At 33.9% G+C, this 72,089-nt stretch overlaps 2 protein-coding genes, 2 long non-coding RNA genes and 1 pseudogene across 9 annotated transcripts in view; all 5 read left to right on the top strand.

Moving 5' to 3' along the window:
• Positions 1-22,533: 22,533 nt before the first annotated feature.
• Positions 22,534-23,442, top strand: LOC148932783 (uncharacterized). Its single transcript, XM_089065224.1, has one exon. It carries the CDS (start codon positions 22,534-22,536, stop codon positions 23,440-23,442), a length of 909 nt encoding a protein of 302 aa, XP_088921350.1.
• A 15,080-nt stretch (positions 23,443-38,522) lies between these two features.
• Positions 38,523-40,658, top strand: LOC125219440 (uncharacterized). The gene is made up of 4 exons (XR_007176132.2): positions 38,523-38,699; positions 38,769-38,839; positions 39,927-39,988; positions 40,453-40,658. It is a non-coding gene; the product is annotated as an uncharacterized LOC125219440 (long non-coding RNA).
• A 5,553-nt stretch (positions 40,659-46,211) lies between these two features.
• On the top strand, positions 46,212-48,959 carry LOC148932782 (uncharacterized). The gene is made up of 2 exons (XR_016135152.1): positions 46,212-46,517; positions 48,269-48,959. It is a non-coding gene; the product is annotated as an uncharacterized LOC148932782 (long non-coding RNA).
• An 8,114-nt stretch (positions 48,960-57,073) lies between these two features.
• On the top strand, positions 57,074-57,935 carry LOC148932781 (secreted RxLR effector protein 161 pseudogene; annotated as a pseudogene).
• A 12,334-nt stretch (positions 57,936-70,269) lies between these two features.
• LOC125201432 (uncharacterized) overlaps positions 70,270-72,089 on the top strand; it is a 3,261-nt gene continuing 1,441 nt past the window's right edge. The window contains exons 1-5 of one of the 6 annotated variants that reach the window (XR_016135110.1): positions 70,270-70,522; positions 71,208-71,311; positions 71,476-71,499; positions 71,575-71,729; positions 71,816-71,901. Coding sequence is in view for 1 of the 6 variants with exons in the window: in XM_089063863.1 (XP_088919989.1) it covers positions 71,273-71,311; positions 71,445-71,499; positions 71,575-71,729; positions 71,816-71,887 (321 nt within the window). In the remaining 5 variants the exon portion in view is untranslated. Of the gene's footprint in view, positions 70,523-71,207; positions 71,312-71,444; positions 71,730-71,815; positions 71,937-72,089 lie in introns of all 6 variants that reach the window. The other 5 variants (XM_089063863.1, XR_016135108.1, XR_016135109.1 and 2 more) reach the window with 5 other exon arrangements.

Here is a 72,089-nt window from a genome sequence, read left to right as displayed (position 1 = left end):
ACATAGCTTACCTTTTATTGTTCTTTAGTATGTTATTTCTTTTTATTGCTGTATTTAATAATTATTGCATCTATTACATATACATGGCATAAATAATAGATAGATTCCTCTTGCAACTTCTTCTCAAGTTTACACCGATTTACATAGCTTAACTCTTTATTGATTTTTAGTTTGTGTTTGTTTTGCAGATTATTAAGATACGTTAGCTCTAACTAACATTTTTCTTTTTTACATTGCTTCACTTTGTATTTTTTGGTTAGTTGTTTGTGTTTATTATTGTTTTTTTTTTATGATTCTAACTATTATATTTACACAACATAAATCAACAGAATTAGAATTCTTCCAACATCTTCTTCACACTGCACAACAAAGAAAATATGGGGACAATTCAAAATAAGAAGAAGATAACAGCAATATAAGTTCATGCTCTAACTGCAATTGTATATCTTCTGTCAAAGCTCACCATTTTTTCTCCAAATATTTTCTGGGATTTGCAGATACTAACAAGCAATGGAAAAAAAAGATGAACAAGTCCACTGACGGAACAAGCGTAGCCTGCCTCATTTCCCGCTATGGCAGCTCATAAATTTATGTCTGTGAGAGAGAATGTCTACGTGTGGATGAAGAGAGAAGAAGAGAAGATTTACAGATGCAAAGGAAATTGTAAAAAGTAATGTAGGTAGAGATAATAGCTAGGGTTATGGTAAAGTCATCAAATAATGTGTCAGAAAAGATGAAGAAAGTTGATGTGTGGCAGACGCACAAAGTTGATGTGTGCATACAAGCTTTTATAAGCAAAACGCAGCAGCCATCTTTCTCTCTCTTCTTTCTATATTTTCATTCTTTGTTTACTATATTTATAAGTTATTGATGAAAGATATAAAACCTGAGAGTATTAATTACAGTTATCATGAAATGAGCTTAAAATATGCCGTCATTAATTATTTTATATATGTCTGATTATTTGAATTTTGAAGAGTTAGTAACATTTAAAATCCTTATTTTATTTCTTTCATTGCTAATTTTATATTCAATGATTTGAATAGTTATCATTTTTAAATATCACTCCATATATCAAGAATGATAACTATAATCTGTTGAGATGAAGAAGGAAGAACCCTTTCAACTTTTTTTTTTCGAAGAGAGAGAAATGAAAATGGGTTTATATATCATCATTATTATTCTTCCCAATATTTACATAGTTACTACAACTTATGCATCAAAACCATTAGATAATAGCATCATATTTAGTTATAAAGCTGACTAAACATCACATCATTTATATACATACAACACATTTTTGTATGCATATGAAACACATGCCATAACAAGTTCTCCCACCCAAATAAAAAGTAGGTTTTTCTTCCCAAAAAAAGTGTGGGTTTTTCCTCCCAAAAATAATGTGGGTTTTTCCCCTCCAAAATGGAGGGATTTCTTGGAGCTATAAAGGGGACTGGGAGGAATCTGTTCATTTTATTGTTCATTTTACTTACTATTATCATTCTGAAATATGATTACCAATGAGATTATTCTGAAATAATTATTCAAAATTTGGTGAGTCTACAGAAGTCCACTCACAACCTCTCCCAATATCAATAGTGTACTTGATTTAACTTAGAGTGATCAAATTATTTAATTATAGGGTCACAAATAAAAAATCTAATTTTGAGCTCACGTTAAAAAAAATAGAGGCAGATTCAAATTAAAGTAAAAGATAGTTCCAATCACAAAAGTAAAACTAATCAACCTTTGATTGCGTAGTATATTTAAATTCACTTTTAATAATCAAACAGTATAGACTCATCAATCCTTAACTCAAACATCAAAAATTTGATCATCGGCTTTTAGTATCGAACACCTTTAACAGTCATACTATTCAAAGTGACGACAAATCAATAATTTTGGTTTTCTATCTACTCATATAACGACTCAAACCTTGGCCTATAATTGTATGAATGAATTTAGTTTTACTTATCGTGCTTACATTCTTGCTGATAAATAAGTGCAAGGAATGAAGAAAATGAACATTAAATTAAAAGATGATAGAGGAAGAAATTTTTTTAATTATTTGACTAATTAAAGATGAGAAGAAATTTCTTCTCATATCATTCAGAAATATGAGAAGAAAAGATGATATTTTTCTATGATAAAATAAATATAGCAAATGCGGTCTTTATTTATAGAGGATGAAAAATTGTAAATTTTAGTATAATTAATATAATTATAAATTACTTAATATAATAGATAAAAGATATATAAATTTTAAAAAAAATATTTATCAACTAATGAGATTGTGTCATTTAGTACATTGATAAATCAATTGATAATCACATCAGTAATACGCATTCATTGTTTTGTATGTGTATTATGAAATGTACTAATGGTTCTTTTCCATATGATGCATATTCCAAAAAGATTTCTCTATTCTCAATGTATTTTCATATTCCCAATTCACACTGTAGAGGAAATAATGGCTATTCCTATTCCAATATTATAAATTGCTAATCCATCTTTTCCTTTCATTTGTGCAAAGAAAGAATTGTTCCGTATACCAATACACATTGAGTACATAAATTCGATCAATTTGGAAGAAAATATAATTTTTTATGTCATTTATTTGTAGTTTATTTCTATCTCACATGTTAAAAAACCCCTACAGAGATTGACTGAATGACTACATTTGCATTATATTTAAATTTTGTGCAAAGCTTCTTAAAGAAGCTATATAATTTATGTAACTTTTGGACTTTTTTATTATCTTTGATTGATGGTTCAGTCAATCAATCAAGTTTTTGTTTTGTACAATGGACAATTTACTTTTTGCATCATATATGTATAAGAGAATCTAAAATAATAAATTATAGTATTTTAAGATATGCTCAATATTCAACCAACTCAACTATACCGTTTTTATGATTTATCAGTGACTATCCAACCACACCAGTATATATATATATATATTTTTTTTTTATTTTTTAATAATAATATTATTACATGAAATATTTATTATTGCATACTAAAAATTGATAAAAAGCACAATAATGATAGACTAAAGTTGTACTCCCTCCGTCCCAGAGAAGTTGGCACACTTTCGTTTGTCCCACAAAAGATGTCACATTTCCCTTTTTTGGAAAAAGTTCTCTCTCACATGAATATAAAAATTATATTTTCTCTCTCCATTTAAAACACAAAACAAAACCTCATAAAATCCCGTGCCATTTTCAAAGTATGCCAACTTCTCTGGGACGGAGGGAGTATAAAATAAACAAATAAACAACATAAATTACAATAATTGAAATATGAAACTAAAAATACACAATTGGTGCTCAAAAAGATGGAAATTAGTAATAGTAATTTGGAGTATATTAATATAATAGTATAGTTTTTGGAAGTATATATGGAGTATATTAATATTCTATAGTTTTTGGAAGTATATATTAAATTATAATTAAATTTATCACTAATTAACATTACTAACATTAAAAGATATGATGAGATAGTCTCTATATTTATTTCAACATTTTCAAGTACATAAGGAAATACTATAAATTAATGGCATCATTTCTGTAAATTTAATAAGAGGAAATAATATAGTATTCCATTTAATTATATAGATATTTAACTAAAATATTCCTAAAAGTGACTAATAGATGCGTAGTATATTTGTAAGTAACATTTTGCTACAACTTGTGTTCAATCCAAGGTGGCGTTTGGTTGTCATGACTAATAAACTACGGCGGTGTTTGGTTGCCAAGATTAAATCTCATGATTAAATATGTATCATATTTGGTTCATAAGATTGAACTATTCAACTTAATCCTAGATGGATAGTCTATAGATAATTAGTCATAGCCTCCCCCTACAACTAAAATAATCCCTCAACTTAATTCTAGATGGATAGTCTCATGATATTAGTCATGTCAACCGAACGCCACCTACGTGTGTGTGTGTATATATATATATATATATATATATAGGGTTGCATTAGGGTCCTATTACACTCTTAGAGTCTTTCCTCTTCTTAATATCAACCATTAGATTGATGGAATGGATGGACTAGATTAAAAGGGCCAATCTGATCCCGTATTGCATTATTTGTGCATTTTCGTGCATTAAAAGGGTAAAGCAGTAAAATAACACACTACACAATCAGTTTCGAAACGGCAGGTCCGAAATTTACGCGGCATTTTCATCGACCTCTCAACTCCCCTCTCTCTCACTCCATCCCATCAACTCTCTCTTCTCAAAAATTCTCCCCCAATTCCACAAAACCCTAGCCGCCGCCGCGAAATCAAGTTGAAATCAAGTTCTACCAACGCTGCCTGCCGCGAAATCTCCGTTGGTGGACCATTCCCGCCGTGGAATCTACGTCGGTGGACGATTCCCGCCGTCAAATCACTACGCGCTCTCTGTTGAAAAGCGAAGCGTCGCCTTCCAAAAAAAAGGTTTGGTTCTGTTTTTTTTGTTTGGTAGGCAAAAACACTCCTAAACATCGATTGAAGTCAGAAACACTCTTAAACAGCGATTTATAGTTTATAATCGTAATAATTCACAAAAGTGTTTGGCGCGATTTTGTTGGAAAAGATGAATTTGTGGTTATTAGAGTTAAGGTTTTGCTCATACTTGCTATAAAAATTCGTGAAAACCCAGTTGGATCTGGGTTTCATCGATTTAATTTACAGTTGGTGTAATGCACAAAAGTTGTTGTTTTTTTGGTGGAGAAGTCGATATTGTGAGCATTTCTATGTACTGAATGCTTGATTTCTGGCCAATATGTACACTGTTGGTCATTTTTTTTGGGCGATACCACACTGATATATGGTTGAAAACTAACCGATTTTGGCATTCTCGTCGCGCAGATATAGAATGAATAAAAGAGCTCGCGCCTACAAAAGCCAGCCAGAACCCAATCAAGGTTATGCATCATTCCAACATTTTTTGTAGGTGATTGTTCTGTTCTGTAGGTTATTGTTCATTTTATTGGTTGGAAAAGGTGTTCATTTTCTGTAGCTAGTAATTGAGTAGTATAACTAGGTTTGTACATTAAATCTTCAGATCTGTGCATTGTTGAATAGAGGTCGTGCATCACTTGTCTTTAGCTTAGGTTATGCATCATTCCAACATTTTTGGTAGGTGATTGTTCTGTTCTGTAGGTTATTGTTCATTTTTTTGGTTGGAAAAGGTGTCATTTTCTGTAGCAAATAATTGAGTAGTATAACTAGATTTGTACATTACATCTTCAGATCTATGCATTACTTACTGTAACGCATAGATTATTTGTTGTTAACCATTGTTTTTCCTGTTCTGGACAGGGTCTAAGCACCATCGGATTGAGTTCGAGCAAGCAGTTGACGATGTTATTCCCTTAGCATTAGCTCAGAAACTTCGACAAAGGTTAGCCGCGGAAGAAGCTGGAACAAGTTTACGCAATGAAGACGTGGATAAAAAGAAACCGAGGGTGAAGAAAGCCGACCACCTGTATTGTCGACAGAACCCCACCGAGTTCATTTCATGTAGACAGAAGCTGACTTCCCGGCAAAGTGAATGATGCATAAAATATAATATTTAATGCATTGATATAAACGTGGTAATGCACATTAACAAATTTATCCAGTAATGGAATATATAAATCGAAAGATGCATAGGATATAATATTTAATGCAATGATATAAACGCGGTAATGAACATTGACAAATTTCTGCAATAATGGAATGAATAAAGGAATTGATGCATATAATATAATATTTAATGCAATGATATAAACGCGGTAATGCACATTAACAAATGACTCCAGTAATGGAATAAATAAAGGGAATGATGCATAGAATATAATATTTGATGCAATAATATAAACATGGTAATGCACATTAACAAATGACTCCAGTAATGGAATAAATAAAGCGAATGATGCATAGAATTTAATATTTAATGCAATGACGTAAACGCGCAAATGCAATTTACGTACTAATGTTTCAACAGCGTTTTTTCTGGACGATGAAATATCTTCAACGGAGAAGAAGGGAGAAAAGATTGCACAGAAAATTTGGGTAGAATCGTTTATTTCTGTAGAAAAAACCGATACAATCATGAGAAGAGAAAATCAAGGACTTACCATAACTAACTATATTGTGTATTCCTAATCAGCCCTTTTCGTCAAATTCAATGATTAAAAATAAATAAATCGGCCTCTATTTTGGGCCATTAGATCTCTAAAATGGAAGGCCAAGATTAAAAAGGACAATAGAACATAATATTAGAAAAGGATATGAATACATCCCTATATATATATATATATATATATATATATATATATATATATATATATATATATATATAGATGTGATCATATCATAACCCTCAAATCACATGATAACTCTATAACCAAATCTGGACCACACATATTTTATAATCTTGTGGTTGAGATTCAAACTTAGATTTGCTTAATAAAAAAAGGCGCAGAGGGTAAATATGTCATTTCGCTCATTTAATTTTTGAATTTCGCTCCAGATTCACTCCAGATTTCACGCTCTTCTCATCGGTTTCTTCTCAGTGATTTTCGATTATCTCCTCTTCTCTACGATTTTGTTTCCATATGCTCCAGATTTTGTTTCCATATTTCTCGCTTATTTTGTTTCCATAGGCTCCAGATTTTCTTCCGATTTGATTCATTTTCCATAGTCTTCAGATTTTATTTCCATATTTCTTGCATAATTCATTATTTTCATTGATTACTTGTTCAATTACCGTCAAAATTTTTTGGTAAATGTCATGAGATGGGTCGTCATGATTCAAGAAATTGTGGTAGAGTCAATGAGAAGACAGATTGAAGCCATTTGATATAGTTTAGGTATTTTTGGTGTATAAAATGACATTTTGGCTGATAACATCATTCTTTTGTTTATAAACTGATAAAATGATACTTTAACCTGAAAAAATGATACTCGCAGCAAATAAAATGACAATAACCTTATAAAATGATGTATAAGCTGGAAAAAATGACATATAAGCTGATAAAATGATACTCTCAACGGATAAAATGATATTTTAATCCGACAAAATGATATATAAGCTGATAAAATGATACTTCTGACTTATAAAATTATAAAATGATACTCGCAGTTGATAAAATGATACTTTCAGCAGATAAAATGATAAAATGATACTTCTGACTGATAAAATGATACTTCTGATAAAATGATATTTTTGTTTAATAAAATGATACTTTGGGCTTATAAAATGATAAAATGATACTTCTGACTGATAAAATGACAAAATGATACTTGCAGTAGATAAAATGATACTTTGGGCTTATAAAATGACATTTTGGCTTATAACATCATTCTTTTGTTTATAAACTGATAAAATGATACTTTAACCTGAAAAAATGATACTTGGAGCAGATAAAATGATAAAATGATACTTCTGACTGATAAAATGACAAAATCATACTTGCAGCAGATAAAATGATAATTTTGGGTGATTATATTCGAAACCACTATTACAAAACGCTATTATCAAGTCATATAAGTTAGTATACAAGGGGTTTAAATTCTCTGATCATCTTTTCAACATCAATTTCTCCTTTTTTGCTGTCATTCTCAAACTTCTTCTTTATCATTGTAAGTGTCTCAAAAGCCTTCTTGTTAGTATCTCCAATAAGCAATGCTTCAGTATATCTGGCACGGAGTTTTATGAAAGACTCTGTTCCCTTCTTCGTTAAACCTGAATTCCAGTTACGAACAGGACCACCCATGTAAGTCTCCAAATGGCGCATCACATAAATTCCACAGTCAACTTTATTTGTATCGTTCTGCCATGACATATTCATGTATCTGGTTTTTGACAGTTTGACAGTTCTTCCCATTGATGGATTGACTCCATTTCCAAGATAAGTTCGGAAGAAATTTCTCTATTCAAATAACACAAAACATACATGAGGTTGATTAAAAATTATATTATGTTCCATACTGAATTATATTCAATGCATTTTAACTAATAAATATTGTCACTTAAGTATAACAAAACACTATTCACAAAGTATCATTTTATCATTTTCAGAAACTATCATTTTATGCACCCAAAGTATCAATTTATCAAGCAAAGGCACAATTTCTACATTTAAACAGATTAACCAAACATATAGCAACACAAACACACATACAAAAACACAGAGACACACACTACAACACAAATAAACACAGCAGCAGTAGCATCAGGACACACACACAAACAAACATAAAGTATCATTTTATCCCATGAAACTATCATTTTATAATGTAAACTATCATTTTATCCCATGAAACTATCATTTTATAATGTAAAACCATCATTTTATAATCTGAAACTATCATTTTATCAAGGGCAATTATCATTTTATCTTCTGAAACTATCATTTTCTAAATTTCAATGAGTTCAAAAAAGCAGAGAGGGCATAACTTGTCACTTAAGTAGAACAAAACACTATTCACAAAGTATCATTTTATCATTTTCAGAAACTATCATTTTATGCACCCAAAGTATCATTTTATCAAGCAAAGGCACAATTTCTACATTTAAACAGATTAACCAAACACATAGCAACACAAACACACATACAAAAACACAGAGACACACACAACAACACAAATAAACACAGCAGCAGTAGCATCAGGACACACACACAAACAAACATAAAGTATCATTTTATCCCATGAAACTATCATTTTATAATGTAAACTATCATTTTATCCCATGAAACTATCATTTTATAATGTAAAACCATCATTTTATAATCTGAAACTATCATTTTATCAAGGGCAATTATCATTTTATCTTCTTGAACTATCATTTTCTAAATTTCAATGAGTTCAAAAAAGCAGAGAGGGCATAACTTGTCAAGTATAACAAAACACTATTCACAAAGTATCATTTTATCATTTTCAGAAACTATCATTTTATGCACCCAAAGTATCATTTTATCAAGCAAAGGCACGATTTCTACATTTAAACAGATTAACCAAACACATAGCAACACAAACACACATACAAAAACACAGCAGCAGTAGCATCAGGACACACACACAAACAAACATAAAGTATCATTTTATCCCATGAAACTATCATTTTATAATGTAAACTATCATTTTATCCCATGAAACTATCATTTTATAATGCAAAACCATCATTTTATAATCTGAAACTATCATTTTATCAAGGGCAATTATCATTTTATCTTCTGAAACTATCATTTTCTAAATTTCAATGAGTTCAAAAAAGCAGAGAGGGCATAACTTGTCACTTAAGTAGAACAAAACACTATTCACAAAGTATCATTTTATCATTTTCAGAAACTATCATTTTATCAAGCAAAAACACAATTTCTACATTTAAACAGATCATCCAAACACATAGCAACACACACACAACAAAACACACATAAACAAAGCAAAACACACACACAAACACAGAAAAACACACACCAGCAGCATACACAGCAAAATGTAAATCTAAATATATAGATTGTTCTCAATATTGTCATGCATGAACGATATTGTATAAATATAAGAAATATCTACACTAAAAAACTACAGAATCTAAAAAAAATCGAGAAAATCTCCAGCAAAATGATAAATCGAGCAAAATCAAAAGTGAAATAAGTAATAAACTTCATCCAACCTTTCTTCGATGATGCTTGAGCGTTTTCCTTCGACATATTCCAGAATCGGATGATTTTTCCTTCGATTCAAATGCTTTGAAACGCGATTCAGAGGGTTTGATTGTGAGAGAAATTGAATGCAGGGTTTTGAGCATGAGAGAAATTGAATGGAGCGTTTTTGTCAAGTTTCCTTCTTTCCCACCAAATTTTAGAACAAAATGACAATTTTGCCCTTAATATATCCGAAAATGATAGTTTTATTTGATAAAATGATAGTTTTGTTAGATTAAATCTAGACCACACATTTTAAAAATGTGTGGTGGAGATTTAGTTATAGGGTTATCACACAAATTGGGGTTATCATTATAATGCACCCCTATATATATATATATATATATATATAATGCATGCTATATTACTTTTTAAATTAGTTTGAAGTTTGTTTAGATTTTATTTTAATATGTATACACTTGATACCATGCAATAATAATATATCTCCCCATAATTTTACATATTTGAATTTTGTTTTGATCTTCGATTTAATGATCAACGATATTTATTAGGGCCAATATATTTTTCCTATAATGCATATTCGACATTTTGGGTTTAAATCAAATTTTGGGTATTCCTATGCGACTTGAATTTATAATAACCCTTTTGCATTTTGTTTTTTTTAAAAAGTACTCCCTCCGTCCCAGATTTATAGTCACATTTACTTATGACACGAGTTTTAAGTAATTTGTGGAGTGTGTAATTAATAAAGTGAGATGGTGGAGTGTGTAATAAATGAAGTGAGATGGAGGAGTGAAATGGTGGAGTGTGTAATAAATGAAGTGGGATGATAGAGTGTGTAATAAATGAAGTGAGATGGAGGAGTGAGATGGTGAAGTGTGTAATAAATGCAGTGAGATGATAGAGTGTGTAATAAATGAAGTGAGTTGGTTGAAGGTGGGTCCCTTATTGACTTTTTGGTTTTTTATTTTTGTTTTGGTTTATTTTTGTGTTGATAATGACATTTGAGTGTAATTTTAGTGAATAATGGGTTAAAATTTTATGTCCAAATATGGAAAATTCTAAATGTGACTATAAATGTGGGATGGACTTTTATGGCAAAATGTGACTATAAAACTGGGATGGAGTGAGTAGTTATTTTGTAATTTGACATCTTTTGGACTTTTGCAGATATTAACAAGAGTACTGAATATATAAAAAAGAGTAAATTCATAATGATAAGAGAAGTAAAGATCATTAGAGAAAAATCATAAAAACAAGAATAGATGAAGAAGAGAGTACGAACTGTACAAAAATGCCTTTTCATTTAAATTAATTTTTTATCAATAAAGATAATTAATTATTTGAAGGAAAGTTTATCATGACACAGGTAGAAACTAAAGGAATGCTTTTAATCTTTGCCCATCGGTAAATAACATGAGACTGTTAACAAAAGATGACTGTAATGTCTAATCAATCACAATAGTCAGGTACTCAGGTCAACTTCCAAAATAGAGATAAAATCAATCGACACATCTATTTGAAAGGTGAAATGGAAATCTCTCAGCCAGTGGCAGTCATCGTAAGAGAGAAGGGAGGACTTAAGCACATGCCAACTAAAAAATTTCTTCCTTTTTGCTACTTCAAATTTTTTTGAAAATTTCTAAAGCAAGCTTCAGCCGTTGCCAAGATAATACCATTGAAGACTAAATCAACAAAAAATTAGTGGTAGAAAGGGCCGAATTGAACCTGGAAATCGAAAATTTACAGAAGAAAATAATGAGATAAAATGGCCGCCCAATGTGTGCAGGTTGAAGGAAGAAGATGACATATAGCGATATAGGATTATTATATTAAGACGTAAAAGTGATGTACAATTGCTTTATCGAACGTGGTGCCTTTCGTCTTTGACTTTACCATTTATTTCATTCCTAATAAAAAAAATACATAATCTATTTTATTAGAATAGTAATTAATTCACTAAAAATCCATAATTTGATACTACTATTAAATTTAAAATATACTCCCTCCGTCCCACATTTGTAGTAACATTTAGTTATGGCACAAGTTTTAAGGATTTGGTAGAGTGTGTAATTAATGAAGTGAGAGATGGAGTGTGTAATAAATGAAATGAGATGGTGGAGTGAGATGATGAAGTGTGTAATAAATGAAGTAAGATTATGAAGTGTGTAATAAATGAATTGAGTTGGTTGAAGGTGGGTCCCTCTTTGACTTTTTGGTTTTTTATTTTTGTTTTGATTTATTTTAATGTAGATAATGACATTTGAATGTAATTTTATTGAATAATGGGGTAAAATTTTATATGCAAATATGGTAAATTTTAAATGTTACTTCAAATGTGGGACGGACTTTTATGGCAAAATGTTACTACAAATCTAGGACGGAGGGAGTAATATTAATTGACTGAAAGAAGAAAACAATTTAGTATTATATATATTAAATCACAAATCACATATCTTGACTATAGCATTATTAATTAAAATATTATATATAGTACCACTTGAATTTGTTCTTAAGTGTGATTTTAGTATGCTAATCACAAAAAAAATTGAATTTGAATTTTGTGTGGAACTAGCATTAAAACATTTGACTCAAAAATAAAACCGGCCAAATTGTTGAAAACTCCAATTCTGATAAAAGGAATCACGTGGGTGGTGGAATGATAGAAATCCGAAGTTCATCGTAACTTGGGCTACAACTTGGGCTACTCATTTTCCCTATAGCTAAATTTATGTCATTTTCCCTATCGCAATTTATGTCTTTTTGGTTTACTTCTGATTGCAATGATATATGTTAATTTTGAAACCATATTGATGGGAGTACATCACATCACGTCGTCATCTTAGGATGATATTATTTTATTGTATAAGTATCCATAAATATTACAATAAATATTTCCATATTGGACATTTGTTTTAATGTTAATTTACTTAAAAATCTACTAATTGGTTATGGTTTAATTACATATATTAGTATTAACCGTCTAACCATAGTAATTAGTTTTGACTATACTAAATTAAATATATACTTATAATAAATTAATTGAAGATGTAGATTTCATTTCAGAATTGTGAAGATTGTGTTATATGGAATATATTATTTTATAGTTTTTGGAAGTACTCTTTTAGCGTACAAGACAATGACAAATCAAATAAGGAAAATCAAAATCAAATTAAATCAAATCAAATCAAATATTCTTATATTATAGGAAGTTTTGTTGATAGCCTATAGCAGCAAATTTTTTTATATTTTTCCTTTCCTACTATTCTATTTACATACGTCTATATTTATTTAACTTCATGAATTTTATAATTACTGATATGATATTTGATATGATTAGAGATAAACTCAAGTGAAAATTATAGATAATATTTATTTTCTTGTTAAGTATTAACTATATAGCTTTCAAATTGAGTTTAGAATGAGACTTTGGCTTTTACATAAGTAAAAAAAAGGAAAAATACAAACAAAAAAAAGGAGATTAGCCGCGTGTGAAGATACATTATTAGTTAGATGTATCAATTGGATATTTAATTACCAATTATATAGAAAAGTTGAAATTGGATCCTAATTGATCAATTGACTACTTAATTGAATTTATATCTTAAATTGACTAAATTTAAGGGGGAAATGCTTAGTAAATTTGGATGTCATACTGTACCGTTTAATTATTATATTTCCATCTACTTATGTATATTTAGCATGACCAAATTTTAAGGAGGAAATGCTTAGTAAATTTGGATGCCATACATATTAATAATAATAGCAATTAATATTATCATCGTTAACATGAATTACAATATGATAGTATAATATTAATAGTTACTCTAACCTTACACTTTCATGCTTTGACCTATAATTAAAATAATCCCACCATCTTCATGCATTAAAACCACAAATAATAGTACTATCATTTTTAATTGTAAAGCTGACTAAACATCACATCATTTATATATATATAATATATTTTGTATGCATATGAAACCCATGGCATACAAGGCTTTTCCCACCCAAATAAAAAGTAGATTTCCCTAAAAAAAAACGTGGGTTTTCCCCCCTAAAAAATGGAGGTGTTTCTTGGAGCTAAAAAAAGGGGGGAAATCTTTTCACTTTAGAGAATAAAAAAATGAAATTTGAAATTAAATCTAATGCAGTAAAGGGAATAAATGATAATAATTTAAAATTTAAAAGGCTGAATTGAATCAAGAAAATATAAATTTATGTTTTATTTTTATTAATTTTTTATAATAATAATATTACATAAAATATTTATTTTTGCATAATAAAAATGGATATTTTTAAGTAATTTTATTTTGTGTGTGAGATGAAGAGAGTAAAGTAGGGGGAGATCCTATCCTGTGTTTAAAAACACAGTAGTACCTGCAGTGGTTAAAATGACGGCCATTTAAATAAAATAAGCATCAATCTTAGTGAGAGATTTTAAAAGATGGAATAATATTCTACACGTACAATTCTCTTTCTTTTGTTCTTTTTTTATACCCGATTTATTTTACTCCATTTTGCAATCATAATCATGATATAATAAACACACTAACCGATGTTGTAATTTTTGTTATTGAAGTATCAAGATACAAACAATAAATTAATTTTATTTAATTAATATGACGATAACTTAATTCATATTTACAAGATATTATAAATGATACGTAGTATGTATATTTTCCAGAATAAAACTTTGAATATTTATGAACAGAAATATTCAAAACATAAAATATAAATATAAACAAAATGAATAATACAACTTATAAATTTATAGCAAAAATTTATTGTACCATGATTGAAATTCACAAGTATTTTACACTATAAAAAACTTATCTTTTAGGTACATACAAATTAAAACGCAATTACTAGCGTTTAGAAATTTTTAAAGATAACCATAATTTATGACCGAAAAAATAACAGCGTCCGTCAGTGTGCGATTAATTATCATAATCTTTGTTTTTTTAGGATGCTGTTATTTGTGTCTCATAATTTTGGTTGGGACATTAACGATAATAATACTTTAGAAAGCGTAATATGGTCCACTACCAAAAATGGTAAGAGTGGAATGTGACCAATTTTTTGGGACGAACGAAAATAGAAATAAATGACAAAAGTTCAGGGACGGAGGAAGTAATATTTTTGGGATATTGGCCCCTAATATCATGGAATTTTCAAAAATTTATATCTTCTCACAAACTTTCACCTTAGCAAATAATATCACAAACTTTATACCTGGTTGTTATTTCCCACCGCGACGGATTCCGACAGCATTAAACTAACATGGATGCTGAGTTCGTATATATCTATAATAACAAAATTGTGAATCCTAAATTGTGAACCCAACTCAACATTCATGTCATTTTAATGTAGCCAGAATTTGTTGTGGTAGGAAATATCTTTTTTTTTAATAAAAGAAATATTGCAATATTCTAAAATAGTTGTGTTTTTTAATAGTTTGTGAAAAGGAAATATATGAGTTGGATTTAATAAATAATTTATTATTCATGATTGTAATATAAATAAATAAATATTGCATGTTGTATAATATACAAGCGGTCATGGGCCACCTAGGGTAGAAATGAAAGAACAATAGAAAGAGAAGTGTATATGTAGTTTATATTTTAATATTATTCCATATTGCAATCTCTCTCACTAAGATTGATGCGTTTTATATCTATACGGCAGTCGTTTTAACCAACTTCGTTTTGTAGAATATTTTTATTTTAATTAGTTGGATTGCAATCTTTCTCAAAAGATTATAATGAGGGGGGAAAGTGGATAATAAAATTAGTTGGATTGTTATTTCATTATAATTTTATAGTACGTAAGTGGAGCATAATTTTTTAATCCGAAAATATTATCTATGACTAATGCAGATTTCATTCCTTAAAATAAATCTTCCTTATTTATTTCATTATCTTTTAGATGACTTATCAAGTTGTCTTAACTACTACCAATCAATTTCGTACAACATATGCACGTTAGAGAAGAGACAAAATTTGGCAAAAAAATTTTAGCCTAAACTTTAAAATTGAGACATTTTTTCATTTAATAATTTGTTAACATGCACGTGCTGATATGCAACAAACAACTGAAAGTATGTATACTTTTTCCAAATTTGTCTTTTTATTTAGGTTTTATGCGAAGCTTCTTAAAGAAGATATGTAATTGATGTCATTTTTGGACTTTTTTTTATTTTATGCAAATCTTTTTAAAGAAGCTATGTAATTGATATCATTTTTTAACTTTTTTTTTATTATATTTGATTAATTGATCAATCAACCAATCAAGATTTTGTTTTGTGCGATGGACAATTTACTTTTTGCATCATATACGTATAGAACCCAAAATAATACTAATACTCATATTTTAAGATATGCCCAATATTCATCCAACTCTAACTATACCTTCTTTTATGATTTATCAGTGACTATCCAATCACATTGTTATATATTTATTTTTATTAATTTTTTAAAATAGTATTATTAAATGAAATATTTACTATTGCATATGATAAAAAGCTTAATAGTGATAGACTAAAGTTGAATAAAATATACACATAAACAACATAAATTACAATAATTTGAAATATGGCATTGAAAATAAACAATTGGTACTCAAACTAAGATGAAAATTAGTAATAGTAATTAGTAATTTAAGATGAAAACATAAGATGAAAATTAGGAATAGTAAATAGTAATAGTGAATTAGTAGTGGTATAATTGGTACTCAAAACAAGATTTAATTATCGTAATTTATAGCAAATTAAACTAATTTGCTTTAGTTAAACAAATTTGTTTAATTTATTGCCAATATTTGTTTAATGTATAAAAAATTTCCTGAGTTATAAGATAATTAAACAAATTTGTTATAATTATTATCAAGATTATAGCAAGTTTGCTATAAACAAATTGCCAAGAATATGGCTAATTTCCGATAATTAAATCAAACAAACAATTTGATATATTTATTTGTGTGGCTGTCCACACTATGACCATTTAGCATAACTCCATTGGAAAATACATCTAAGAAAAATTATTTTATAATTTGATTAGTACAGTTTTCAATCAATTTGAATATCCATATGATGCATATTCTAAAAAGTTTTCTTTATTTTCAATGCATTTTTCTATTCCCAAATCACACTTAAGAGGCTAAAATAGCTATTCCTATTCCAATATTATAAATTGGTAATTCATTTTTTCCTTTTATTAGTGGAAAAGTTTAAATTGCAGTTGTATGTTTGAACCAATAGTTAATACAATTAAATAATGTAAATAGCCGTTGGACTGGTGAGGTAGATTTGAGGAGACGGAAGAATGGAATGAGTACAATTTATAAGTGATGTTAGGGTTTTGAGTCAAGGATTTGGGCTTGGTCTGAAGAAAATTTCAAATTGGAAAAATCAAATTAAATATTCCATTCAATTAGGAGTACTTATTTATGCACCAATTAGGAGTACTCACTTACGGAAGAGACAATGACGAAAACAAATTAGGAAAATCAAATCAAATCAATTATTCTTATATTATTGCAAGTTTTGTGGATAGCCTATGACAACTATTTTTTAGATTGAGACTATGTTACTCTAACATTAATAATACCATGAAATATGCACTATTTTGTTTCCATCATCAATATATCAAGATGTATACGTATTACTTTGTTTCCAAAAAATAAGATATTCCATAATTTTAGGAATTGTTCAATACTGTCAAAATAATTGGATGACGTACTTTTATTTTGTACAATGGACGATATGATATATATAAGAGAACCCAAAATAATAAATTATACTCCCTCCATCCCATAAAAGTTGATACACAACTTTTGGGCACGGAGATTAAGAAATTTATATTAAATAAGTATGAGAGATGAAAAAAGTAGGAAAGATAAGAGAGAGTAAAGTAAATGATGGAATAAAGTATGAGTGATTAGATGTTATGTCTTTTGTCAAAAAAAGAAATGACTCAACTTTCTTGGGATGGACTAAAAAGGAATACGACTCAACTTTTTTGGGACGGAGGGAGTAATATTTTAAGATATGCTCAATATTTAACCACTCAATTATACATTTTTTTAAAAATTTATAAGTGAATATCCAACCACACCATTATATATTTATTTTTATTAATTTTTTATAATAACATTATATGAAATTTCAAATTATATCAGACACATCATATGCATTCCATATTCTTTTATTTTTTGTAATCTGGAGTAAAATTCCACATCATACGCATTCCATATTTTTTTTATTCCACATTATACACATTCCATATTCTTAGCAAACAAAACAGATTCAAGAAATCTGGAGTAAAATTTGTGGCATGAAAGAGGTAGAAATAACTAAGAAAGAGAAGAGCCACTGGGAGGAATTGAAAAAAGCTATTGGGAAGAATTGAAAAATGTAGTTGGACCCTAAAAGTGAATTTGGGCTAAGCTAATATGTTTTGGACCAAAAATAATTAGGATTAAGTAAACCCTACTTCGAATTAATAAATGATAATTTAAAATTTAGTTTATGGCTGTGTAGGAATATTAGTTTTAGTAAATTGAAGGCATTAGTTTTAGTAAATTTTAATTATAGCCGTGTAGGAATATTGTTTTTAGTAAATTGAAGGTATTAGTTTTAGTAAAATTTTAATTATGGCCATGTAGGTGTATTAGTTTTAAAATTTTAATTATGGCCATGTAGGAGTATTAGTTTTACTAAATTTTATCACCCACTTAAGATGACACATTTTCCTTTTAGTTTGTCCCAAATAAAATGACAATTTTCTCTTTTTTTAAAAACTTTTCTTCTTCAATTAATACACTTAACCACGTTTCTCATTCCAAATAAAATATCGAACTCTTTTTCTCTATTCATTTAAATCATTAATTGTTTATTTTTGTGGAATAGAAATCAATCTTAATACTATATAGTGATATCAAAATTTAACGTTATTAACAATACTTAATGTAACAACCCGCTAAGACATTATTATTAAAAATACCAGTATTGGCTTAATTATTTATATAAATGACTTTGTGATTAAATCCGGATCACGATAGAATTTCATTATTGTTTATTTTGACGTTGAGTAGGTAGTAAATAATATATATATATATATATATATATATATATACACACACATAAATGGGTATAACAAATAAAGAAATAAGATCTCAAAACCAAAACTAATATCTGATACATCCGACAAAGGTCCAATTTCACAAATCTAATCTATTACAATAAATGACGCTCAAACTCCGAAAGCGCCATCTCAACAATCCAAATTGTTATAGGGAATGTCCGTCGTCGCACGATGGCAATATCTCTCCAAATAGAATTAATTCCTAAAAAAAAAAAAAAAAAGAGGAGAAAGAAACATGTCACACGTATAACTTTTAATCATATTAAGCAATTCAAATATATAAGCCTCCTGAGATAAATGAAACGTCTCATATCTGTAAGGATTCTATGCTCAGAGGCATTTAATGAAGGACAGACCAAACCAATGGTCTATATTCTCCCTTCTCTTTTTTTTATAATTTCCACATAGGATATTTTACTCAGTAATGATGAATATCTCTGCAAAGGGATATTTGGTGCCAGAAGGATCAGCTGCATTTAATACATTGTCTAGCAAGTGACTACTTTAAGCAGTCCATATAAATAGCTAGAAACCCTTACAACACCACTCTTTTAGGAGAAACTCAACTCACTAACCACTTATAACAGTATACAAAGGACAAGGATAGTAAAGTGTGGAGATTTCAGACAAGTAAAGAGCTTTACACAAAGGTAGGTAAGCTTTCAATAGCAACCTTTCGTTTTCTATCACCTACCCAACCAGAGATTCTGACAATATACATAAATATACATACGAAGGGAACTAAGGAAGAGGACAACCTTTGCAGGAGCAAAAGCCCCACCTAGTACCTTTCAAGGTAAAAACTACAAGACCCCTCTCTCTTAATATAAACCTATCGTAAAAACTGTCTAAATGAGCACCAACAACCTTACTTTTCTCTCCCACTTTCTCAACATGACACATAAGAACAACATAGCCACTGCCCCAAACACCAATTTAGCATCCATGAATATTTCACATATAGGCAAATACGCTTCTGCTCAAGACACAAATTTAGTATCCAACATGCTGCATATAGGTATAAAGCAACCTCTGTCCAAAATGCCAAATTAGTATCTAATGGAATTGCGTATATGTAAATTTAGCATCTCAAGAACTTAGTTGCTATAGCCTCTCAAGAACTTAGAAATGGCAGACTTTAAGGGGTACTAAGAACTTAGCTTGAATAACATAGGAATTTGTCGGAGAGACTTCCGACAGCAACCTCGGCACTCCGTCGCCGACAATCAACAGCCCACACTCCGAAAATCGTCACTGTTTTCATTCTTAAAATCTGAAATTTTGGAAATTTCAAGTTTCATCATCAAAAATAAATAAATAAATAAATAAATAAAATAAAAATTAAAATCTTGATAAAGTAAAAGGGAGAGAGAGGGAAAATAGATGAACAAAAGAAGGTTGATCCCTATCTGTTGGAGAACGGCGTCGGCGGCGGAGGTAGTGCATGCCGGCGGTGAAGGGAGGAGAACCGAGAGAGGAAGAGGGGGAGGCCGCCGCGGCGAGCCGCCGTGTTCTCAGCCACGGCAGATCCGGAAGGGGGTCGGCGTCGGCGGCTGGGGCAGAACCGTGGTGGCGGTGGCGCGACGGCGGGCCTGAGGTCGACGACGGGGGAGTGGGGGGACACGGAGGTCTGCAGAGATCTGTGGAAAGAGAAAGAGAGAAGGGAGGGAGAGATGAGGAAGAGGAGAGTGGCGCCGTCGGAGGCGGAGGAGGACGGCGGGGCTGGAGCTGGGCGGCGGCAGTAACAAGGCGGAGAGAGAGAGGGAGAGTTCTTTCTCCTAGATGAATGAGGGAGGAAGAAGAAGGCTAGGGACTTTGAATGTGGGTTTCCTTTAATTGGGCTCCTAAATTAATTAGATGGACCATACAAATTAATTTGAGCCCAACTGCTTGAAATAATATAATTGGGTTCCTTTAATTGATGTTGTAAAAGTAATGTAGAAAGTAATTAAAGAATTGCCAAATTTGAATTTAATTACTTATGGGCCCAAGCTAAAATGATTTAGTAAGATAAACGAATTACTATAGTTTTGCATGAATTTTAGTTATTCCGTCGGAACACGGGAATCGCAAAGGAAGCAATACTAAATAAAACAAGCTTTTTAGAAATATTGATAAAGATAATAATAATAATAATAATTATTATTATTAGTATTAGTATTTTTTTAGAGATTAAGCTCGAGACATGTTCTCTAATTTAATTAGAATACTTTTAAGACTAAAATAGTACTTTCCCATTTGTGATATTTTAAAAGGGTACGTTCGCAAGTAGAATCGGAACGAAAGAGTCAAGTAAGGAAAACTAGGCGATCAAGGTGAGCTTTCTTATACTAAAAATACAAATTATATTTTGTGAAAACTCGAACACATGTTCGTGATTTTATTGATATTGTCTCGCCATAAATGTTTTGTGTATGATGCCTATCTGTTGGCTAAGGCCAAGTGAATTATGAATGATGATATATATATATAAGTCGAATTCGGGTCCCAGTGAGGGTGGTGTCCCCGCTCGGACTAGTGTACACGGGATACCTCTGGCCGTGAACGGACGGCAGAGAAGGTGACCGTGGAAGGTGGCCACCTTCCCGGCACAAGGATACCTCTGTCCTGTTGGGCAGGGAAGGTGACCGTATGAGATCACCATCTCAGCGGCACAAGATGATCAGATATGGCTAAGTACAGGAAAAAGGGCCCAATGTGAATATTTTAGTAAGCTCAGGTCTTTTCAATAAAACCCCTGAGTGTTACTGTGGTAATGGCTTGGCAATATATTTTTTTTAAATGTATATATGTATTTTTCGGTAATGTGTTCATTGAGTACCTTCGTACTCAGCCCTGCATATATTTCTAAATATGCAGGTTGATCGTGGGAGGGTGGATCAAGTGCTGTGGAGGGCAGACTAGTAGCTATATAAGAATAAAACTCTCGGAGGTTCATGTCTCCACACATGAACCGCGTTCTTTTGCTTCCGCTGTGCCATTAATAAGGCCTCGCTTATTATTAAATTTCTAAACTCGTATAAGTCGAACTTGTAAGAACAGTCTCTCGAGTCCCCTTGATCGAGTATATTTTGCTAAGTAATATCCTTTATTATTATAATTTGTGTGTATTCTATGTCTTGACCTTAACCTCCCCTAATTTCTATTCCCGCTTCTTATAATCCCTCCTTAGTCGCGATAAACCGGGTTATGCTATCCTTAGCTAACTACGGTCGTGACAGAGTGGTATCAGAGCCAGGTTTTCATGCTCTGAACCCGAGAGTCTTTTTTCCAATAATCTCTAGTCTAGCATTGTTCCGCTAGACTTCTCGTCTAACAAGAGAGAGACTCCCAGCACCCACCCCAACACGCTCAACCAGGCAAAGGTAAGTTATTTATATATTGTTTACAGATTTGTATATTGAATATTATATTTGGCCTTGGTAGAACAAAAAAGTATGTTGCCAACGCTTTCCTAAGCTAGGCAAACGACACCAAGAACTTTATCACTAGAATTCTCGAACGATAGTGAGCATGTAAGATGTGATACATAACTGACCTTTTAGGACTCCTTCTAGTGCTTAATTATGACATAGTGAGGGCGCGACTCGTAGTGACTTAGCATATGCATTGCATCACGTTTACTTTCTTACGCTTTATACGCATATTTATGTATGAGGATAAGAAGATCTGATCGACACACATTATTTGTAGATGGTGTATCCCACGATGTCAGATATTTTGTTCGAGTACCTCACCTTTGTGATGTTTGAGGGTGACGATCTCGGGCTATTCCTGGCGCACTTTCGATGGCTCTGGGAGAGGGCCTACTCCATCGGGGTCTCACACTTCGATGGTATTCAGCGACTTATCAGGCTCCTGCCCTCTGATTGGGTAGGTTATGCCCTTGACCTCACACGTTACTACCTATTCCCTGTGCCCCCGTTCTTTGACATTGTGGGGAACTTTCCGGAGTTCATCGGAGAGCTTCACCTATGCTTCATTCTGCACGGGCAGGCACCGAGGGGGCCATATGTACGCCCGGGAGATCTGGCAGCTGTAGGATTCCCCGGAGTTTTCCTGCAGCCGGTACCACCGCCAGAGCCAGTTGCTTCACCGCCAGCTGCCCCACAGTCAGCTCCTCCACAGCCCGAGGACCTATTCCCTCTTTCGCCGACTTCCCTACTAGGACGTCGGACTCGCGGGGATTTCGAGGCAGGGCCATCTCGTCCCCCTGTGGATGAGGATGATCTCTACCACGTCAGCTCCTCGTCACCGAGCCTAGCCGGGACATCGGCGACCGACTCTGAGGCCAGGGGGCTACGAGCAGTTGCTGCTGAGAGGAGGAGGAGGGGCAAGGCCCTCATTTCTTCTTCGGAGATGGAGGAGGACGAGCCGAAGGTCGTTATGGGCACCGGTCGTCTACAGCCACTGCCACTCCCTACCGAGACTCGCCCAGAGACACTGCCGGGAGGGACAGCTCCTCCTACTCGCCAGGAGCCCACACCATGGGAGCGTAGGCCCCGTGCGTGGGCTAGACGCCATTGGGGAGTCATCACTCGAGGGCCACATGCGCCAGGTACCACTATGGAGTCCGCCTTCAACATCGACGAGAGCTCAGACGAGGAGGAGCCCGAGGAGGAGGAGCTAGAGACCGCAGAGAGTACCACCTAGACATTATGATTAGTGATGGGATGTTTATGTATATATATGTATATGTGTGTACACCAGAAACGGATCCGTTATGAGACTGTTCTGGTTTATGTTATGACTGGCTGTAGTATTTTGACATCACGGAAGTATTCGTGTGAGTGCTCCGTGGCTTGACCTATTTTGACTAGCATTTGTTTAGTAACGAATGTAATATTTTGCGACGCCAAGAATGGTTGTACGAAAGTCCTCTGTGAGGCAAATTTTCCCTGTACATACACTCTTGTATATATATATACATATGTTTGTTGCTACTTCCTGTCTTTAGTAGAAACTTGTGATAATTGTTGGTGTAAAATAAAGTTCTTTTACTTCTCAATCTTTAATCTTTCCGACAATAGTAACTTTAAAAGAAATGCTTTATTGATATAGAATGGCGCCAAGGATAGCTGGACGACCCCGAGGAAGAGGGAGAGGAAGGGGTTGCGATAGAGGGCCGCGACCCGAGGTCGAAGAACCGCAAGCAGACACCCCGCCCCCATCTCCACCTCTATCACCTTCGCCTCCACCTGCCCCAACGGTGGATAGGACGATTGTGAACACTTTTCTGAAGAAGAACCCGCCAACTTTTGACGGAAGAGGCGACCCCGCAGAAGCAGAAGCGTGGATACGTACGCTAGAGCGCCTATTTGACTTACTGCAGTGCACAGACCAGGAGCGTTTGATTTGTGCTTCACTCCAAATGACTGGGTCAGCAGATTACTGGTGGGAGGCCCGCAAGAAGACAATGACCTTGCATCAGCTAGAGAACCTAACTTGGGAGCAGTTCAAGACAGGAATTTACGACAAGTACATCCCCAAGAGCTATAAAAAGCAGAAGGAAACGGAGTTCTACAATTTGAAACAGGGACGTATGTCGGTGACGGAATATGATCGCGCCTTCTTTGACATGTCTAGATATGGAGCTGATCAGGTGGATACCGATGAAAAGATGTCCGAAAAATTTTGTGCTGGCTTGAGGCACGAAATAAGAGTAGCATTGGCCAGTCGTGGCATACTACCATATTCTGAAGCTCTGAAACTGGCACTGGATATCGAAGCTGCATTGCCTAAGGAAAAACCTACACCCAACCCCACAAATATGCCACTGCAGACCACGACCCAAGCCCCAAGGGACAAGAGAAAGTGGGAAGGGAACCAGAACCAGTGGGGACAAAAGAGGCCATGGCACGGACCACCCCGCCCTCAAAACTTTGCAAGGCAGCCTCTTTTCAACCCGACAGGATACACTCAGCCAAGACCCAATCTTTGTCCCAAATGTAACAAACCTCACAGCGGAATCTGCAGGGCCGGAGAGATGACTTGTTATACGTGTGGAAAGAATGGCCACATCGCCAGGAATTGTCGTAGTGGACCGCAAGGAAGGAGTGCACCAACTAACCCACCAGCACAACGTCAACACCTGCGAGCTCTACAGGCAAATACTCAAAACAACCCGCACCAGGCCCCGCATCCACAACGACAGAGCCTCCCAACACAGGCCAGGGCGTATGCATTGGGACGAAACCAGCGAAACAACAACCATGAGAATCTGGCAGGTATGGGCACCCTACTGAACGTACCCGTTGTTCTACTATTTGATACTGGTGCTTCGCACTCCTTCATATCAACCTCGTGTGTAGACACCTTAGAACTCACAACAGAACCAGCGGAACCTAGAATAACGGTGTCCTCACCAGTAGGGGGAATTATAGAAATAACACAAAGATGCTCGAACCTAGAAATTTTGCTTGGAGAATGTAAGGTTGTCGCTAATAATTTGGGAGTAATGAAAATGGAAGATGTCGATATTATACTAGGAATGGAATGGTTGGCCAAGAACCACGCCACCATCAAGTGCAATGAAAGGCAGATTTCTTTTCAAACTTCAGGAGAAGGGCAAGTTTATTTCCACGGAATCACGATGAACAAGCGAAAATCCATAATTTCAGTCTTACAAGCAGCCGCACTGGTTAGAAAAGGATGTCCCGCCTATCTCGTCTACTTGAGCGATGAGCAGAAGGAAGAAAAGAAGATTGAGGATGTGGAGATTGTGCGAGAATTTCCAGATGTGTTTCCGGACACACTGCCGGGGCTGCCCCCAGACAGACAGCTGGAGTTCACCATTGATTTAGAACCAGGGGCTGCGCCAATATCCAAAGCACCGTACCGAATGGCACCAAAGGAACTGGGAGAACTCAAACTACAATTGCAAGAACTCTTAGACCTGGGTTTCATCAGACCCAGTGTGTCGCCATGGGGAGCTCCTGTGCTATTCGTTAAGAAGAAAGATGGAACCTTGAGGATGTGCATAGATTACCGAGAACTGAACAAGGTGACACTCAAGAATAAATACCCACTGCCAAGGATAGATGATTTATTTGACCAGCTTAAAGGAGCCAGTGTATTTTCTAAGATTGATTTAAGGTCCGGGTACCACCAACTAAAAATCCGTTCTGAAGACATACCTAAGACAGCTTTTCGCACCAGGTATGGTCACTATGAATTTGTAGTAATGCCTTTTGGATTGACCAATGCCCCTGCGGTGTTCATGGATTTGATGAATCGCATATTCCACCCATATCTCGACAAATTCATTCTGGTCTTTATAGACGACGTCCTTATCTACTCGAAGAACAGAACAGAACACGCGGAGCACCTGAGAACCACCCTCGAGACGTTGAGGATCGAAAAGCTCTATGCTAAATTCAGCAAGTGCGAATTCTGGCTCAATGAAGTTAACTTCCTTGGGCACATAGTAACAGCGGAAGGAATCCGGGCAGATCCAGCAAAGGTGGAAGCCGTGCAAAACTGGAAATCGCCAACCAGCCCAAACGAAATTCGGAGTTTCCTAGGTCTGGCCGGTTACTATAGAAGATTCATCGAAGGATTCTCAAAGATTGCAAGGCCGATGACACAACAACTCAAAAAGGGCATCAAGTTTGTATGGACCCCGGAATGCGAAACTAGTTTCCAACTGCTAAAGGAGAAACTAACCACCGCACCCGTGTTGGCAGTGCCAGAACCCGGAACATGTTACGTAGTCTACACTGATGCTTCAAAAAATGGACTCGGGTGTGTCCTAATGCAGGACGGGAAGGTAATAGCTTATGCTTCAAGACAACTCCGACCCCACGAACTGAATTACCCAACCCACGACCTGGAATTGGCAGCTGTAGTCCATGCACTGAAGATTTGGAGGCACCACCTATATGGAGTTAAGTGCGAGATTTTCACTGACCACAAGAGCCTAAAGTACTTTTTCGAACAAAAGGACCTGAACATGCGACAGAGGAGATGGCTCGAGCTGGTAAAAGATTATGATTGCAGCATAAATTACCACCCTGGCAAAGCCAATGTGGTAGCCGATGCGCTGAGTCGAAAATCTCAACAACTGGCGGGCTTGGCCATCCAAGAGGAAGCACTGATACGGGAATTCACCAGAATGAGGATAGAGATAGTGCACGCACCAGAAACGGTGGAAGCAAGGATCGCCACTTTGGTACTAGAACCCGATCTGAGAAAACGAATAGTTGACGCACAAAGAGATGATGAGGCTCTGGAGAAAATACGAATGAAAGTGCGAACCGGTGAGCAAAGCAATTACAAGGAAGAGGCAGACAACGCCCTTACTTTTGAAGGAAGGCTGTGCGTACCGGCCAACTCGGATCTAAGAAACGAAATATTGAGTGAGGCACACGATACCCCGTATACCGCACACCCCGGAAGCACAAAAATGTACCAGGATCTGAAGAGGAAATTTTGGTGGGATGGCATGAAGAGAAGCATCGCATCATTTGTCGAAAGATGTTTGACTTGCCAACAGGTCAAGGCATTGCACCAACGGCCTTACGGGAAATTACAACCCTTGGAGATTCCCGAATGGAAGTGGGAACACATCACTATGGATTTCGTAACAGGCCTGCCTAAAACCAAGCGCGGAAATACTGCCATTTGGGTAATCATTGATCGACTTACGAAGAGTGCCCATTTTATTCCTATCCCCATCACATATGGATCAGAGAAACTAGCCCAATTATATATTCGAGAAATCGTGCGTCTGCATGGAGTACCTGTGTCCATCACGTCAGATCGGGACTCGAAACTTACATCCAGGATCTGGCAGAGCATGCAAAGGGAATTGGGAACGAAATTAAATTTCAGCACTGCATTTCACCCCCAGACCGACGGACAATCTGAGAGGACAATTCAAACCCTGGAAGATATGTTGAGGGCTGTCGTACTCGATAGAGGAGAAAGCTGGGAGTCCATCTTGCCCCTGATAGAGTTTGCCTATAATAATAGTTATCAAGCCACCATCGACATGGCGCCGTACGAGGCACTATATGGAAGAAAATGCAGGTCTCCTCTCTATTGGGACGAAGTAGGGGAGAGAAAAGTATTGGGCCCAGAATCAGTGGCGGAGATGATTGAGATCGTGAGACAAATCCGAAGTCGGATCAAGGAGGCGCAAGACCGGCAAAAATCCTATGCCGACGAACGTCGAACCGATCTGAAATTTAACGTTGGAGAGAAGGTCTTCTTGAAAGTATCTCCAACCAAAGGGGTAACAAGATTTGGACTCAAGGGTAAGCTAAAACCACGATTCATTGGACCCTATGAAATTCTGGAGGAAGTGGGCCCAGTAGCATATCGTTTAGCACTACCGCCCAACTTCGGAAACGTACACAACGTATTCCACGTCTCCCAACTTCGAAAGTACGTGTTCGACCCAAAACATGTGATTCATCACGAAGAAATCGCTCTGGAACCCGACCTGAGTTATGAAGAAAAGCCGGTGGCAATACTGGATAGGAAGGTGCAACAACTCCGAAATAAATCGATTTCTACGGTGAAAGTTTTGTGGAAAAATCACGGACAGGAGGAGGCAACCTGGGAGCTGGAAGAGAAGATGAAGGAAAAATATCCCGAGCTTTTTCCTAAGTAATTCTTAAATTTCGGGACGAAATTTCTTTTAAGGGGGATAGTATGTAACAACCCGCTAAGACATTATTATTAAAAATACCAGTATTGGCTTAATTATTTATATAAATGACTTTGTGATTAAATCCGGATCACGATAGAATTTCATTATTGTTTATTTTGACGTTGAGTAGGTAGTAAATAATATATATATATATATATATATATATATACACACACATAAATGGGTATAACAAATAAAGAAATAAGATCTCAAAACCAAAACTAATATCTGATACATCCGACAAAGGTCCAATTTCACAAATCTAATCTATTACAATAAATGACGCTCAAACTCCGAAAGCGCCATCTCAACAATCCAAATTGTTATAGGGAATGTCCGTCGTCGCACGATGGCAATATCTCTCCAAATAGAATTAATTCCTAAAAAAAAAAAAAAAAAGAGGAGAAAGAAACATGTCACACGTATAACTTTTAATCATATTAAGCAATTCAAATATATAAGCCTCCTGAGATAAATGAAACGTCTCATATCTGTAAGGATTCTATGCTCAGAGGCATTTAATGAAGGACAGACCAAACCAATGGTCTATATTCTCCCTTCTCTTTTTTTTATAATTTCCACATAGGATATTTTACTCAGTAATGATGAATATCTCTGCAAAGGGATATTTGGTGCCAGAAGGATCAGCTGCATTTAATACATTGTCTAGCAAGTGACTACTTTAAGCAGTCCATATAAATAGCTAGAAACCCTTACAACACCACTCTTTTAGGAGAAACTCAACTCACTAACCACTTATAACAGTATACAAAGGACAAGGATAGTAAAGTGTGGAGATTTCAGACAAGTAAAGAGCTTTACACAAAGGTAGGTAAGCTTTCAATAGCAACCTTTCGTTTTCTATCACCTACCCAACCAGAGATTCTGACAATATACATAAATATACATACGAAGGGAACTAAGGAAGAGGACAACCTTTGCAGGAGCAAAAGCCCCACCTAGTACCTTTCAAGGTAAAAACTACAAGACCCCTCTCTCTTAATATAAACCTATCGTAAAAACTGTCTAAATGAGCACCAACAACCTTACTTTTCTCTCCCACTTTCTCAACATGACACATAAGAACAACATAGCCACTGCCCCAAACACCAATTTAGCATCCATGAATATTTCACATATAGGCAAATACGCTTCTGCTCAAGACACAAATTTAGTATCCAACATGCTGCATATAGGTATAAAGCAACCTCTGTCCAAAATGCCAAATTAGTATCTAATGGAATTGCGTATATGTAAATTTAGCATCTCAAGAACTTAGTTGCTATAGCCTCTCAAGAACTTAGAAATGGCAGACTTTAAGGGGTACTAAGAACTTAGCTTGAATAACATAGGAATTTGTCGGAGAGACTTCCGACAGCAACCTCGGCACTCCGTCGCCGACAATCAACAGCCCACACTCCGAAAATCGTCACTGTTTTCATTCTTAAAATCTGAAATTTTGGAAATTTCAAGTTTCATCATCAAAAATAAATAAATAAATAAATAAATAAAATAAAAATTAAAATCTTGATAAAGTAAAAGGGAGAGAGAGGGAAAATAGATGAACAAAAGAAGGTTGATCCCTATCTGTTGGAGAACGGCGTCGGCGGCGGAGGTAGTGCATGCCGGCGGTGAAGGGAGGAGAACCGAGAGAGGAAGAGGGGGAGGCCGCCGCGGCGAGCCGCCGTGTTCTCAGCCACGGCAGATCCGGAAGGGGGTCGGCGTCGGCGGCTGGGGCAGAACCGTGGTGGCGGTGGCGCGACGGCGGGCCTGAGGTCGACGACGGGGGAGTGGGGGGACACGGAGGTCTGCAGAGATCTGTGGAAAGAGAAAGAGAGAAGGGAGGGAGAGATGAGGAAGAGGAGAGTGGCGCCGTCGGAGGCGGAGGAGGACGGCGGGGCTGGAGCTGGGCGGCGGCAGTAACAAGGCGGAGAGAGAGAGGGAGAGTTCTTTCTCCTAGATGAATGAGGGAGGAAGAAGAAGGCTAGGGACTTTGAATGTGGGTTTCCTTTAATTGGGCTCCTAAATTAATTAGATGGACCATACAAATTAATTTGAGCCCAACTGCTTGAAATAATATAATTGGGTTCCTTTAATTGATGTTGTAAAAGTAATGTAGAAAGTAATTAAAGAATTGCCAAATTTGAATTTAATTACTTATGGGCCCAAGCTAAAATGATTTAGTAAGATAAACGAATTACTATAGTTTTGCATGAATTTTAGTTATTCCGTCGGAACACGGGAATCGCAAAGGAAGCAATACTAAATAAAACAAGCTTTTTAGAAATATTGATAAAGATAATAATAATAATAATTATTATTATTATTAGTATTAGTATTTTTTTAGAGATTAAGCTCGAGACATGTTCTCTAATTTAATTAGAATACTTTTAAGACTAAAATAGTACTTTCCCATTTGTGATATTTTAAAAGGGTACGTTCGCAAGTAGAATCGGAACGAAAGAGTCAAGTAAGGAAAACTAGGCGATCAAGGTGAGCTTTCTTATACTAAAAATACAAATTATATTTTGTGAAAACTCGAACACATGTTCGTGATTTTATTGATATTGTCTCGCCATAAATGTTTTGTGTATGATGCCTATCTGTTGGCTAAGGCCAAGTGAATTATGAATGATGATATATATATATAAGTCGAATTCGGGTCCCAGTGAGGGTGGTGTCCCCGCTCGGACTAGTGTACACGGGATACCTCTGGCCGTGAACGGACGGCAGAGAAGGTGACCGTGGAAGGTGGCCACCTTCCCGGCACAAGGATACCTCTGTCCTGTTGGGCAGGGAAGGTGACCGTATGAGATCACCATCTCAGCGGCACAAGATGATCAGATATGGCTAAGTACAGGAAAAAGGGCCCAATGTGAATATTTTAGTAAGCTCAGGTCTTTTCAATAAAACCCCTGAGTGTTACTGTGGTAATGGCTTGGCAATATATTTTTTTTAAATGTATATGTGTATTTTTCGGTAATGTGTTCATTGAGTACCTTCGTACTCAGCCCTGCATATATTTCTAAATATGCAGGTTGATCGTGGAAGGGTGGATCAAGTGCTGTGGAGGGCAGACTAGTAGCTATATAAGAATAAAACTCTCGGAGGTTCATGTCTCCACACATGAACCGCGTTCTTTTGCTTCCGCTGTGCCATTAATAAGGCCTCGCTTATTATTAAATTTCTAAACTCGTATAAGTCGAACTTGTAAGAACAGTCTCTCGAGTCCCCTTGATCGAGTATATTTTGCTAAGTAATATCCTTTATTATTATAATTTGTGTGTATTCTATGTCTTGACCTTAACCTCCCCTAATTTCTATTCCCGCTTCTTATAATCCCTCCTTAGTCGCGATAAACCGGGTTATGCTATCCTTAGCTAACTACGGTCGTGACACTTAATTATATACTTATTCAATTAATAAAATAGTGCATCGCGCTGGGATTGAATATATGGACAATATTTCATTAGACGGATGGAGCATATAACGATTCGATTCTTAAAGTTCACATGTATCAATAATACATGATTATGTACTTATTTGATTACTAAAAATATCGTCAGTTGCGCATCGCGCCGGGGTTGAAGTGTAAATCCAACACTCCAAGGGTTTAGTAGTACATGAGGTTAGGGTATAGTATCGACTCAATAAAATAGCGTTTGCTAAGTGAGCGAAGTTAAATCCATCTCCAAAGGGTTTAGTAATCCATAGGGTTAGGTTGTAGTACCGACTTAGTAACATAGTTTACAATTTAACAACATTGTGCAATATACTTTTTTCTACGTAATATTCTATATGAAATATAAAAATATTAACTATATAGATTTAAAATATTAAATAGATGAGTTAAGAACGTGTGTTTCTCGCATTTTCAAAAATTATATTTTCTTTTTACCATCTATCATAAGAAAATACTAATTTTTAGTAATTATTCAATATATCAGACTATTAGTTATAGATTATTTAAAATATCAGTAACTATACCTACAATTAATTACCTATATTTCATTGTATAGTTGTAATAAGCTTCAATAAGATCCTTAAATTATGGCTTTCATCTATTTATTTATTCTAACCTTTAATAAGCCCAAATTAAATTATTTGATATTAACTTCTAATTTCCCTAAAGTTTAATTAATAGCACTCTTTATTTTATTGTAACCTATAGTTATTATTAGTGTGACCATGATCATTAATAGCACTCTTTATTTTATTATAAACATAGTCATTATTTTTTATAATTATATATAGGTTTTGGTTCCATCAGGGTAATCATGAACTTAAAAATTTGAAATTAAATTTCTCTCATTCGATCTTTAAAATAAAAAATCTAAATGATAGATTAATCGATCATATTTCCGATATGATTTTTAGTATATCAAAATTATCCCAAGAATAGAGTATTGATTTTGTTCTTATAATATAATTGGCAATAGTATAAAATATGTTTAAATATGTACTCTTATAATCATTATTTTATATTTATCAATGAGTATTGACTTTGTTCGTTGAGCCATGAATTTTTAATTAGAAATTAAAATTAAATTGGTAATCTTGAATTTTTAAAATTAGGAAAACAATATAATGGAATGATTTAATCAACTATATTTTAAATATGATTTCAATATGATATGTTTGTCGATTATTTTTTTTATATTTATTATATAAGTAAAAACGGGTGGTAATCTGAAACACGATCGAGCATGTAATCTACAATAATTGTTTTTTTATATTCATCCCAGAATACTATTTTTTGTATATGTTGCAACAATGTAGCACTTCTTCATATAGTCACAGAGACAATAACAAAATTAGTGACAAGTGTCAGAGAAAAGAAAAAGAAGTGTATAATACTGATATTAGTAGTGAATAGAACTAAGAACTTTAATATTTACTCTATCTTTTACAGTTTATTTTTATGCCTCTATAATCTTAATGTTTATCTTTAATAGTTAGGGCCCGTTTGATAAGTTAGTAATGCCTAGATATAGATACTTATATGACTATTTCTAAGTGTTTGATATCATAGTTAACCTATTACGTCAGCCCGTGGTTTTCTCTATGGCCCATCCGAGCCCGCAAATTTTTCCTTAAAATACAAAGATATGTATCTCACAAATTTGGTCGGATAGCATTTCTACCTCATTTATTATGATTTATTAATACAAAATCTAGATGATTTCTTGTCTACCAAACAACAACGAAAAAACCTTCATCCGAGCTTATCTTGACACGAAGCCCGCATTTTTATCTCATTTAACAAATCTTGTTATATCTCATCTTTCTTATCAAACGAGCCCTTAATGTTTATCTTTAACTTAATATTTATCTTCAATAGTTAATGTTTATCTTTAACTGATCTTTTGTATTATTTAATAGTATTAATAATTAAGTAGTACTATAAAATTAATTAGCTAATTACGTGATTAAAAAATATATATAATTAAATAAATATAAAAGGAAAATATTCCTAAAATTTATCCCTACAAAACGTTGTCAACCTTACAATTTTCTATGTAATCTTTCATTTCAAAATTGAGAAAATAGTGTATATATGGACTATATTATTCTATAGTTTTATGGATTATATATTAAATTACTTAATTTGTTACTAATTAACATTACTAGCATTAAAAGATATGACAAGATAGTCTCTCTATTTAATTTAATTTTCCAATTATATAAAAACAAAATGGTTTCCTATATTTAGTTAAGTTTTTCACCTTTAGGGCTGGATGGAAATAATAAAAGAAAAATATAGCATTTTGTTTATAATTGATTCATTGCAAATTAAATAAGTCACGATTTACATTATACGCCTTCAATATTTTACATTAAATCAATCATAATTTACATTATACGAAATTTCATATCAACTACATCATGCATTCCATATTCTTTTCTTTTTTGTAATCGCCATAATATTCCATATCTCCATATTTCATATTATACACATTCCACTATAAAGTCTATTTACTTAATTTAATTATGTACTGCATTTAATTTTTTATTAATAAATTTGAAAAATTTGTTTTTAATATTGAACTACACATATAATCCACATAATAGCCACATCTGTACGCATAATTATACGCATATTCCATGATTAAGTCAATTTACTTAATTATGTATCCCATTTAATGTTTTACTAATAAATTTGTAAATTTTTTTATTTTGTAATAAATTGAATTTATGTACAAAACTTAAAATTTTTATATATACGAAGTTTATATGTATCAATGAAGTATGATATAATACTATGAAAAATAGATAAATGTGTGCGACATTTTAATGATTAATTTTTGGTTATACAATCTGTAACAATTTTATAGTGAGTTGAAAGTTGAAACTATGACTTAATTTAACCTTTTGATTAAAAAGAATGTAATAAGTGTACCAAATGTTGTTGGTGAAAAAAGTTTTATGTCTTTTGTAATTATACGCAATAAAGTTAAAGTATATTAGTAATTAAAGACTTTTTACTGTGACTGTGAATTTATGAAAGTTCCAGTGTGCAATCAAAAAGTTCACAGGTATAACAATTTGATAGGACTATATAACTATATAACAGTACTAAAGTTCACATGTATCAATAATACATGATTACATACTCATTTAATTACTATAAATATCATCATATGCGCATCGTGCTGGGCTGAAGTATAAATTTACTAATCATATGAATGTCATTTGATTGACAATATAATGTGATTTGGGCACAACACTCCAAGGGTTTAGTAGTCCATGGGGCTAGGGTGTAGCACCGACTCAATGGCATATTGTTCACTAAGTGATCGAAGTTATATTCATCCCCAAAGGGTTTAGTAATCCATAGAGCTAGGTTGTAGTACCGACTTAGCAACATAGTTTACAATTTAACAACACTGTGTAATGTACTTTTTGCTATGCAATATTCTATATAAAATATTAACTATTTAGATCTAAAATATTAAATAGATGAGTTAAGAACATGAAGCGATGTTCGATTGTAATGTATCAAAAATTAAAATTTCATGAAATTCAAATCACTTTATTATATATTGATTATGGTTTTATTGATTTTGATTGGAGAGCTTAAAAGATATAAATATAATGGAGAATTAAAATTATGAAATTATTAAAATCACAACAGCAAACTAAATTAATATTAATATGATATATTTAGTATAAACAATTGATTTTGTTGCAAAGTTTATTTTATAAAGAAACAGAGAAAATATCAATCATATAGCTTTAAAATGTGAAATAGATGATTTAAGAATACAAGAATTATTTTAACGAGATTCGACTGTAGCATTCCAAACATAAAAGAAATTAAAGAAATTGAAAATTTTAAAATTAAAGAAACAAAATAAAAATTACATATTTTAACGAGATTCGACTGTAGTCATACGTTTATATTACATATTTCATCGTGATATATTAAAGTAATATTAATCGTTAATTACTTATATTCAATTCGTTACCTGGATTGAAAACCTCGCTCTTGAAGTGAGTCCTCTTCTCTTAGTGGGAGGAAGGGTTATAGTTAAAGCTACCTGAACTAACTATTTTTCACTCGAATTCAACTTCACTACTCTTAGAGCGAAAAAAGGAGTCGACATCTTCACTTCTTTCCTAATCGAGATATGGCTTCTAGGACGCGTTAAAACGCTCGTTTTAGTGGGCTCATGATAGATTGGTCATTGAGGTCTTAAAAGATGGCTTTAAAGGCTCTTATTTAGCTCTTAATTAAACATCTATTTAAAGCCCGGACCATTGAACACAATCTTTGAAAAATTCGTTGTACTTTGTATATTAATAGTAATTTTCATATATTATAAAGTTTCAAAGTGACTAAATCATTTATTTTTAGGACAAAAAGTAATAGTAGTACTACTCATAATATTTTAAATCTTATTGTGAAGAGATATCATTAATATTTAAAGAATAGTACTACTCCAAATTTGGAAGAAATATTGTGTAAAGGTGTCATTAATAAAATTTAAAAAATGGAAGAATGGGAAGGGAGGGGTGCGTTATATTGCTAACTATTTAAGTTGCTAATTCTGCTAACTCATCAATGCAGTGTACTAAAAATGTCAACACATAATATCAACACATTATATTGAAGTTTCAACAGAATCATGTGTTGACATTTTAATGTCATTGTGTTGACATTTTTAGTACATTGCGTTGATGAGTTAGCAAATTATCAACTTAAGAAAGTTAGCAATTGATCACACCCCCGGGAATGGATTAATAAAATTGAATCATTGATGTATTGTCATACAAAACTTTTTGGCACGAAGTGCATTAAATAATTTCTTTAGTTCATATCTCGCACGGATTATAGGATTTGGTACGAATTTCGTGAGCTGCGCAACGTGCTGGGGATATACTAGTGATGATAACAATTTGAATAAGTCATCAACGAAGTCATCAACGATTAGGGCTTATTATTATTTCAAACAAGTCAACCGAAAAATATGGTCATCCATGTTAAAAAAATCAAAACAAATTGCAATTTTCAAACTACTACTATAAAATGTTATAAATCAAGTGTATTAATTAATCCACTGCAATTTCAATCAATATCGTGAATATTTATAAGAAACTATCCCTTATCTCTTCAAGCCCCAATTCACACATCCTCTTCTCTTCTGCCGCGATCTCTCTATCATCATCAAAGAATTCGTACCATCTCATGGAGGAGGGGACGCCCGATGAATTTCAAGTAGGCCAACCTATTTTCTCAAGTATACATTTTGATGGAACAAAGGATGGATTTTCTTATCAATTTGTAATCAATAATCACTTGTTGGGATGGCCGACATTGGAAATTATACGCGCTTATTAATTTAAATAAGCATTATTGGAAAGACCACTCTGGCTCTGGCTACGCAATGATCAAAAGGTAATATTGTTATTGAATCTTGAGATATAATATGAATTTATTTCTACGCCTTCATTGAATATGAGAAATAGAATATTTGAAGGTATTCTAAGTGCACACGACTTGCTATTTTGCACTGTGGGAATTTGTAGTTATATTATTATGTTGGGGTGATCAATTGCTAACTAATTAGCAATCTAAAGTTAAGGTCAATTTTTAACCAATATATTAGGAGATCTAGTGGTTGATATAATATCAAGTATATTATATTTTAAATTTAAATAATTATTAAATAAAATTAAAGGATATTAATGTCATTCCCCTCTTATTAAAAGTATCCTAAAACTTTAAATTTAGGTAACTCTCTCAATTTAAATTATTTTTTCGCATAAAATATATCAAATTAAAGGTAATTTTATAAGGATTCTAACGAGATCTCAATTGCATATGTCACGACAATGTTCGTATGATGAAATTTGATGATTTTTATTTTAATTTTCGTATATGTTGATGATTTGACAAAATCTCAATATAATGCATATAAAATCTCAATATAATAAATGTAAAATCTCAATATAATGCATGTGAAATCTCAATAAAACTGGGTTGATATTTTCGTGTACTTGTGTTTAAATACTCATGTCATTGTGTTGATATTTGTAATATATTATGTTAATATAAAAAAACACGAAAATTATGATAGGATGATGAAATTTGATGATTTTTATTTCAGTTTTCGTATTTGTTGATGATTTGATGAAATCTTAATATAATGCATATAACATCTCAATATAATGCATGTGAAATCTCAATAAAACTGGATTGATATTTTCGTGTACTTGTCACCCGTTTTTTTTAGTACCTTTTACGTTGAGTTTTGTGTTGAGAACGAGTGTGAGATCTTTGAAAAAAATACCGTCCTTGTTTTTTTTGGTTGCTTTTGGAAATATTAAATGATTTGAATCATTGTTGGTCAATCGTGTGGTGAAAGTAGTCGGCGAGTTTGACATGAGAATTATCGATGAGGAAATTGGGTGTTCGTCTAAGTACTTGGAATAACACCAAAGTACTTTAAAGAAAACACCACAATTTAATTAATACTCTAAATCAAATATTTGGGCATATCACTTTTATCTCTCTTATTCTAGCATTTTATTCTACTCCATAGTAGTAGAATATTAATTAATTATTCTACTCCGCAATCACATTTTTGGTCAAAATATTTCTCCCAATTCCATCACCCAACGGTTTCTTCCATATCTCCACCTCCCTTGAAAATCTCCGACCAAAACCCCTTCTTCTTCTCATATATTCTCCCACAACGCAACTTCATTATTATTCCAATCTGTAGTTACTTTTCATCTCTTCGACTTAAAGGTAATATCTCCTCATTCCATTGAATAATAAAATCTCCATACTTATTGATTCCATAATTCCACATTACAGTGTGAAGGAGAAGCCGAGAGAGAGAGAGCAGTGATTACCTTCTGTTTGTGCAATTTGCTACTTTCCAAAAGGTATACTCCTTAATTTTTGAAATCTCCTGCATTCCATGAGATATATTCAAACATTCACAGTAGTTCACGAATCGAACTTAGACTCTTGTTAAATTTCCAGAAATTGTGGAATGATTTGTTCTTGATAAAAATTGCAAACTTTAATATTATTAGAAGTTGTCCTCTTGTTTCCTCTTCAACCCCAATTCTTGAAAACCTTCTGCCTGCCCTATAATGTTTGAAACAAACAAGTGAGAAAACTTAATAGAGGATTAAAGGGGGAAAGGGAAAACGTATCTGGACTAGGGAGCGAGGGAGACAGTGTGACATCTGGCTGTGAACGGAGGGCAGCGGTGGCGACGGCAGGCTACGGCGGTGACGGTTTGACCGCAGCGGAGTTGGTCGGACCGGAGGGGGTTTGAGGCGGCGCCGATTTTGGAACGAGGGAGATGGGAGTCTTTCTGTTGTTTCTGTTTTGTGAGAGAAAGAGAGAAAGAGGGAGATGAGCTTGCTGTTACTGATCTGGGAATTGAGATGAAAATTGTGGAGAGGCAGAGAGAGACTGTTTTGGTTGAGAGCTAGAGAGAGAGAGAGTTGCTGGTAGGAATTTGGTATTGCAAATTGGTGAAGAAGACGAATTCGGAGCTAGGGCCTAGAAGACGAAAATTGTTAAGGCAGTATATAATTAAAATAAAGTAGTGATGATGGAGTATTACCTGAGTTTGGTTGGGAGTATATTATTTGTTGCCTTTTTTGCTGTGGGACTAGGAGTATTTTTATTTCCACTTCTTTGAGTTTTAAATAATTAGATTGGGCCATTAATTGTTTAGAAGTGGGCTAGTCTATTTGTTTGAGTGGGTCGACGGTTGGGAGTATTTTTGGTGATGGTCGGACTTTTGGTTGTTTAGGGAGTTAATTATTTTTCACCCCGATAATTTATATAAATTGCGAATTGATGTTGGATCGAGATTTATCTTGAAGAAGTAGGTTTTCTTTATAATAAAGATGAAGGATAAATTGAGCACACACACAAGTAGGATGCATGCATTGTTTTTAACTAATTTATTTTGCAAAGTCTAATTTTTGCATATCATGTTATTTCGAAAAGGGTGAGCTTGTGCACGTTGGTTGCGGTTGGAATAGGAAGTGATTGAGGAGTAAGCTTGTGAGGTGGGCTTTCGTTTTAAACAAGGACTATGTCCTAAATATTTTTACTATGTGAAAGGAGGTGAAAAATGTTTGTCTTGCCATGTTTTGTATTTGAATGAACCTATCTGAAGTGGCTATGCCATGTATTGTTAACGAATTCGGGTCCCAGTAGGGCCGCAAACCCTGCTCGGACTGGTGTACACCCAGTAGATCGTGCGCTATCTCATTGGAGTTGGCCGGTCTAGTGACTTGGTTCGTGGCCACGTTCCTTGTCATGTAGTTCAGATATGGTGGGGTGATGGTGGATGTGGATGGAAAATGGTTGCGCAACCGAATTTTATGGAAAATATATTTTTAGTGTACTTGGGTTCTTTTAATTAAAATCCCCAAGATCACTCGTTTATGGCTTGACAAACTGTAGTTTGGCATGTGTCCACTGAGTGCATCAAGTACTCAACCCTGCATATTGTTTTCTTAATGTGCAGATTGAGCGCCGATGGACGTGGAGGATGTTGAGCAGAGTCGTTGGAAAATTATGTCTTGTGTAGTGTTGGATTTGTCGGGTCTTCATACTCGACATTATTCATTGTCTTGACGTTTCCGCTAGTTTCTATATCTTTTCCTTCGGATTGTTTATCTGTGGATCTTATTATTCGAAGTTAGTTGTTGAGACAGTATTTATCGTTTTAAATCCTTAGTTAATATTTTTGCTTGGTCACACATATCTTGTTCTTCCCCGCTTCTTTGACCATCCCCTAGTCGCGATCAACCGTATTTTCTATCCTTAGAAAATGCGGGCGTGACAAATACTCATGTCATTGTGTTGATATTTGTAATACACTATGTTAATATAAAAAAAATATGAAAATTATGATATGATAACAAAATGACGATCTTACTCTTTTGTTGATATTTTGTGTACTATTTATTGAGATTCGTAAGATTTAATCTCATCCACTCATTTTAAAATCTAAGGGTAGATATTTGGTCTTGATTTTGGATTAGGATGTTATAAGCAATAGACCCATGTTGTGCATATGGGAATTCCAGTTTTATATATAATGTTGTTACTGTAAGGTTTGGTATACTGAAAAGCATGTTTCGAGCAAGTTTCGCTCGAATAGAATCTTGCTTGTATACGTAAAACTCTATAATCCACTTTTAACCCGATTCAGTATTATTCGAGCAGTTTCGCACGAATAGAATCACTATATTATTACATTGTGTTTGCTTGTGCATTAATAAGATGTTTTATAAACATTTAAATGTATAAGAAACAAACAAAGTCTAAGTCTTTTGTTTAGTAGACTGGTTGTGGGCGACGTCCACTTTAAGGTAATACAGTCGGTTTTATGCAATGCTTTGCAAAAGAAAAAGAAGAATTTCACAACCCAGATAGGCTTAGACTCCTATCATGAAAGGTTGCAATGTCAGTCCGATTATTTCTAAGCCTTACTGAAATAAGATGACGTTGGTGTGGTATAGCACTGAATGGATCTAATAGCAAGACGTGTCTTTATGCTATCTACTGAAAGACTAGGTCTTGATAAATAACTATTTCTTAATCTACATACGTTAGCATTGAGCATACGGTATTAATTATGCACTACTTTGACTTGTCAAATGGTGCGGGTTTTTCGCAACCCAATAATCCTGATATATTGGGTAGTGGTGATTAATATCTAGCGGTGCTAGGATTGCTATTATATTGAATCGTGCGCGAGGTGAGTCTCGTTTGATAATGTCCTCAAGAGGAGCTCGAACAAGGTTTTATTATTCAAAAAACTGGCCGGTTGGAGTTTTATTACTCTATGAATAATAAATAAGTGTTTCTTGTTAAGTCCACTCTTGGAATTAATAAGATATTAATTAATTAAGTCCATAGCATACATAAATTAATTAATGGACATTTATATCTTAAGCGTAGGAAATAAATAATAAATAACGAAAATCCGGATTACTTGTAATTTCGGATTTGGATGGGGAGTTCAATATTACTTCTGTAGTGGCTGCTCGTAATATTCCAATATAAGCTTGTATTAAACTGTGGGTTCAATTTAATTAGTAAAAAGCTAATTGGGGGAGCCCATATCTAAAACCTTCCATAGATCTCTGACTGGGCCCAATATGAACTTAGTATAAATAGGAGCTTAAATGAGACAGAAATCACTTTTCAATAGAAAATAGTGTCCACTCCTAAAAGATAGAGAGGAACGTTTTTTCTATGAATTTCTCCTCTGTGAGATTTTCAGCTCCTCCTCCGTGAGGAATTTTCTGTCTTCTTTATTCGAATCATAGTATTTTGATAAGATCAGCCCACCCTCATATCGAGATACAGTTCGGGAACCAGTCAGAAGATCCGTGGTCTAGTATTGAAGATCACCGTGGAGAAGGCGCTAGCAATCGTCGATTCTTTGGAGAATCAAATCGGTAACTCTAAACCGTAGTATTCATGTTTAGGATTTACTTTCTATGAGCATGAATTATTTGCGTTCTAGCATGCAATTATCTGTTTAACATGTGAATTGATTAATCGCATAATCGGTTAAATAAATCCTTGTCTGATTTAATTGTTTTGTACAAGTCTTTCGTTGTGCAAGGGGCATCAAACCCCAACAGTTACAAATTTGTTACTTTTATGCCTAAATTGTAATGTGATGTGTAGTATACATGTGTGATACCGATGATAATTTTAATTGTTGAAAGCAATATATATACTCCTTCTGTCATAGTATTGTTTTGTAAGATAAGTAGAGAGAATAAATTAAAAAAGAAAGAAAAAATAAAGAGAGTGATGTTTCAATTTTTATAATGTATCATTTAGAGTGGGACATCCTAAAAAAGAAAATGGTTTAATTAGAGTAGGATAGAGGGAGTATACTGCAGTGCAGCATATGCCATATCACAGTAATGTGTATCAAATTTTGTTTTCTAGAGTTGCAATATTTTGTAATTATGACTGAAATACTCTATCATTTTACAGTGTTGGTGAAAATAAATAAAGGGGTGAAGACCATGCTCTTACAAATGTTTTGGAATTCTTAAGCATGAAGTAGAAGAAGGCTTGTTATAGAAACGGGCTTCGGTGCCCTACTAAACTTCAAAATGGACTACAACCTCTGAAACTTGGTTACTGGCTTGCAGCATATTTCAATCCAGTTGCTTGTGGCCTATCTATAGAAGAGTCAAGGACTGTTGTAAGCACATTGACGACGTTGATGGTGCAGTTTTCCTAGAGAAAGAGTACCGATGCAACAGATAAAATGGCAGAATAATGTGTTGTGGATGGCACAGATTGCAAAATCTCTTGATAAGCCGCGAAAATATGTGAATACGGATGACATTGCGGTGCTTATGCTGGAGGAAGTAGATGGTGGTGGCCAGTTCAATAAGTTATTCCTAGTGTAGATGGAGTATTCTTTGATAGAAACTCCCATGGATGGCTTCCCGATACCGAAGATATTGCATTTGACTGAAGATGTGTCAAACTCCCACAACTACAATTGATGCGGATATGTTAATATATTTTTATCGGACGTGCATAACTGATGGCTCGAATCTAGTAGAAGATACTACACTCGACCAATAGTCTTCCTTGTGGTAAGCGTAACTGTCTTACACTATCTAAAAATGTCATGCATACACTAAGCTTTGTTTTGCTTCCGTTTGTTAGGGGTGTTATGTAGACTGAACCATCGAATGGGACCACATCACTATAAAATTGATAGTTTCTCTTGGATACTGCATCGCACTAGAAAAGCAATTTCAACTCATTTGCAGAACCAAGCTCATATTGGTAAGTGAAACCAGCACACACATTCTTTTTCCTCCGCATTTCATCTAACAACATTTTGTGCATTATAACCTTTCACATAATTTTTCAAACCATAGACATAAATACGAAGTTCTTCCACACTGAAGTGTCATAGCCTCCAAAAAACTCGTTCAAGAATTTAAATGTCATGGTTGGTCCAATATTCGCTTTTGTGCAGTCCCATATGAATATCCTATGTACTTCGCTCAACCTACAATTTATATGCATGTAGCGCGTAAAAGGAAGTTCAATTATACTATGGTTGCGTACCTCACAAATTTGTGAACAACAGGCGTACTTAAGTGACATTCACGCCTTACAGCACCTTTTAGATGTACGTCTACGCTTGGTAATGAAACCTCATGTGTATGCATCTGATCCATTTCAATCTCTACCTTCACTCCCTCCTTAGTACAAAGAACATATTGCCAAGTAACAACCTCTCTTTTCGCTTTGGTTCCACGTTTACGTACATCAAAACCAGTAGCGCGCCCATACCTTCGTAGGAAGCAGTCCCCTCATGCTGACTCACATGCGACTAATTCAATTGATGTTTTATCATGTGATCCAGTTGCATGTGTGCAGCATGCCCCGACGAACTTTGACCTAACGTTGCTAAGAAATTCTGTACATTAGATGGGGGGATTGCTTTCTGTGAACCTTATGGTCACACTACTGGGTTCTGATGATAAAAACGTGGAACCAAAGCGAAACGAGAGGTTATTACTTGACAATACCTAGCTTGCAATGGGGAGGGAGTGAATGTGGGGATTGAAATGGGTTAGAAGCACGCACGTGAGCATTTCATTACCAAGCTTAGAGGTACATCTAAAAGGTGCAACTGTAAGGCTAGAATGTCACTCCAGTACATCCCTGATGCTATATTTGTGGGTTATGTTGTTCACAAATTTGTGGAGGAACACAATCATAGCATGATTGAACTTACTTTTAGACGTTACATGCATTTAAATCGTAAGTTGGGCGACGTACATATGAGAACCATATGGGATTGCACGAAAGCGGATAATGGCCTAACTATGACGTTCAAAGTCTTGAACGAGTTTTTAATTGGTTACGACACTGTGGGGGATCACGGTGGAAGAACTTCAGAATTGTGTCCATGGTTTGAAAACATGTGGAAAAGGCTCTGATGCACATATGTTGTTAGACGAAATGCTGAGGAAAAAGAAGATGTGTGACGAGTTCACTTACCACTACAAGCTTAGGTGCAGATGGGTTAAAATAACTTTTTTGGTGTGATGCAGTATCCTAGCGGAACTATCAAATGTAAGATGATGTGGTCTCATTCTACTAGTGTTCTCAAAACAATTTTACCTTATTAGACTATCATTTTATATCTCTGTCTTCCATCATTCTTTGTTAAAGTGTTTTCAAAATTAGATGATGGTTTTATTTCTTGAGGGGATTTGGTAGACAAGAAGTGGATGTGACGTTAATTTTGTTTTATTGACACTTCAGCTTTAATTTTGAAATTTGACCAAACATTATGATATTAATGATCAATTGCCATAGATTTAATTGACAAACCAATTTTAATTTAGCAACGTGAGTTTCAATTTTGGGGACGCAGAGAAACCGACTAATTGTCCTTTTAAAAACACAAGCAATCAAATTGTTTTTTTCAAACCGTACAATTTCACTTTGAATCGATTTCATAAATACTTATTAGAAACATATATCCTACTCCACCAGTCCATAATAATTTATCATCATCTGAGGTTTTAAAAAATGTAATAGAAAGTGAGTTGAAAAAATTAGTGACATGTGATTCATACTTTTATATATTTAGTTTTATTTATAATAAAATGTTAGTGGAAATGAATTAGTGGAATGGAAGATCCACTATTAAAAATGATAAAAGTGAAATGAGACAAATTTTTAAAAATGAACGAAAATAAAAATAAGTGACAAATTTTTAAAGAGTGATGAAATATTTTTTTGTATCTTATGTCTATTCATTTCATCAAATTCATCATTTTATAGATCAAAGTTCAAATCATCACAGTGACTGAATAATAAAATATTCTTTCCGTCCTATAATAAGAGTCACATTTTATCATTTTGGTCAGTACCACAATAAGAATTACATTTTATTTTTATTGATAAGTAAGTCTCACATTTCACTAATTCACTTCAATCACATTTTATTATAAAACAAATATAAAAAAATGAATGTTATATTTTATTAACTTTTCCAGTTTATCGTGGCACCACGAAGGGAGTCTCGTTATTGAAAATTGAAGAAATGGTTAATCTAAAAATGGTCATCCGAAAATATGACTTTCATGTGAGGAATACAAATTGATGTACGGCAGGGATATCAGAAGATATATATGGTTATGTCATTAATTCATCATTTTAAAATATGCCAATATTAAAATACATTAGAAATATTATGAAAGTGAAAAAATATATAAACAGTGAGCCCTAATTCTTCTCTTGCGCCGCCAAGCATCAAACTATTCACATATTTATAGGATCTCATTCCCAGATTCATTCCCAGCTTGAGAGATAACCATCCCTCCATGAGATGGAGGAGAACACACCTGAGGAAGTAGGAATAGGCCAACCTACTCCTACTGTTGGAATGATGATTGGATTATCTGATCCATTTGAACAGCATCTTATCCAGCTATCACAGTTGTCGGAATGGGCGGTATTGGAAAATTTACCAGTCGGTAAAACTACTCTTGCTATGCAAATCGATAGCATAAGGTAATAGGGTGCGTATTGAATCTTGAGTTTAAGTATGAATTCATTATTACACTATCTTTGATCACTCCTATTTATATGAAGTCTTGGATTGAATTATACTGAAATTTCTAGATTACTCATGAGTCATGCGCTCGGATATTAGATTGATTAGTTAGGCTAATTGCATGAATTAGAAATAAGGATTGCATTATTCAATCTACGAGTTTTATTAAATGACCGCTTGGTTTTTCTGTTTGATGAATTAATTTTAATGTTGGTTATTGATTCATGTAGTTATGTGTAACTGATCCCTCCCATGCTCTAAATAAATTTGACATTTTGCATTTGATTCTATGTTCTAAAATTATAGTACTCCATTTCATTAGTTTGATTTTTTTGTTGTTTTTAAATGTTTTTACACTTTCTTAATGTTGAAAATTGTTTCCAGGCCAAAAGAACAAGGCGAGTTGTGTTCGCAGCGAACACAACAAATTGTAGCAAGTCTTTTCACATGTTTGGCTTGATTTCTGGAAATGGCTTGATTTCTGAAATTTTATTTGGTATTGTAGTCTGTGATTATCTAAATTTGTTGTCTTATGCTATGAGTATTGCTTGCAGTATTGCTTTTAAGAGTTTTTTATGGAAAGTTAGACTAATTGTGTTGTGTGAGAAACTTAGAGCTCTCATACTTAGAGCCCTCCTCATCCTTAGATTGCATTGCACGTCTCTCACTCTCTCTTATTTATCAACACACAGCTAGGTTTAGAATACATTTATGATGAGCAATTTAGATATCAGTTTCCTACTAACAAAAACTATATGCAAATGACATTCCATTAAAGAGATAAGTAAATAACAACTTTTGTCCAGTAGTAGACAGAGTATGGGCAAGCTGTGTCTTTCCAAATCTGAATCAAATGTTGGTTACGGATATCAGAATACAAGTTCAGTAGCATCACGAAACTAATAAATTAAAAGCTTGAGTTAACTTTAGGCAACATCTGTTCTTTGAAGCCACAAAAGTCACTCTTCACCTCCTTACAGATCGTTATTTTGTTATATGTATGAAAAAGTAGTCGTTTCTTATCTTTGTCTCTATTCTTTTTTCTTTATTGTTTGCTCATCTAATGGTTCTTGTGCTCTTAATAACTCAGCTTCATATATTATGAGAAATTTTCTGACATGTTGACATGTTGTTTTAGAATGCATTTTCTGCCAGAAGAATTCTAATAGTTATTTTCTGTTGTTCTAGCTTATTGTTTTAGATGTTTGATTGCTGATCTGTGGAGGTCTTGGTTCATTGGGCCTCTTTTCATAGACCTTAATTTAGAGAATTGATTTGAAACAGGCAATAATTTACTTTGGATAACTTTCGAGTCATTTGGTTATGAAACATTCAGTATATGTGAACGTTTAAATTAAGACTATAAATTTTTTAATCTTCAGTTAGAGTGACTGAATAGAAATTGATATTGATTCTATCAAGATAAGACATCAATAGAAATGTCAACGTAATTAACAAGATATTATTTGGTGATGTTTTCAATTGTCAAAAGATGTGGTGGCTGAGAAAAGCTTGTGGATGATTAATTTGAAATTGTATAAAATCCGCAATGAAGAGTGTTCACATACTCAATATAAAATCCGTTCAGAGACTTTTTCTATGCAGTTCCAACAATAACTGTCCGTTTTTATGATGAGCTTGTTGCTTGTGAGGTTTTCCCCTTTGTTGTTACACATTATGAATGTTTTTCATGTTTGTTTAATGGAAGGATGACGTTATGGCACGGGCTGAAGGAATAGAGAACCCGGATCATGAAGCCATCTTCTTGGAGTTTTTTGGGAAGGTGAAGAAAAGAAAACAAATTTCTGGAGCGGGACAAGCAACAAGCATATACTTCCCATTGGCTACTTACTCATCTGTGGATTCTGCCTCCGTCAATGCTACCTAGGTCGATGAAATGGTCGAGCAACGAGTCAAAGAACATCGTGATCAAATGCAGCTGCAAATTGAAAAAGTGCAAGCCGATTCGATTCAGATCCGAAAATTGCACTTGGCGATTGAGGAAGCGGCTAGAAGGGAGCAACAAATGCGAGAGGAAGCGGCTAGGAGGTCGCAACAAATGCGAGAGGAAGCACTTAAGAGGAGCAACAAATGGAAAGATCGAATGATGCGCCTTTTTGATGAAAGAATGGTTCAAATGAAAAATATATAGTTTAGTGTAATTTTGTAAGACAATCTTATCTTTATACTCCCTCCGTCCCCAAAGAGTATGAACTTTGGGTTTGTCATGGGTTTTAATGCATTATTATCAAAGTAAGAGATAGATAGAGAAAGTTTTATAAGTATTGTTAGTGGAGAATAGGTTCCACCTCTTAGGTAGAAGAGAATTTTTAAATTTGGAATGTTCATACTCTTTGGGGGCGGACTAAAAAGAAAATAGTGCATATTCTTTAGGGACAGAGGGAGTATGTTTTTGTTAAACAATCTTATCTTTATTGTTATTTAAGTTTTGTTTCCAAAACACCGAGCACTGACCACATGAGGTGCTCACCACTGACGCATGGGTTAGTTGACTAGGTAGTTGAGCACCAACAAGCACTCGGATGAAAAAATGCCGACGAAGCAACTACCAACCACCTAAAGTACTCAGAAAGTGCTCGGTAAAGTGTGATATACCGAGCATTTTCCCTTTTTTGCCAACCACTTTGGTGCTCGGTAAACACCTCCTCTTTTGTAGTGTACGCTTCAGTATTCAGATAGTTTATATTACTTCTTTATTACTTCATTCAATAGGTCTTCTTTTCAATATGTACTAAGAACACTACTATACTGTTTGTTTTTGCTTTAAAAGAAGCATTATAGTCGTAAAAGACAATTCAAAAAATGGGGACGACAATGACCTCACAACGAACCATGGTGACATTCCAGAGACATTGGTTTGTATACTTCTCATATGATTGAATTTTCCTAAAAGTCAATGAAATTATTGCACATATATGAACTAGATACATATAAACACATGCTCTCTCCGTCCCCAAAGAATATGCACTTTGAGTTCAACACGGGTTTAATGTAAAATTGGTAAAATAAGAGAGGCAGTGAGAAAAAATAATTAAAGTATGTATCCCACCTCATTAGAAAAGAATTTCCAAAATTAGAAAGTGCATATACGTGTGGGATGGACTAAAAAGAAAAGAGTGCATATTCTTGTGGGACGGAAGAAGTATTTATTTTGTATATGAAGATGTCGTTTTATTACCACTTTTTGACCCAGATTGATCTCCATGCACAATGCAAAACGATATCTACAATTAAAATACAAAGGATGACAATGCCATGGAGGACAACAAACAATGTTGAAGACTGTGGCGTCTATCTAATGTGACACATGGAATCGTACAAGGGCCAATACGAAGTATATTGGAATTGTGGCATGAAAAAAATCAAGTAAGGGCATACTTTTGCTTGATGGCCAATTATTGTTCACCATTGATGAATGCCTCAACAACAAACGCATTACAACATCATACTACGAAGACGCAATCATACACAATGATATCGACGGAAAAAATGATAGCGGACTACTTAAAGAAAAAGTAATGTGTTTAGGAGTTTAAGTTAAGGGGTAGACATATATACTACGAATAGGCAATCATACACACTAATATCGATGTTGAAAAAATGAAGCAGACTACAAGAAGTAATGTATTTAGGAGTTCATTAGAATTGATACTAACTTTTAATTTTGTTCATAATTAGTTTACAAATACTTCTTCTTATAATTGATTTAGTTCATTTTGCCCGTTCATTATTTTGAGTCAACGTAAAACAAAACACGAACTATTGATGATTAATTGAAAATTATACACTCGTTAATTGAAATAAGCATTATCGGAAAGACCACTCGGGTTATGCAGTAATCAAAATTGAAAATTATACACTTGTTAATTAAAATAAGCATTATCGGCAAGACCACTCTGGCTATGCAATAATCAAAAGGTTATATTGTTAATGAATCTTGAGATATAATATGAATTTATTGCTACACCTTTATTGGTTGAGTGGAGTTTTATTCGATCTGTTATATATGCAATTAGTATTGAATCCATTTCACCATTTGTATTGTGTTATTCTGGCTATATATACTCTGTTCTGTGATTGTTGTTTTGTATTAGTACCAAATTAGTATTGAATCCATTCAATTGAAGAAATATTAAGGATTACATAGACGGAGAGTGTTATATTGCTAACTTAATACTTAATTGGTAACTAAAACTAAATAATAGTTATTAGATATTCAAATTAAAGACCTAGATCATCAACTCCGAAATGTCAATATGATCAACAAAAAACGTCAATAGGGCCATAGAATTAATTCTAAAAAATATTAATAGGGATATTAATGTTAATTAACTACAAAATTAGTTATAACTAACTTTTAAAAGAAATTCCAAAACTTTAAATTCATATAACAGATATCAAATTAAAGATAATTTTGTAAGGATTCCAACCATATACTACATGCATATGTTCCAACGTCAAAATTTGAAAAAGAAATTCAAATTTTTTAAATTTTTTCGTACAGCAGAAATGTCAATATACTATATAAAATATGTCAATATAATACATGTAAAATGTCAATATAAGCAATGAGTTAACATTCTTAAAGCATTGTGTTGATATTTTCGAAACACTATATTGACATTTTTCATCCAAGACTCTATTTTGGAGTTTTTTTTTTATCTTTTTCGATTTAATTAATAAAAATGAAAATTACACATGGCATATTGTAGACCACACGTTTTCTAAAATCCTATGACCTTAAATTAATTGTAGTTAGGAATTAAATGATTAGTTAACAATTGATCATTCCCCGCGACGCTATTAAATTTGGTTTGGTAGTTTTCAGCCATATGACCGATGTTGATAAAATTTATACAAAGAAATAGAACATGTTACATGCTGAAATCTATTTTTATAGTAAATATTTTTCTAAAACAAGATTTGACGTCGTTATTATGCTAATGAATTAAAACTCGAATTTAGTTTACTTTTAGTAAAAATAACACCAAATTAGAAAAATAAATTCAATGGAGATCATTTATATGTAGTGGAAGTGGAACCACCCAAATTGTTTATAGTAACAAAATCATCGACTTGAAAAATAAAATTAGCATCATCGATCTGAGTCATTCATCTCAAAGATTACACAAATACCTGAATAAGTGATATAAGGAACTAACTTTTTTTTTTCTCAGAATCACATAATTTGATTTATAGTAGTAGTTTGAAATTATAAATACTAGTATCTCGCTTGTGCAATGCACAGATTAATATGTTTTTAAAATATTAATTTTTAATTTAAAATTAATTAATTAAATAAAATTAAAATTAAAATTAATATTAACAATGAACAGTAACAATTTTAGTTATATGAGAATAAAAAATCTATACAAATCAACATTAAAGCATAATAAATTTGAAACAAATCACATAATATAATGTTTAAACATTAAATCAAGGAGTAGGAAGATAAAAATCTATCACAATAAAGAATTAAACACAATAGAAAATTACTCATCATTTTTAAAACTTCTTTATAAGATACATTAACTTTAAAATTAAAATCAAATCTCTTCATTATAAACTAAATCCTTCAATTCTTCACAAACGCACAAGTCCGAGTTTCAGATCCGGAAAAATTTAGTACAAATATACCAGTATGAATCGCAACGCTGCCATCCAAAATTAAAAATGAAGCGTATTTATGCTTATGAGAATCGTCAATCTGGACGTTTTCGCCGTCACAGCATGAATCCTTAGCAGGAAGGACCCCATTCGCAGCACCGGTCTCAACCGGTGCTGCAGCAGCGGCGGCCACGGCTGCGTCAACAGCCGTAGCCGCCGGGGTAGGAGCCGGCGCGCCATGGTTATTTGACCAAGATGCCGCCGCGACGATTTGAGCGACGCCAATATTGTTGCAATTTCTCAGTGTTATTAAATGATATAGTAAAAATATTGTAACCTCCCACTCCTTAATCCCACGTAAAACCAACCCACTCACTCCATTAATCACTTGTTTAATAACCTTTAAATTATACTTCATTCGTCCCGCTTAAGATGACACGTTTTCCTTTTTAGTTTGTCCCAACTAAGATGATACATTTCCTTTTTTTGGTAACTTTCTCTTTCCAATTAATATACTCAACCACTTTTTCTCACTCCTATTTAAATATCCATCTTTCTCTATCTATATACTTTAATACTTACACTCACCTTCTCTCTCTCCAATTAAACACTTTAATCAATAACTCCTAAAATTCCGTGCCGGCTAAGTAATATGTCATCTTAGCCGGGACGGAGGAAATAGTATATATTTAATTTAATATAATTTTTAAAATTAAATGGCAATCTTATAAATTTTTCTAAAACTCTCTTTTCATATATTGATTCACATTATAGTTAATTTAAATCATAAATCAAATTATGTGAATCTCACAATCATAAATATTCATAATATTGGGTATTGTGAATATTTATAAGAAACTATCTCTTCGAGCCCTAATTGTCATCCTGTTCTCTTCTGCCGCCAACTCTCTCACTTCATCAAAGATTTCGTAGATTTATAGAATCTCATTTTCACATTACATTCTTTCTCAACAATCCCACCATCTCATGGAGGAGGGGGCGCCCGATGAATTTGAAGTAGGCCAACCTTTTTTCTCAAGAATACATTTTGGTGGAACAAAGGATAGATTATCTTATCAATTTGCAATCAATATTCACTTGATGGAAATTTTACGCTTATTAATTTGAATAAGCCTTATGGAAAGTCCACTATGGCTATGCAATGATCAAAAGGTAATATTGTTATTGAATCTTGAGATATAATATGAATTTATTGCTACACCATTTGAAGGTATTTGAAGGTATTCGAAGGTATTCGAAGGCATATGAGCAATAGAATATTTGAAGGTATTCGAAGTGCAAACCATTTGCTATCTTGCACTATGGGAATTCCAGTTTTATATTCGTATGTACTATGTTGAGCATATAAGAATTCCAATTTTATGCATAATCTTGTTACAAATTTGTTTATTTGTATGCCCAAACTGTAATGTGATGTGTAGCATATATGTGTGATATTGATGATAGTTCTAATTATTGAAAACAATATAAATACTCCCTCCGTCCCAATAAATATGAAACGTTTGCTTTTCGGCATAGGATTTTATGTAGGATTGTTTTGTGAGTTAAAGAAGAGAGAGTAAAGTAAGAGAGAGGGAAAAGTAGAGATAAAGTTATTTCTATTTTAAGAAACGTTTCATTTTTAATGGGACAATCCAAAAAGGGAAACGTTTCATTTCTAGTGAGACAGAGGGAGTATATATCAGTGCAACATATACAATATAGTAATAATGTGTATCAATTTTTGCTTTCTAGAGTTGCAATATTTTGTAATCATGATTGAAATGCTGTCATTTTACAGTGTTGGTGAAAATAAATATGGGGTGAAGGCCCTTCACTTCAGAATGACACCAGAGTTGTTTACAAATGTTGTGGAATTCTTAAACATAAAGCAAAAGAAGGCTGTTATAGAAATGGGCTTCGGTGCCCTACGAAACTTCAAATGGACTACATACCTCCGAAACTCGATTACTGGCTTGTAGCGTATTTCAATCCAGTTGCTTGTGGCCTACCTATAGGAGAGCCTGGGACTGATTGTAAGTACATAGACGACCTCGATGTGCAGTTTTCCTAGAGAAAGAGTACCAATGCAATAGATAAAATGACATAATATTGTGTCGTGGATGGAACAGATTGCAAAATCTCTTGATAAGCCGCAGAAATATGTGAATGCAGATGACATTGCGGTGCTTATGCTGGAGGAGGTAGATGGTGGTGACCAGTTCAATAAGTTATTCCTAGTGTAGATGGAGTATTCTTTGATAGACACTCCCGTAGATGGATTCCCGAGACCGGAGATATTGCATTTGACTGAAGATGTGTCAAACGTCCATAACTACAATTGGCGTGGATACATTATTACAGTTTTATTGGACGTCCAAAACCAATGACTTGGATATAGCAGTAGATACTACACTTGACAATAGTCTTCCTTGTGGTAAGCGTAACTATCTTACTCTAAAAATTTCATGCATACACTAAGCTTTGTTTTGCTTCCGTTTGTCAGGGTTGTTATGTAGACCGAACCATCGAATGAGACCACGTCACTATACATTTGATAGTTTCGCTTAGATACTGCATCGCACAAGAAAAATGATTTCAACTCATTTGCAGAACCAAGCTCATAGTGGTAAGTGAAACCGACACACGCCTTCTTTTACGTCCGCATTTCATTTAACAACATTTGTGCATTCGAACCTTCCACCTGAGTTTTCAAACCATGGACATAATTTCGAAGTTCTTAAATAGTTGGGATCCCTACAGTGTCTGCCTCCCAAGACAAGAATTTTAATGTCATGGTTGGTCCAATATTCGCTTTTGTGCAGTCCTAGTCTCCTATGTACTTCGCTCAATCTACGATTTATATGCATGTAGCGTGTAAAAGGGAAGTTCAATCATACTATGATTGTGTACCTCACATATTCGTTAACATCATAACCAACAAACTGTTGGAATTTTAGTGTATTAGCACTTTAATTTTGGGGAATTAATTCGGTTGTTTCAATTGAAGCTTTTCCTATCCTATTTTGTTTTGGTGGTAACTGTTTTAGCAGTTTAAAACATTTATTAACTGTTTTGGATCAGTTTTGGTTAATTAACTGCTTTGGCAGTTTAGTGGCAACGGTTTGGTTGTTGTTTTGGTTAAATACATGACAGAAATGAGTAACACAGTCCAAGGAATTTAGTCTTATCCGATCATTGATTTTGATACACTCAAAATACTTGATCTGAAAGTGTACACACGATTCTAAGTTATCCAAGTCATTCTGTAAGGATTTCCTAATCCTAAAGTATCCTACATATTTCCTAACAAAGATCAAGTATTTAAGAAAATGACTGGGCACAATTCTGTAAGAGATATGACTGCAAAATTCACAAAATTGGAGAAGTTTGAAGGAGTGGATTTTCGAAGATGGAGAAAGAAGATGCACTTTTTGCTTACCACCCTGAAGGTTGTTCATGTACTCACCACCACCATGCCTGAGCCTGCAGAGGAGGAGTCTCTGGAACAGACAAGAAGAAGGCAGAAATGGGAAAATGATGACTATGTGTGCAGAGGGTACATCCTTAATGGTATGACTGATTCTCTTTTCGATATTTATCAAAATGCTGAATCATCCAAAGAACTTTGAGATTCTCTAGAGTCTAAATACATGGCAGAAGATGCCTCTAGCAAGAAATTCCTTGTTAGTAATTTCAATAATTATAAGTCTGTTTCTGTGAACTCTGTAATAGAGTCAAGGGATGCAATCTTTGATGAGAATAGATTCTCATCTATCTCAAGGCCTAAGGATTTGTTTTCAAATTCTGAAAACAAAACAGACTGGTAATCTCTGAACAACAATCAGAGGAACCTTTAACCCAACATTGGGTTAGAAGGAGTATTAGGCCAAGGAATCAAAGTAACCTGGATGAAGGATTTCAAATCCATCTCATTGAAGGATCAAGGGATGAGTTGCAATCCCAGTACCCATATTGTTTTATTATTGAAGAGGATCCTAAGACTTTCAAAGAAGCCATGTCATCTAGGGATGTCTCATTTTGGAAAGAGGCTATAGATGATGAAATGGATTCTATACTCCAAAATAACACTTGGGAATTAACTGATTTACCCCCTGGCTGCAAACCATTGGGGTGTAGATGGATCTTTAAAAGAAAGATGAAAGTTGATGGATCCATAGACAAGTTCAAAGCTAGGTTTGTCATTCAAGGATTTAGACAAAAAGAGGGCATAGACTATTTTGATACCTATGCACCTGTGGCTAGAATATCCACTATCAGATTGCTAGTGGCTATGGCTTCTATTCATAAACTCCTCATTCACCAAATGGATGTCAAGACAGCCTTCTTGAATGGTGATTTGAATGAGGAAATTTATATGAAACAGCCTGAGGGATACACCTTACCAGGAAATGAACACAAGGTGTGCAAGTTGATCAAGTCATTATATGGCTTGAAACAAGCACCCAAGCAATGGCATCAAAAGTTTGATGACATTATTTTATCAAATGGTTTTCTTCTAAATCAGGCTGATAAGTGTGTTTATTCAAAGTTTGACAAATCTGGTAAAGGAGTCATTATTTGTATTTATGTGGATGATATGCTTATATTTGGTACTAGCCAAGACCAAATAGATAAAACAAAGGAGTTCTTATCATCTAAGTTTTCTATGAAAGACTTAGGTGAGGCTGAAGTCATATTGGGAATTAGGATAATAAGAGAAGCACCTAACAGAATTTCTATTACACAATCTCATTACATTGAGAAAGTGTTGAAGAAGTTCAATTATGGAAATTGTACTTCTGTTAGAACACCTATAGATCCTAATGTAAAACTCTTGCCTAATAAAGGGAAGACAGTTTCCCAATTGGAATATTCTAAAGCAATTGGATGCCTGATGTATGCAATGATCAGCACTAGGCCTGATATTGCTTTTGCTGTTGGAAGGTTAAGTAGGTTTACTCATAATCCTAGCATACATCACTGGCAGGCAGTGAGGAGGCTACTCAAGTACCTCAAAGGAACCATAAACTATGGTTTGTGTTATTCTGATTATCCCTCAATTTTGGAAGGATATTCGGATGCAAGTTGGATAACCAATCTAGAGGATCATTCCTCTACTAGTGGTTGGATTTACTTGCTGGGAGGTGGAGCCATTTCTTGGGCTTCAAAGAAGCAAACTTGTATCACAAATTCTACAATGGAATCAGAATTTGTGGCACTTGCTGCAGCTGGAAAGGAGGCAGAATGGCTGAGGAATTTGATATATGAAATTCCTCTGTGGCCTAAGCCTATATCACCTATCTCAATGAGATGTGACAGTGCTGCAACTTTGGCTAAAGTGTATAGCCAAGTTTACAATGGGAAGTCTAGACATTTAGGTGTCAGACATAGCATGGTTAGGGAGCTGATCACTCATGGGGTCATTTCAGTTGAATTTGTCGGGACACAACAAAATCTGGCAGACCATCTAACCAAAGGCTTGGCAAAAGATTTAGTTATCAAATCTGCTAAAGGGGTGGGGCTCAAGTCCATCTAATCTTATCTGTTTGGGATACCCAATTTCCTTCTAATTTGATGTTAGATGTGGAATTCAATGTGGAAAGCCTAAACATGTGAGATTGACACATGTTCAAACCATCTGAGGTATGTGTATTATTCTGTCAGTTTAAAAGAGGTTGAAGTTTTGCTTCTTAATAGTTTTTTTGGCAAATTGTTTTTGACAGAACAAGATGAAAAGCTACCTATATAAACATGGAATCTTAGTTTTATAAATGTTTATTGAAGGATATGGACACTAGACTTGTTATTAAGGTGTCAGGTTTGGATTGATTAGTTGAAAATTATGTGTATCTTAAGACTGATATTCAAAGAAATTGTAAGAGTTCAAGTCTTAGACCACTCTTATAATTCGAATATTTGTACATTAATATACTAAAATGGAAATTCAATCCTTGTGATATTTTCATTTATGCATAATTTTGTTTTCTGTTTTGTTAATTTGATCATGCTTATATATACACTAAAATAGGGGAGGAATGTTGGAATTTTAGTGTATTAGCACTTTAATTTTGGGGAATTAATTCGGTTGTTTCAATTGAAGCTTTTCCTATCCTATTTTGTTTTGGTGGTAACTGTTTTAGCAGTTTAAAACAGTTATTAACTGTTTTGGATCAGTTTTGGTTAATTAACTGCTTTGGCAGTTTAATGGCAACGGTTTGGTTGTTGTTTTGGTTAAATACATGACAGAAATGAGTAACACAGTCCAAGGAATTTAGTCTTATCCGATCATTGATTTTGATACACTCAAAATACTTGATCTGAAAGTGTACACACGATTCTAAGTTATCCAAGTCATTCTATAAGGATTTCCTAATCCTAAAGTATCCTACATATTTCCTAACACAAACCACCCTCAAAGACGTACTTGAGTGACATTCGCGCCTTACAATCACACCTTTTAGATGTACGTCTATGCTTGGTAATGAAATCCTCACGTGCATGCATCTGATCAATTTCAATCCCCACCTTCACTCCCTCCCTATTGCAAACAAGGTATTGCCAAGTAACAACCTTTCTTTTCGCTTTGGTTCCACGTATACGTACATCAAAACAGTAGCGCGCCCATAACCTTCATAGAAACAATCCCCCTCATCTAATGTATTGAATTTCTTACCAACGACATGCTGAAGTTTGCCGGGGCAGGCTGACACATGCAACTAATTCAATTGATGTTCTTATCACGTGATCTAGTTACATGTGCCAGCATGCCCCGACGAACTTTGACCTATCGTTGCTAAGAAATTCCATACATTAGATGAGGAGATTACGAATCTTATGGTCACACTACAGGTTTTGATGTACGAAAATGTGGAACCAAAGTGAAACGATAGATTGTTACTTGGCAATATCTAGTTTGCAACGGGGGAGAGAGTGAAGGTGGGGATTGAATTGGGTCAGTTTCACGCACGTAAGGGTTTCATTACCAAGTGTAGACGTACATCTAAAAGGTGCGACTGTAAGGCTAGAATGCCACTCAAGTACATCAATGAAGTTAGTTCTGTGGGTTATGATGTTCACGAATTTGTGGAGAAACACAATAATAGTATGATTGAACTTACTTTTAGACGCTACATGCATTTAAGTCGTAAGTTGGGCGACGTGCATAGGAGAATCATTTGGGATTGCACGAAAGCGAATATTGGCCCAATTAGGACATTCGAATTCTTGAATGAGTTTTTGGTTGGTTACGACACTGTGGAGATCACAATGGAAGAACCCCAGAATTTTCCATGGTTTGAAAACATAGATGCACATATGTTGTTAGAAGAAATGCGAAGGAAACAGAAGGTGTGTGACGAGTTCACTTACCACTATGAGCTTAGTTCTGCAAATAAGTTGAAATCACTTTTTTGGTGCGATGCAGTATCCAAGTGGAAATATCAAATGTATAGTGACGTGGTCTCATTCGACTCCACGTACAACACTAATAGGTAAAACCTTGATAATGAATTTCACTCTCAGTTTGCATTATAGTGTAATATAATGCATTTCAGTTAAGCGAAGTTTGCATGTTAACTTTTTTGTTCATATTCAACTTCGGTAAAGTATTACAACTGCTACAGTGTTGTATAATGTGTTGGATATTGCTTCAACACATTATTATGTTTGCCATGTACTGATTAATGCCCCGTCTGAGTGATACATGTATTGCATGATGTTCTCCCCGTTCATGGGATCACGGGGAAAGGACAATTATGGTAAGCTTGTCACATTTGGAATTGTGCTCCTATCCAATGAGGGTAATGAATCATATTTGTGGGTATTCAACCCTTGCTGCCAAGTGGCATGTAGAGTGGTTTAGCTGGTCACATTTGGAATAGCATTTCAGGAATGTATATTGTTTATTGGAATGTGAATATACTATTTTGGTAGGTGAGTTATGTAATTGAACTTATAGTGAACTAGTATATTGACATGTGAGTGTACTGTTTTGGCATATGAGTGAAACATATTAATATTACAGTGAATCATTCTTGTTTATAACAAAGTTCGTTATGTGTGAACTAGTATATTAATCCTTTTTTACGTTCTTTAAATGATAGGAAACGTTGTTAATCTCTTAGAAGCTGCTGATATTCCAAAGAAATTAAGACGAAGGCAAAGATCTAGAGGAGTAGAAGAGCTGACACCAAGATTATGAATGGAAGTTTGGTTTCTATGAAGGCGAAGCTGACACCCTTCAATAAACTTGCAGATTCATGCAATAAGTTCAATCTATTATCATTCTATATGCATATGAAAGGAATGAATCTTCTAATGTTTTATATTGCTTTAGAAAAAATGAGGTAGCCAATTCTAGATAATTCTTCTATGTGTTGGGGTTGTAAAATCACTCTAGACGAAACTGCTGCTGATGAGAAGAGATCAAAATGGTAGGAGAACATACCTCAATAAGAAAAGCCACAGAAAAGTGAGTTATTTAATTGTTTTGTGTGTTAGTGAACTATATTAAGTATATAATTTTATGTCATGCATGCACAGCGAACTATAAAACATCCATGAATTAGAACTATTTTTTTGTTTGTTTTTGTATTACGAAATCCAGACTAATAACTTGTGCGATCAACACATGATAAAGATATGGCTAAAGCAGCTTCTGTGGACAAGGGAAAACAAAAGTTCATCATGTCCGAGGATTACTGGGTGAGAAAAACAAAATTATTCTGAAAAGAAGGACCATGCATCTAGTTGAAGCAATAGAAAATTTGAATTCAAAGCAGCTAGTTGCTATTTGATTCTTGACAGATTCGATTCAAACAAATGCGGAATTTATCTCGATGAGGAACTGTTGCACATATCCGAGGAGGATGTGCACGTGACTTTAGGACCTCCTAGAGGGGATTTAACGATTGAAAAGTTTGGGAGGCACAAGAAAAATGATTTTATGGCGGACCTTGCAGCTGCTCAAGGGAAGAAGGCCACAAACTTGACGCCGTCTGAGTTGAAATTGCAGCTTCTGGCTGATGCAGATGGAGCTGAATGGTTTAAGAAGGTGTTCCTGATTTATTAGACTCCCGTCTCATTGCGCCAACAGGGAATGGGTCTTGCCGTAGCCATATTTTGGACTACATTGATGACACGAATAACGTAAGGAATTACAACTGGTGCAGCTATGTTCTAGATGTGCTAGTCACATCACAAGATAACTGGGAAAAATTAAAACCAGTGCATACACTAGTCCTATTTATTTTCTCTTGGTGAGTTCTCTATTATAAGTACTCTTTTATACTTGAATAGTGTATGGTATTTTACTAACTCTGTGAGATATATTGCATGTATTGTGAACCATAAGACTTGAATACTGTACTGAATTCCATTAGTAGTTCAGTTAACTATTAAAAATTATGATGAAGGTGATTGAAGAATGCTCCTGCCAACGTCGATTGTTTCAAGGTGGCCGCCCTAACTGCTCTAAAATTTATTGGCATGGAAGTCAATGAAAGTGAATTAGCTGTTCGATATCCTATATATCACATGACGCAAGCTATGGAAGATGATGAACTGGATAGTCTCGAATGGATTGATCTCATAGAAAAATGAGAATAATAAACCAGCCTACTTCACTGACGCCTTGTCGAAAGATTACTCTGACGTGTGGAAAACGCCTAAGCATATCAAGGCATACGAGAGATGCTCGACAAACCGTAAACAAGGACATGATAAGGCCTTGACACATAGGGCACATTGCTGCAATGTTGGATCCTAGACAAAAGATGAAGCATGTGCACTATTGTTTGAAGATGATGTATGGTGACGCACTGGCAAATGAGTTGGCAGAGGAGTTGAGAAAGTCAATCTTTGACTCATTTGAGTTGTACAATCTTTGACTTATTTGAGTTGTACAAGAGAGAATTTACTCCAATGGCGGACCAAATACATCCACTAACAACACTAGCTACCCAAATGTCGAATAGATCGATTGATCTACTACGATTTCTTGGTAAAAGTTCTTGTAACATTCTTTGTGTTGCTAGTGAGGATGATGACAGTGAAGATAGTAGCTCTGAGCTCACCCGTTACTTCACACAGAGAAGCAATACATGATGAATAACAGTGAATGTGAGGATTTTGACATTCTTATGTGGTGGTGTTATCTTTTCTATTCTATCAGAAATGGCTAAATACCCATGATATTCCTACATCAAGCGTTGCTTCTGAGCCGACATTCAGCATGGGGGCATGTGCTTTCGATATTTAGAAACTCTTTGGCACGAGAAAGGTTAGAAGCTTTGATATGCCCTGTGAGGTCTAGTTCTACCGATTTCATGGAAGAAGTGATACCAATACCATTTTTGAAAAAACAATTTTATTATGGCGAGTAATTCATTACTATGTATTAATATACTTATTTATTCTTCATTTTTTACCCAATTTCTTTAATTCAGTATTTGTGACGGCGTTCTCGGATCTCCATAAGGATGGAAAGTTGACATTGCCATTTGATGATGCCGATGCAGATACATGATTGGAAGAATTGGAAAGGTGTGATAATCAAAGTTAAATTAATCGTGCATTTGTTTTTGATCTATTTCTTTTCCCTTGGTGAGTTCTCTATTATAAGTACTTTTTATACTTGAATATTGTAAACTCTGTAAAAGAAGAATTACGTATGACTTCAAAGTTGTGTCCAATCTACGTCATGATATCTTCAAGAACATATTTCAAAAAGATCTTTTTGAAGAAGACATTAACATTTATTAGAAAGAATTTGAGGTGATTGTATAAATCATTACTATAAAGAATTGTCAAGGTTTTACTTAATTGTATTCTTTTTTTTATCAACAGAATAGTCTATAGAATCTACCTTGAATGTCACCAGCACAACTACTTTGGAACACTCTTTTTCATATATTTATTTGATGTTGTTAACACTTGCCTTTTCTTTTTTATTGTTTTGCAGAAATAGATCCAGTAGTTATATCAACATAATGAAAAATGAGAATAATAAACCCGTCTACTTCACTTGTCGAAAGATTACTGACATGTGGAAAACGCCTAGGCATATCAAGGCTTACGAGAGATGCTCGACAAACCGCAAACAAGGACAAGATAAGGCCCGACACATAGGGCTTGAAATTTCTGAGCAAAAATAGCTGCTCGAAAACTTGCAAAGTAGACAACCACGACTGTTCACCATGTAGCGAGCACACAATTGTGCTCGGAAATACTTCAGCCTCATGCTCGCAAGTGCTACCGACGAGGTTCTTACAAGCAAGCTTGGTGCTCAGAAGGTGCTCGGTGTATTACGTTTTCCAAGCAATAAAGTAGTTCTTGGAATAATAGACCTTTTTCCAGTAGTGATAGTTATATTCTTATGTATTCTTTTCATCCATCAAAAATATACTCCATCAATTTTGTTCCGGTGAATCATATTTTTTTATATCCCGAGTCAATTGATCATTTACATTTCGTTTTGGCAAAATTAACACTTTAATATCTACTTTATCTTATTTGTGATTATATTATCTTTTCACTTAACAAACTAAACTCAGTACTCTCTTAAGTCTCATGCTGAAAATAAACCTCTTCACTTAACCTGGATGTAGTGAGTATTATATCTTTAACCATTTATAAGGTTGAAACTAAATAAACATTTAGTTTTTTGTTGTTTTGGGAGAGAATAGAATAGGTTCTCTAAATGGACACATTTTTAAAAAAATGCAGACTTGGTAAAAATGCGTAGCCGAAAGGTGTGTTTAATGAAGTGTTTAGGCTACGCTTTAAATACGATTTTAGCGTACATATTTAATACTCCCTCTGTCCCACAAAAGATGTCACACTTGTGGGACGACACAGAATTTTAGGAAGTTTTGTTTTGTGTGTTAAATGGAGAGAGAAAATATAATTTTTATATTCATGTGAGAAAGGACTTTTTCCAAAAAGGAAAGTGTGACATCTTTTATGGGACAAACTAAAAAAGAAAGTGTGACATATTTTGTGGGACGGAGGGAGTACTTATTCAATATGCCAGCTAGAAAAACATTGCCGCTTGGTTGCGCAGTTGGCTTTGGAGATAATCTAATTGCCATATGTCTGAAGTTTGAAAACTTGTTTGGATTAGTTTTCTGATTTTATATTTTTTACGTTTGTGAAATTATGTTGTTTGTATCAAAATGCAAACAAATAGTAGCAAACTTTAATTTTTTTAAAATAAAAAATCTCTCTTTAATAATAAATGTTATCTAAATTGTTTTTATTCAATATAATTGATAAAAAGAGATACTTCTTCCGCCCCATTCAAGATGACCACATTCTTGAGTGGCACAAGATTTTAGGAAGTGTTGTTAGATGGAATAAAGGTAAGTGAAAAAAAGTAATTGAATATTTTAATGAAGAGAGAAGAAAGAGAGGGTTATTTCCAAAATTGGAAAGTGACCATCTTGATTGGGACAAACAAAAAAGGAAATGTGGCCATCTTAAATGGGACGGAGGGAGTATTAAACAAACTTTTCATTTAAAATGAAAATTACTTTTATTTACCGTTTTGATACCATATTACATTGTTATTTGACTAATTCACTCATTACATACATCTGACGCAGTAAATTTTGAATTCCTTAAAAAAAAATATTACTCCTTCCGTCCTACAATAAGAGTCATGTTTTAACATTTCGGTTCATTCCACAATAAAAATCTTATTTCACTTTACCATAAATAATAAATATACCATACATTCCACCAACTTATTTCACTCACATTTTATTATAAAACTAATTATGATCTAAACAAGTACTCCCTCCGTCTCTCTGTAGTAGAGGCGTTTCTTTTCGTCATAGATTTAAGAAATTGTGTTAAAAGTAAGGAATAAAGTAGGAAAGGAAAAATAAGAACAAATTGTGTGAAGTTGTTCCTTGAGCGCAAACAAGGTTTGTCTAAGTATTTCAAGAAAGAGGGCATGACAAACTGTCAATCACTATTGATTGTTAGACGGGAGGAAATTACTCAAATTACATTTGTGATACTGCACACTTTAGTGATTGTTAGACGGGAGGAAATTACTCAAATTATATTTGTGCTACTGCATACTTTATTGATAAAGAGTGGAGATTGAACAAAATTGGAACTTTGTAAATGATAAAGTAGAGTTATTGGACGTGGAGGGTCCATTTTCTGAAATGGAGAGTTTCTATTTTTAGGATCAGACTAAAAAGAAAAATATATATTTTTAAGGAAATAGAGTGAGTATTATACATTTAAATTTGTTAAATGTGAATGATGTAGCCCAGTTGGTAATCGATATGGTTTATCACCATTCATTTTCCTACCTTTTTACACACTTATTTTCTCCCGCTTCAACTTTCAATTCCTCACATGAATTACAAATACACTTGGGGGTGTTCGGTTTGCGAGGTTGTATTCAGGATTAAATTTGTAATGTGTTTGGTTCATGAGATTCAATATCATAATTCAATCCTAGATGGATAATCATGAAATAATTAGTCATAGCTAACTTCTTATGACAAAAAGAATCTCACAATTCAATCCCAGATTATATCTTAATATTATTTTATCTTAGAAACTGAACACCACCTTTGGAATTGGTTTTCAAGCTCCACTATTTAATGTATTTAAAATAGTAACTCACTACTCAATGTTTGTGTAGTCTATTTGGTACTTTTAATTATTTAAATAAATAAAAATTTGCACAAATAATTGATAATATGTTACCACATAATATAATACAACTACTTTATATTTGATCATGAAATTAGTTTATTTATCATTTATACTGGATTTCATCGTGTAATTCCACGATCAAATATACATACAAAAATTATCAAAATAATATTATAAAAGTATAAATAATTAATACTGGCCGTTATTGATATGTGGTAACATGAAATTATTATATATACCCTCCATCCTAAGGAAGGTGGAAAGTGACCCCTTTTCCGGACGGCCCAAGATTTTATTCAATGCTCCTACTATTTTTCACTCAATTCATCCTACTTTGATACATTGTGTTTACCATCCCTTTCAAATGACACATTTTTCAAAGTAGAAGCTCTATTTAATTTTTCTCTCTCTACTTAATTTATAAAATAACACTAACATAAAATCTGGTGTTGAATAAGAAATATTTCATTTAAAGAAGGACGTAGAGAGTATGGTAAGTGGATTGAGAATAAAGTAAGAATGATAACAAAGTATGGTTAAAAAGATTTTTATTTTGTAATAACGAGTCATTTTGGTTAAGACAAACCCAAAAGGAAAGCAGATAAAACATGTTGCTTTAACTGTGGATATTGTTTTAATGATACTAGTCATATGTATCTCTACTTTTTTATAGTTTATTATCCAATTATTTCTCTATCATTACTCATTACTGATTGCGCTCAACCTTTCATATTGGTCAAGCACACCGCCCCCAAAGATGGTCAGGAAGTTCACGTGGTTGATGGTCACCCATTCGTGGCCCTTCAACGGGAGTTGGGCCGGGTCCCGATAAGCTTTCAGGGAGCCACTAACCACAAGGTTGACCGGGGCTTTGTTCAGCCCCTCCATGATGAAGCATATATTGTTTATGATGAATTGTTTTAGCATCTGAGTAACATATTGTTTATTGGAACGTGAGTATACTATTTTGGCATTTGAGTGATGTATATTGCGCTTATAGTGAACTACTCTCTCTGTTCCACTTATGATGACAATGATACATTTATACTTTTGGAAACTTTCTCTCTACAATTGATATACCCAACCACTTCCCCTTTTTTTCATTTTTGGCAGTGGATCCCTCATTCCACTAACTCATTTTCACTCACATTTTATTATAAAACTAATATATAAAGTAGGACCCACATACCACTAACTTTTTCAACTCACTTTCTATTATATTTCTTAAAACCCGTGACGGGTCAAATTGTGTCAAATTTTAAGGGACGGAGGGAGTAATAAAGTTCGTCATGTGTGAACTAGCATATTAATCCCTTTTTATTTTCTTTAAATGATAGGAAACTTTGTTAATCTCTTAGAAGCTGCTGATATTCCAAAAGAAAGACGAAAGCAAAGATCTAGAGCAGCAGAAGCAGACGCCAAGATTATGAATGAAACTTTGGTGTCTATGACGGCGAAGCTGATACCCTTGAATAAACTTGCAGGTTCGTGCAATAAGTTCAATCTATTATCATTTTATATGCATATGAAATGAATGAATCTTCTGATGTTTTATATTGCTATAGAAAAAATGAGGCAGCCAATTCTAGATAATTCTTCAATGTGTGTGGGTTGTCAAACCACTGTAGATGAAACAGCAGCTCTGGTTGATGCAGATGGAGCTGAATGGTTTAAGAAGGTGTTCCTGATTTTATTAGACTCCTGTCTCATCGCGCCAATAGGGAATGGGTCTTGCCGTAACCATATTTTGGACTACATTGATGATAAGACTAACGTAAAGAAGTACAATTGGGTGCGGTTATGTTCTAGATGCTGTTACATCACAAGATAACTGGAAAGAGAATAAAACCAGCAGATACAATGGATATATATGTTTCTTTTCTCTTGGGGAGTTCTCTATCGTAAGTAGTACTCTTTTATACTTGAATATTGTATGGTATTTTACCATAATATCTGTGAGATGTATTGCATGTATTGTGATTCATAACACTTGAATAGTGTAATTCCATTATTATATAGTTCAGTTAACCACTCCCTCCGTCCGCCATTAAATGTCCCATTTTTCCTTTTTTTTCGTTCGTCCGCCAATAAATGTTTCATTTAACTTTTACTATATTTAGTAGGTGAACCTTACATTCCACTAACTCATTCTACTCACATTTTATTATAAAACCAATATATAAAAATAGGCCCCACATTACTACTAAAGTCAAACAATTTCTTAAAATTCGTAACGGTCAAATATGAGACATTTAATCACGGAGAGAGTGTATTATATGTATAGTGAACTATTAATTGTGTATAATAGTGAACCATTATCCTTGAATAGGGCAGTATATTCCATTTTTTATTTCAATGAAATATATTGCATATATATGGTGGACAATTAAGCCAATTATTGAGTGACGTCGGTGTTTCACTCTTAAAAGGCTCGAGTACAATAAACATTTCATTTCCATTAAATTGTGTGGCCAACCATTTTAATTTATAGTTGTCTATACTATATCTGAATTAAGTAAACTGGAAATGTGGTCAACTCTTAAAAGGCTCGAGTACAATAAACATTTCATTTCCATTAAATTGTGTGGCCAACCATTTTAATTTATAGTTGTCCATACCATATCTGAATCAAGTGAACTGGAAATGTGGTCACATTCCACGACGATCGCTGGACCGACCAACTCGAAAGAAAAACCTTTCCCCCATAGGTATACTTTAGTCTAAGCACAACTTTCTGGTCCTTGCGTAGTCCAAATTCGATTTAAACAATCCACAAAATCAAAACACGACAAGTGTTCTCAAAACACTTATACCTTATTAGTCTCCCACTTTTGCAAAACACTTTTACGTTATTAGTCTCGTACTTTCTCTCTCTTTGTCTTCTATCATTCTTTGATAAAGTGTTCTCAAAATTAGATGATGGTTTTATAATTCGAGGGGATCATCGGAGTTGGTAGACATGAGATGGATGTGACTTTGATTTTGTTTTATTGACACTTGGTTTAATTCAGCAACATCAGTTTTGATTTTGTGAAGCATGAGAAACCAAAAACAACAACAAAGCTAATGATATTTATGATTAGTTTTAAAAATTTGAAATTCGACCGAACATCATGATATTAATGACCAATTGCCATAGATTTAACTGACACATCAATTTAATTAATTTAGCAATGTGAGTTTCAATTTTGAGGACAAAGAGAAACTGACGTAAGAGTTGTGTTAAAATTCGAAATTTAGTCAAAGTTCAGTATATTAGCAACCAATTGTCCTTTTAAAAACACAAGCAATCAAATTGTATTTTTCAAATTGTAAATTAAAGAAACATATTTCGTATTTCTTTTTATTCATTTCCATCAAATTCATCATTTTATAGATCAAAGTCATCAAATTCATCACGATGACCGAATAAAAAAATATCATGTATTGAAAATTGAAGAAATAGTTAATCTAAAAATGGTCAGCTGAAAATATGATATTCATGTGAGGAACACAAATTGATGTACGTCATGAATTCATCATTAATGAGTCATTTTAAAATATGCAAATATAATACTCTCTCCACCGAGTAGAAATATGTAATAATTCATTTTTCGTCCGTTCCATACAAAGAATTCATATCCATTTATGATAAACTTTTTCTCCTTCTCTTTTATACTCTCCCTTCCATGAAAAATAATAAAAATTGTGAATGACACGAGTTTTAATGTGAAATTAGTAAAGTAAGAGAGAAGAGGAAAAAAAGTAAGAGAGAAGTAGTGTTAGTGGAATGTGAGTTCCATATTATTAGTAAGAGAGAAGGAAAAAAAAGTAAGAGAAAAGTAGTGTTAGTGGAATGTGAGTTCATATTCTTAGTAAAAGAGAAGGAAAAAAAATAAAAGAGAAGACGATGAAAACTTTCCTTTTTTAAATATGCTCTATTTTTTGTGGATAACAAAAAATGACAAATATGCTCTATTTTTTATGGACGGAGGGAGTATCATATATGGTTCCACCATCCATTACACAATTTCAACTACTCCCTCCGTCCCAAAGTAGATGTCACACTTTTCTTTTTAGTTATTCCACAAAAGTTGTCACATTTTCTCTTTTGAAAAAAGTTTCCTTTCACATCAATTATAAAATTATATTTTCTTTCATTACTTAACACATAAAACAACATCTCCTAAAATCTCGTACCATTTTTAAAATATGCCATCTTTTTTAAGATAGAGTGAATATTTTTTCTACTTTTATTTACTTTAACAATTCTACCTTAAAACTTGTATTCAAATAGTAACTTAATTTTATGGGAAGAAGGAAGTAATACAATAAAAGTAAAAAAAATAAATAAACAGTTAGCCCTAATTATCTTCTCTTGCGCCGCCAAAGTATCAAACTATTCACATATTTATATTCATTCTCAGCTATCCATCCCTCCATGAGAATTGAGACGGAGGAGGAGGAGGAGGAGGAGGAAAGAGGAAGAGACACCTGAGGAAGTAAGAGTTGACCAACTTATTTTCTCAAACAATTCATTTAGGTGGAATGATGATTGGATTATCAGATCGATTTGGAAAGAATCTTATCCAGCAATCACAGTTGTCAGGATGGGCGGCATTGGAAAAATTACTTGTCGGCAAAACTACTCTTGCGATACAAATCCAAGCATAAGGTATTAAATTACTCCTATTAAGATGTAGTCTTCGATTGAATTATACTGAAATTTCTAGATCACTCATGAGTTATGCCCTCGGATAAATGCATAAATTAGAAATAAGGAATGCGTGATTCAATCTACAAGCTTTACTAAACGACCTTTTGATTTTTTCTGTTTGCTGATTTATTTTTATTTTTGGTTATTGATTCATGTAGTTTTGTGTAACTGATCCCTCCCCTGCTCTAAATAAATTTGTCAATTTGCATTTGATTCTATGTTCTAAATTGCTTTGCACCTTTGTTCTTGGTTTTGATTTTATTTGGGACTTAGGAGAGAAAAATATGAGGCCTCCATGTGGATGGTTTATTTGAAAGCATTTTCGAATTTGAGAGTTTAATTCTAGCAATTTTTCTAGTTTCTGATTCTATGTTCTAGAGTGTATGTCTTGTAAAGGTTTTTGCAATTTAAGGCTATAAGTACTTGGAACTTATTGACAAATTCTCTTCAAAACTATGTAAAAGAAGAATACGTATGACTTCTCATATCTAGAAATTTTGAGCCCACATTGTTTGTTTGATCTATGGAGCAGACCACTTTTTGTGTGTGTTGTGCGAACTCCACTTGCAGTTTATTCAGTGATTTGATAATTTCACTTATATCCTTATTTTTGTGAGATAACTAACCATATATTAACGTGCAGCTTGCATCCTTCCGGTGTCGTGGCAAGCATATGTACGCATAATTTCAAGCAGATAGTTGACCCGAATGGATTCAGCCAGAAAACTCTATTGGGCTGAATTTAAGGTAAACTTGAGCATTATATATATTTTTCTCTCTCTATCTCGCTTTCTCTCCTCTTTTAGTAAGATTACTTACAAAATTTTTAAGATCTTATTTTGTAGTTTAAATTTGATTGTCATTTTGTGTTTATTTGTAGAAATATGCTAATCATAAGTCTTATGATGAAGATGAGTGCAAGGAGGCTTTTATTAGTAAGTGCAAAGTTAGATACGGGGATTTCATTAGCTATTATAAAAAGAAGACGAAGAAACCTTCTTTTTACACAGATGCCCAATGGTCGAATTACCAAAAAGACTGGAATTTATCCGAGAGTATTGAAGCTTTCGAGAGGTGCTCGGCAAACTGTAAACAAGGGCTTGAGACTGCGCCTGACACACATAGTAATGGATGTATATCATTTGCGGAGACAACAACTAAAATGGTAAAAGTTTTAGTATTTCATTAGTTTGATTTGTTTGTTGTTTTTAAATGCTCTTACACTTTCTTAATGTTGAAAACTGTTTTCAGGCAAGAGAGAATATTAGAAAACTTTCTCCATTTATGGAGTTAGTTCTTTCTAAAGACCCACAAGCTAAGTAGCGGTGATTCACAAGGTGAGTTGTGTTCGCAGCGCGCTCAACAAATTGTAGTAAGTCTTTTCACATGTTTGGCTTGATTTCTGAAATTTTATTTGGGTTTGTGATTATCTAAATTTGTTGTCTTATGCTATGAGTATTGTTTGTAGTATTACTTTTAAGAGTTTTTTATGGAAAGTTAGACTAATTGTGTTGTATGAGAAGCT

Source organism: Salvia hispanica, chromosome 2 (assembly GCF_029641045.1).
Source record: "Salvia hispanica isolate PSC_SH4W2 chromosome 2, Shi_PSC_v1, whole genome shotgun sequence".
Classification (NCBI taxonomy): domain Eukaryota; kingdom Viridiplantae; phylum Streptophyta; class Magnoliopsida; order Lamiales; family Lamiaceae; genus Salvia; species Salvia hispanica.
Note: the sequence above shows the minus strand (reverse complement) of the source record. Positions and strands in the feature narration are given on the sequence as shown.

Excerpts from the sequence above, each read along its gene's own strand:
- LOC148932783 (XM_089065224.1), top strand. The coding sequence starts at position 22,534 with ATGTTTGAGGGTGACGATCTCGGGCTATTCCTGGCGCACTTTCGATGG.